Here is a 72089-nt window from a genome sequence, read left to right on the forward strand (position 1 = left end):
CTCGGGGTTGTAGAAAGCTAAGCCATACAAAGCACCGTAACAGTGAAGCCCAGTTCTTGTCCATAGACAGTAAGTACAGTAGCACTGAGAGTATAAATAAAATCCAGGGGTTGACACCAAGCACAGGAACATGAACTAGACATTTAGGACCTACATAGAACATTCGAACAAATACGAGTGAGTCTGCAGCTCTAGAGACGTACTCTCAAAGAGGGACGTTTCAAAGACGCAAATACAGACAGTTATCACGAACAGGAAACCTCGAAGTCCAGTTGACGCTGATTACAAGAAACAACCAACGAGATTCCGAATTAATTGCCAAGTACTGTCAAACATGCAAAAAGGAGGCTAAATAATAACTAGGTAGCCCGTAGATCTGGCTAGCAATAAGTTGACATTGTCTACGTGACGCCTCAACGAGACAGCGGTGTTTACACAGTTTACGGTCCCACCCCTTTATCCGTCTATGCTGGTCATGAAATCCCTCAACGTAACGACACTCTGCTGTGTTGGCCCTCTTGCAGCAAGACAAGCGCAGTGATGTAGGCTCTTCCATCAGCTGACGTACCTCACATTCTCTGGTAGCTCTCTGACACAGCCCCGAAGTCGGATGACTTATAATATGCCTGACCCAAAGAGGGCCTTTATTGGCAGAAGCCGCGCGGGATTAGCCGAGCGGCCTGAGGTGCTGCAGTCATGGACTGTGCGGCTGGTCCCGGCGGAGGTTCGAGTCCTCCCTCGGGTATGGGTGTGTGTGTTTGTCCTTAGGATAATTTAGGTTAAGTAGTGTGTAAGCTTAGGGACTGATGACCTTAGCAGTTAAGTCCCATAAGATTTCACATACATTTGAACATTTTTATTGGCAGAAGCACCATGATTTTCCCCAGCTCCAACGTAAGCTGATGGTAAAGATGGAGGAAGAGGAGAATAATGAATGGAATTGTGGAGAAAAGTGTAAAGCACACATTTTGTTATATCTCGAGCTTCGTCTCAACATGATGCAGCAGCAGCATCTACACTGATGTGCCAAAATATTATGACTACCTGATAACAGCCTGTTTGTCCATCTTTAGAATTAAATATACCATTGATCCTGCGTGTCAACAATCCGACAGTTTGTTGGTAGATTTAAAGAAGTATGTGACATTAGATGTCTACGCACAGATCACGTAATTCGCATAAATAACGGGCCGCTGATTTGCGTAAGCGGTGGTGCCCGATAACGACCCAGATGGGTTGCATAGGATTTACAGCAGGTGGATTTGGTCGCCGAGACATCAACGTGAGTCCACTATAATGCTCCTCAAACCACTGTAGCATGGTTCTGGCTCCGAGACACGGACAATTATACAGCTGAAAGATGACAGCGCCTTTGAGGAAGCCAGCAAGCATGAAGGGATACAGATGGTTCGCAGCTGTCAGTGTGTCTCCAGTTACTGCCATAGGTCCCATACAAGCGCAGAAGAATGTCTCTCATAACATAATACTGCTCCCACCAGCCTGCGTCCGTGGAACGCTGCGTATTTCGAGCCGCCCTTCACCTCGATGACGGCGTGTGTGTAGACGATTATCGACCTAGTGTAGCACAAGTGTGATTCACCCGAAGAGTTGACACGTTTACATTGATTGATGGTCGAATCCCGATGGTCCCGTGCCCACTGTAATCGTAACTGATATTGTCGTTGGGTCAACATGCGTTGTCTGCTGCGGAGCTCCACGATCGACAATGTACGATGAACGGTGTGCTTGTGTGTGCACCAGCATTGTGCTCTTTCGGCAGAGATGCCACAGATCGCCATCTATCCTACTTTACAGAGGGGACAAGCCCCCGAACCCCACGATCTGAGAACAGTCGTGGACGTCCAGCCATTTAGCGCCTAATGGTAGTTTCACTGTCCTCCTACCTCTTCCCGTACACGTTCACGACAGTAGCACGTGAACATTCGACCAGCTTCGCCGTTTTCGAAATACTCGTTCACTGGCTATGCGTGATAATAACCTCCCCTTTGTCAAAGTCGCTTACCTCAATGGATTTCCTCGTTTACAGCCCATTTCGTCACTAGCGTGATCCCCCGTCTGGTCCGCTTACACACTTTGTTATGGCGTCAAGTGCCAGCCACGCCACCAGGTGGCATTCTACGTCGTGGTGGCCAGTGGTCATAATGTGTTAGCTTATCAGAGTATGAAGGTCGAGTTATTTCACAAAAACTGGGTGTAATGTACAAGGTGGGACTGACCTCAACGTAGAGAGAAGGCCCCACGCCATGGTAATCTGAGTCATTCGAAATTACCAGTGTCATGGTTGTGGCCAGCAGTGTTAGAAGCTTACTTCGAAATGTAGTGATGCTAAAGTTAGGCAATGGGTTACTCCACGGTGGTCGGCTGCCATATGTGTCATCGCAGGAGTGACCCTTCTTGGAGAAGATAATTTAGGGTGTGATGAGGGTGGTTCACCTTAGTAGTGAACACAAATGTGTGATAGATGGGTTGAACCACTGTTCTGAGCCTCAGCCTAAAAATGTATCCGAAGAGGTAGACACATTGCGGTGGGTGAAGGCTATATCAGACAAGGTAGCACTACCAGGGTCCATAGGTGGTAGTCGCAGCAAGTAGAGTGTGAAAAGGCCGTCCATGGAATAATTTAACCGATCTTGTGTCTAACAGCGCCATTATTACACAAAGGCTCAAAAACAATTTATGGACAACCTCTGATGTAAAACTAGGCATCATCTTAAATATGTACACTTTTAACATCTGTAACTCGTCTCAGCATTACTGTTACGTTGTTGGTGAAATCATATGACCTACGTCATACTGTTGGTAAAGTGGAATAACGTAAAATGATAGTTGTTGTTGTTCGTAACACTGGTTGAGAAGCTTTTCGATCGTGAAACGCATTGAAAAATGTTCCAGCAAATTCGAGGTGTGGGAACTTTCACAGATAACTGGGGCTGTTCCATTGGTATGCTACCTTCCATGCTGTGCAATCTGGAATGCCTTGACAAGATGTTCAACTTCGGCATGAAACACTGGTCAGTATTCACGGCTCCTGGACAGAGATTAATCTCACAATGGCTGCTGTAAAGCAGTGCCAGAGCCCATTCAGAGAAGAACCACGCAGTGCTCCGTATTTCATGCTCCAAGCATCAGAATACCATTGGCTATTCACAGCTAGTGTTGGGGGCTAATAATTTTCCATAAATCCAGGTCATTTTAGGCTGTAAACATGTTGGGACGCGTATTTATGTTTGTACGCCATGTCCTCGCTTAGGAAAAAGTCGTTGACTGCGATATGTGCGATGTAGGAAACCGTCATAGAGATGTCCTCAAGGGAATACAGGACCTTGCATCAATTTGGAAACACACCACTTCTTGGCAGGAGAAACGTAGATTCTTTATCGTGGGGAGTTGCGAAAGAGTATGTCGGTAAGTTCAGCAATTTGGAGCTAAGCACAGACTGGATTTTGTAATAGTGTTTCCTTAAGAACATCAAGCAGCCCATCAACCCTTGAGTTGTCTTTTGGAATAAACGGTCCCTTGTCCCGAATGAGGCCAACAGCGACTTATAAACTGTGGAGAGATGGAATATATGGAATATCGTCCCATGAAGAAAATAATGAAACCTTCAAACTGCATACAGTTTCGCTAATGCCAACCTGTTTTAAGCTCTAACAGATTTTTTCATTGGTCACAGTCTTGGATGTATTCACTGTAGGGTGCGCCAAACTGCCTGAGCTGCGATGTGATAACACGTAGGCGATGTGATAAAGAGAGGTATTGGTTACTAAGAACGAGGGTTTACGTGGATCGTAGGTGGCTATGCCGGATGCAGATGCAAGTTCCTTTCTTAGCTACAAGAAGGACTGGACACAATCCAGTTTCAATGCAATGAACTGACACAAAGTCCGCACTACATGGCCAATAAAACGCTCGTAATTGTTCCTTTCCCCCACTTGCGGCAGTAGTCTTTCGCACTCTAGGGCTTATGAAATTATATGCAACTTGCTCAGAATAAACACATGTACTGGGCGTGTTTACCTTTGACCATTTACATTTCAACCCGGTTGATTATCGCTGTGCAGAAAGAGAGTGTAAATTATCCATATATACTTGTGTCATGGTTCCCGTACCTAAAATGCACACCCATTCGTTCACGAATACTTGTATATTCAGTGTAATTTGTTCAGGAGCGCTTCGGCTGCAGACAGCGTACATTTTTTTTAATTGTTTCTGCTAACTCAAACGTCAGGTTTGGGCCATATCAGTTATGTTGGGTTGAAACATTAGTGATACGGAGACAGGCTAATGTCTATAAGGACACATCTACACTAACGGAAAAAATCGGAACACAAACATAATTAATGTAAAGTAATGAAATTTCGGGAATACATTTTTCTAGGTAGCATATTTATGTGATTAACATTACAAGATCAGGGGTTAATGTAAGCGCGAGATAAGATTGTGGGATGGAGTTCCGTACCCGTTGCACTTGGTCAGTCAATAAAGGGACGATTAAGGTTGTTTGTGGATGATACTGGAGTTAACGTCCGGTAATGTACTATATGTGCTCGACTGGAACCAGATCTGGCGATTGATAAGGCCAATACAACATGTTGACACTCTGTAGAGCATGTTAGGTTAAAAAAGCAGTATGTGGAAGAGCATTATCCTGTTGGAAAGCACCTCCTGGAATGTTCTTTATGAATAGCAGCACGAGAAGTCGGATCACCAGACTGACGTATAAGTCTGCAGTCAGGATGTGTGGGACAGCCACAAGAGTGCTCCTGTTGTCATACGAAATCGCATCACAGACTATAACACCAGATGTAGGTCCAGTGTGTTAAGCACGCAAACAGGTAGGTTGGAGGCCCTGAAATAACCTCCTTCTAACCAAAATGCGGCTATTATTGGCACCTAGACTGAACCAGATTTCATCAGAAAACACAACAGACCTTCACCCCGAGCTCCAGCGACCTCTTGCTTCACACCACTGAATTCGCAAATGGCGGTGGTTTGGAATCGTGGAATACACGCTGCAGGACGTCTCACTCGGAGCTATTCTTGAAGTAACCAATTTGTAACAGTCCTTTCTGTAATTGTGGTACCAACTGCTGCTCATATTTCTGCTGCAGATGCAGCACCAGCTGCCAGATCCGTACGCCGAACACAATGGTCTTGAAACTTCCTGGCAGATTAAAACTGTGTGTCGGACCGAGACTCTAACTCGGAACCTTTGCCTTTCGCGAGCAAGTGCTCTACCGGTAGAGCACTTGCCCGCGAAATGCAAAGGTCCCGAGTTCAAGTCTAGGTCCGGCACACAGGTTTAATCTGCCAGAAAGTTTCATACCAGCGCACACTCCACTGCAGAGTGAAAATTTTATTCTGGAAACGATGGTATTTCCTCTCGGTGGTACTATGTGACCATCCGATCTTCTTGCGACCGAACGTTCTCGTGAACACCGCTGTCACCCTCCTGCCAAGTCTTTCTGCGGTATTGCAGAAGGCAAGTCAGGACTCTAGTAGCCTTTTTACGTGACCTCGTTCAAACTCAGTGAGTTGGTGAGAATGAGAACGGCGTTTTGTCGCCTTAAAGGCATTCTTGACTAATTCGTAATTAACACCCACCACCACTACAGCGTGTATTTAAAGTAAAGTTGATTTGCACCCTCATAGTGGCGCTACTTGCGCCACTCTTATGCTACTGGTGCGGAACTTGAATAGACATCATCTTTCAGGTGAACAAACACGCCTACCAACTTTCATTTATGTAGCACAGTTCCTTCTTGGTGCTGAGATTTTTTTTCCGTCAGTGTCAATTTCGTATCCGATGAGCAGTCGCATTAGGAGCTTATTTCGACGCTACGATGTTCAAGCCAATCAGGTAATTTCAACAAATCAGCAAAGAGCGTTATTACAAACAATTTTTGGCTTTAATCCCAAAAAAAAAAAAAATGGCTCAGAGCACTATGGGACTTAACTGCTGAGGTCATCAGTCCCCTAGAACTTAGAACTACTTAAACCTAACTAACCTAAGGACATGACACACATCCATGCCCGAGGCAGGATTCGAACCTGCGACCGTAGCGGTCGCACGGTTCCAGACTGTAGCGCCTAGAACCGCTCGGCCACACCGACCGGCCTTTAATCCCATATCTGGCATTAATGAATCTATGTATCTAAAGTATCATGATTCATTTTTTCATGAGTGTCGTGCCTTCCTGTATTTAAAAAGCAACTTTTCATGATTCATTTCTTCATGATATGACCCGCCGTATTTGATTTAAAGAGCAGGAGCCAGTAGGGGAGAAATCATTGCGAGTTACCTGTATTCAGAAGAATAAGCCTGCTGAATGGCATTGCCATTGTTCAGTGAGCTCTGTCGTCTGCCCGTCCCGTCTTGAAAACGTGGCCAGAATTGACCCGTTTCATCAAGCCACGCCACTTCGTCGATATTACCCAATGGAGCTGCCTTAAAATGTCTCATCGCCACCCATCTGTATCTTCTCTCTGCATCTACAATTTATTGACACAAAAATGTCCGTAGTGAAAGCCCAGGTTGAACAGAAGATTAAATAACGATGTTTGATTGATTTGAAAATAGCCTGCTCCCTTACGGGTGACCAGTAATTTGCGGAGTATGAGGCGTTCGTTTCTGCGACAATAACCAGAAACATGACGACAAATTTCATCCTCATCAAGTGAGTGTCTTTTGGTAATTTTCGTATCCCTCAAGCGTTTTTTTCTCTAGAGTTTCCAGCTGTGATAATTTCCCAGATTACTCTTCTTTCTCACAAACTTTGCTACGAGTTTTCACAAGTTTCTGTTTACATCCTAAGTCGTAGTTTTTCAACTGCCTTGTTAACAAATAGCTGCAGGCCAGTATTAAGTTTCCCTATCACAAAGTAGACACGTTCCGAGCAAAACGATTTTCGCCACTGACTTCGTACGACAATCTCCTGTCCGGAAGAGCGACGTCGATCTTTTCCGCCCACAACAGTCGACAAAAATGATTGTAACATTTTTAGTACCACACAACACGAGTTTCGACAAATAACATATTGAATTCCTCAGTCTCAAGAAATGAAAACAACGAAAACTCACACAATATAGTAATCTGCCTGGGCTTCAAACAGTGTGCAAGTGCGTGATTTTAGTGTCCTCTAGTTCACTAACCTCACCACCATTTTAAACAAATTGAACTCGGAGTGAACAGAGTGAATAATTTGATTTTGTGAAAGTAGATGCAATGTCCTTTACTGTATTTAAGAGTCAGCTTAATTCCTGTAAACCAATAGTCGATCCTCACCAGGACGTGAAATAACGTATTGCTTGAATGCCTGAATACCATTATACTTGTACCATCTGCGAAGACGATGGATTTATTCACTCATTCATTCATGCACACATTGTGTCCCATAGGAGAGGCTCCAAGGACGCAGAAGTCAAATTATACTCAAGTTGCCTGAAGAATCCATTGCAGGCTCCTTCTACAACGTGTACTAAGAGTCAGTTTCATGCAATTATAATATAATTACATGGTTAAGCACACTGATAATAATGATAATTTCTTCTGGATCACTTTATTACTATATATCTTAACAGAAAAGCGGCGAATATGAATAAGGTAACAAAACGACTATTCGTGTTGATGTGTAGAATGTATGAGTCTGGCGACATACCATCTGACTTTCGGAAAAGCATCATCCAGACAATTCCGAAGACGCAAAGAGCTGACAAGTGCGAAAATTACCGAACAATCAGCGTAACAGCTATTTCATCTAAGTTGCTTACAAGAATAATATACAGAAGAATGGAAAAGAAACTTGAGGATGCGCTACATGACGATCAGTTTGGCTTTAGGAAAGGTAAAGGCACGAGAGAGGCAATTCTGACGTTGCGGTTAATAATGGAAGCAAGACTAAAGAAAAATCAAGGCACGTTCATAGGATTTGAAGATCTGGAAAAAGCGTTCGACAATGTAAAATGGTTCAAGATGTTCGAAATTCTGAAAAAAGTAGGGGTAAGCTATAGGGAGAGACGGGTCATATACAGTATGTTCAAGGAGCCAAGAAGGAATAATAATAGTGGACGACCAAGAACGAAGTGCTCGTATTAAAAAGGGTGTAAGACAAGGATGTAGCCTTTCACCCCTACTGTTCAATCTGTACGTCGAGGAAACAATGATGGAAGTAAAAGAAAGATTCAGGTGTGGAATTAAAATTCAAGGTGATAGGATGTCAATGTTACGATTGGCTGATGACATTGCTATCCTGAGTGAGAGTGAAGAAGAATTACATGATCTGCTAAACGGAATGAGCAGTCTAATAAGTTCAGAGTATGGACTGAGAGTAAATCGAAGAAAGACGAAGGTAATGAGAAGTAATAGAAATGAGAATAGCGAGAAACTTAACATCGGGATAGACGGTCACAAAGTAGATGAAGTTAAGGAATTCTGCTACCTAGGCAGTAAAATGACCATTGACGGACGGAGCAACGAGGACACCAAAAGCAGACTAGCAATGGCAAAAAGGGCATTCCTGGCCAAGGGAAGTGTACTAATATTAAAGATCGGCCTTAATTTGAGGAAGAAACTTCTGAGAATGTACGTCTGGAGTACAGCATTGTATGGTAGTGAAACATGGACTGTGGGGAAAGCGGAACAGAAGAGAATCAAAGCATTCGAGATGTGATGCTACAGTTGAATGTTGGGTGGACTGATAAGGTGTTTAATGTGTCAAAGTTAACGTTAGCAATGAGTGCAATCCGGGAGTCCAAATATTCTGATCAGTTATGGAACGAGGGGCTGGCACGATAATAGTTTACTTTAGTTTTCAGTATCGAAGGACTTCCAGTTTGATACCTGACTATGATAAGAGTCTGCAGAAGACTTTTGCACCACAACATATAACGCATTTGTTAACTCAAGACTATGATACCTAATCTATAAGGAAATAGCTTTACTTCCAGCACAGCGCTTGCGCATTTCATGCTTCCTCCTTAACGCCAGGTACCATTATGGGAGTAAACGTATTCGCACGTAAGTGTAAGAGTACCAAGACCCTTGAAGAGACTGTTGAAAGATCTTCGGCTATTGTCATTAAGTACTATACCTGATGTCTGCTTCAGTAGAATAAATACTTTTTTGGGCTTAGCTAAACTTCCCAAATGATAATGACGGGATAGTATTCAGGGAAAGTACGAAAAGTAAGCTATAAATCTCGTCTGTAGAGCAAGACAAGTCAAAGCGCAAAACAGGCACAACAGAGCTTTTTGGATAACTTTTCTACGCGCTGGTTCCATCTCATTTTGCTATCCATCTGGATGCCTCCAAATTCCACACACGGAGTTTTGTTTAGCTTGTGCCTTGTGATCCTTATTTATATCTGCAAGTTATTATTATCCGTGTGAAATGGCATAGTATGACATGTGGAAACATTAAACGTTAATCTGTTTGTTGTGGACTAGTTGTAATCCTGTCACACTATTCTGTCCGTTGTGCTTGGGCCCTTTATCAGTATACTAGTAGATGTATCATTTACGAACGTAACAGTTTTTGAAGACTCCTCCAATGTCAATGGTAAATCAGTTACGTATGTCAAGATCAGGAACGAACCAAGTTCTTAAACTGGCGGGACTCCTTCGTGAATTAGTTATATCCTGTGGTATCATTTGTTAATGTTACACTCTGTTTTCTGATGTGAAGCTATGACTTCCTGAAACACCATAAAATTCTAATTCACGACTCTGAATTTTATGATCCGTACAGTCAAACGCCTTGGTGAACTGACTGGAAATGTCAACAGAGCGATTTTCCTAGTTTCATATTACCGGAACTGGGTTCTTTAGAGTGCTGAGTTATTCTCTTTCGCTGAAGACCAATCATTACTGCATATCTGTGAAAGAAGTGAGTCTCCACATTACAGTACCCGACACCACATTACAGCAGCCGAGGTGCTAACTCATGTAACCCTGTGTGAAGCTGTAAAGAAATTTCTACTTCCTACATCTCAGGTAGCACTGAATGCAACCGAATGCCCTACAGCTAATCCACTATAGTAATTAATTTCGCAATATTCAGTAGTTAAGTACTTAGAAGACTTCCTGACTCTCCGAAGATGTCCTATAAATAGCAGTATTCTGTGCAACGAAGAATATATTTCCCCATCAACTAATGAATTATTAATTTAGTTTTAAAGAGAATTACGAAGAATTTTATTCACTTTGTTATAGTTAAGTTATCAACTACAGAACGGTCGAATGACTGATGAAGCGCCGGCCGACGTGGCCGCGCGGTTCTGGCGCTGCAGTCTGGAGCCGCGAGACCGCTACGGTCGCAGGTTCGAATCCTGCCTCGGGCATGGTTGTGTGTGATGTCCTTAGGTTAGTTAGGTTTAACTAGTTCTAAGTTCTAGGGGACTAATGACCTCAGCAGTTGAGTCCCATAGTGCTCAGAGCCATTTGAACCATTTTGAACTGATGAAGCCGTCCTTTCAGAAGATCAGTTGGGGTTCCGGATAAATACAGGAACACGCAAAGAAATACCGACCTTACTACTGTAGTTAATAGGGTGAAGAAAAGCAAAGTCATATTTATAGTGCCTGCAAATTTAGAAAATGTTTTTAAAATGTTGACAGGAATGCTATTTTTGAAATATTGAATTTACTGAGAATAAAATACAGAAAGCAGAAGGTTATCTGCAACAGTGCAGAAAGCAGATTGCAGTTCTTAGAGTCGAAGTATACGAAGAGGAACCAGTTATTGAAAAATGACTAAAATTGGTTTGTAACACGCTCCCGGTGTAATTCATTCTGTACACGGACCAAACAGTGAAACACAACAACAAGGATAAATTTGGAAATGGAATTGAAGTTCAGTGAGAAGAAAAAAAACTTCAATGGAATGGATAGTATTTTGAAAAGAGTTTATTTCAACAAAAAGGAAACAAGGGAAATGAAGGTAAATTAAGTTAAATGAAGCAATGATGAGGGACTTGCATTAGTAAATCATACCATAAGCAGTAGATGAGTTTTGCTGTGTGGGCAACAAAATAACTAACAACGACCAAAAATATATACTACCATTTAAAATAAACTTAAGCATTGGGAACCTTTTCTAAACACATGTGTGAAGCACAGTCTGAAAGACAAGTGAAGCATGTACGGTTTACAGCGTAGACAAGACGAGGATAGAAGCTTTTGAAACGTTTTTGCACAGTAAAATCAGAAGATAGGGAGGTAGATCAAGAAACAAATGAAGGAATGAAGACATACTGAATTGAATTGGGTATAAAATACTCTGCGGCACAACATTAATACAAGAAGGAATTCTTTGATATGACACACATTGGAACATCAGCGAATAGTTCATTTGGTAATTTAAGGAACCGTGGCGGCCAAAAATAATATGGGATACCGAGAATTGACTACAATAAGCAGGCTCAAGTGGATGTTTGTTTCAGTAATTAGGCATGGATAAACAGGCTCGTACTGGCTAGACTATCGTGAAGAACGGCATCATAGCCTTTCAACTGAAGACCATAATGCCAGCAGTATGTGCAAGTAAGCAAAGAATTTCCAAACTCGAAATGGACATGCAATCGGGAGTGGCCTTCTGTACCGAACAATCCCGGTAGTCACTTAAGTAACTTAGTAAAACCACAAAAACCTAAATCTGAATATTAGCGCGAGAATTTTTAGCATCTCTCCATCCACACACCAATCGGGGTGTCTTAACCAAAGCAGAAACCTGTTCAGGAAAAAATATTCGGATCATTAAAGACGAAAAACAAGCTCGTACTGGGAAAGTATACTGAAGGAAATTGGCCACATCTTTTTCAAGGATCCACACCAGCATTCCTATTAAGCGGATTAGTAAACGCGCGGGAAGTCGAAGTCATCATTACCGAACAGGACAGCTTCAGCACAAAGCATGTCAGAATGCGTACGAAGGATACAGAATACATCACAAACACAACATAAGAAGAAAGTTTTACACAGAAAGGCAACATTTACAGTAAATATTTTGGCGATGCAGAGGAAACATTGCCGGGTGGGAGTTTGAATTTCCTCCTCCGGAAAATGAGTCAGTTGTTGCTAAATTTAAATTGGTACAAGTAAAGACGGATTCAGTGCATACTCAACATTAAAAACATGTCCGGGAAAAACTGGTTTGCCAATGATGTTTACTTCATATTTTTTTCTATAGCTCTTATTATTCTCTGTGCCTTCTCTTACTAAAATGAGTACCTACTTTCAGAAATTTATATTTTGAAAGTTAAGGTTTCTCTTGTTTCTACTTAATCTGGCAGTTCATTTCTGATTGAAGACTGATTTTCGTCACCGAATTCGTCGATCCCTGTGTGCGCTACGTAATCCGAGTAATATTTTTGATTGTTACCGCTACATTTACTCTCCGTCTAGTTAGTTATCCGTTGTTGCAGCGGCCGCAGGTGATCGGATACAGCTATATCACTGTCAGCTCAAACCATCGCCACAACCAGCCCATCATTAGCGAAGATACGATGCAAATAAGCGACGTGCTGCGTCCACTAATGCAGTTTGCAATATGAACATCACCTGCCCAACATGAGAAGTGAGGAAAAATTTGCAAAATACACGTATCACATGTAGCCTCTACGTCGTACATTTACCTTCTTTCGCTATTAATGAGGGCAATGTGATGTCGATCTTATATCTCTGTACTATCCGTGACTACAGGTAACATACAGAGCATTTTACATTGAACAAGGTTTTACTCACTGAACAGTGTGTCTTTTGTGAACGTATAAGGGATTTCTGCACGCTGCTCAACCAATTGTTAAGCATGTGACTGAAGTGTAAATGTTGTTCGAATAACTGAATGTACACTTACAGCTCCTTTCATGTGTTATTTCTCACCTGCAAGCCCCTACCCCTTTCCTTTTCCTTTCGTAAAACAAGTGGTGTCGAAGCACTTGTACTCAATACTTCAAACTTCCAACCATTGACTTTTTTACAGCCTCTGTGACGAGAGGTCAAAAGCTGGGTGTGCTCTGGCTGTCCGAATCCTTAGGTTCACGAGAAACGTTTAACAGGTGCATCCAAAAAAAGTAGACGTAACATTTACTCCTAATTGCTTAATTCCATGGGGTAACAAGAAAAATATACATTTGTTACACTGGGGGAAATATACATATGTATATTGGTCTCCGAAAACAAGAGGAAAATATAGAGGAAAAAGAAGAGGAGAGTGAAGAATAGTTAAGACCCACAATGTAAGAGCTGCAGTCGGCAGTATAAAAACAGAAAGATGGTCGTGCATCTAATGAAGATGGGAGTGCCTTAGAACATAATTATAAGGAGTGATAAAAAAAGTTCCCGTTCGAAGGCCGTACAGTGCAGAACTGGCATGCCACTCAGGCGAAATTGCAGTGAGCGTTGAGACAATCACCCCAACGAGGCACCAGGTTGAAGATACCTGTTTGGTAGAACACCGTGCCCTGCTGCGTGAAGAGGTTCATAACTGTGCTGCATCTCCTCGTCCGACAGGAATCGTTGACGCTTCAAGGCCCTTTTTAAGGGAGCGAAGGCATGACAATCGGATGGAGAGAGATTAGGACTATAGGGCGGGTGATTGTCTCTCATTTGCCCGTAATAGATGAGGCTGGTCTCCCAGATCGACACGCACAGTGACGTGTATTAATGATTTTAAACGATTTTCATCAAATCTCGAGAATTCTTCGAAGGTATTTCTGAAGGGAGAGTCAGTAACGTTGAAACGATCCTCCTTAAAACGAGAAAACCATTTTCTTGCTGCGGTCTGTCCAATGACATTATCCCCATACATGGCGCATATGTTTCTGGCTGTCTCCGCTGCGCCGACCGGTGTGGCCGAGTGGTTCTAGGCGCTACAGTCTGGAACGCGCGACCGCTACGGTCGCAGGTTCGAATCCTGCCTCGGGCATGGATGTGTGTGATGTCCTTAGGTTAGTTATGTTTAAATAATTCTGAGTCCTAGGGGGCTGATGACGTCAGCAGTTAAATCCCGTAGTGCTCAGAGCCGTTTGAATTTTTTGTCTCCACTGCAGTCACCCCTCTAGTGCACTGAAACAGAGGAATACGTCGGAAAGATTCAGATTTCTCCACTTGACACTCCATTTTCTATCGTCCTCATATAGCAACAGTGAACTACAAGAACGAAATGACAAACGATAAATAAACCCATAGCAACCGGAATACCAACATGCAATACAAAAACGCTACGAACTTGCGCGCCAACCTAATGGTTAGCAGCGAAGGCATTGATTATTGTTTCGGCGAATTTTCTTGTCACATCCACGATTTACAAAACTGCAGTTGTATCACAGTGGAGATCCTAGGATGGAGAAGAAATACAGAGATCAGAAATCTGTGATGGCAGATCGTGGAAGAAGCAAAGGACATCATGAACAGTCGTACCGAAAAAGAAAAAAACCACTATTGGCGACAATATCAGATAAAGTCTGGTGATAGCCTTGCTAGCCGAAAACCGGTTAACGCTATAAATTAATCCTGTGGAACATAAGCAAAATAGTGATTTTCATTTATTAAAAAAAAACAAAAGAAGCAGAAAAAGTCTCCAAGAAAATGATTTCTGGCAAACAAGCTAAAGAGGATATTGGGGAATTTTGGGGGATATTGCGGAGACATGGCTTAGCTGCAGCTTAAGAGATTCTTTTTTTTATTCTTTTCACTCTGCAACGAAATTTTGGGCCAGTATGAAACTTTCTAGCGAATTAATACTATGTGCTGGACTGGCACTCGAATTCAGGAGCACTGCTGCACCAACTGAGCACTCAAGCATGGCTCATAACCCATCGTCAGAGTTTTACTTCCGCCATTACCTCGTCATCTACCCGAGTTCGAGTCTCGTTCCGGCACAACTTTGTCATCTGCTAGGAAGTTTCTTATAAGTGCACACGCCGCCGCAGAGTGAAAATTTCATTCTGGAAACATCTCCAGGCCGTGACTAAGCCACGTCTCCGCAAAATCCTTTCTTCCACAAGTGCTAGTCCCACAAATTTCGAGAAAAAATGGTTCAAATGGCTCTAAGCACTATGGGACTTAACATCTGAGGTCATCAGTTCCCTAAACTTAGAACTACTTAAACCTAACTAACTTAAGGACATCACACTCATCCATGCCCGAGGCAGGATTCGAACCTGAGACTGCAGTAGTCGCGTGGTTCAGGAATGAAGAGCCTAGAACCGCTCGGTCACAGAAGCCGTCTTCGCAGAAAAACTTCTGTGACGTATGGAAGGTAATAGACAAGGCACTGGCGAAAATACAGCTATAAGTAGGCACTGAGAGCCTTGTCTCGATAGCTCAGATGGTAGTGCACTTTCGCGAGAAAGGCAACGAGCCCGAGTCCGATTCTCCATCCAACAATCATTTTTAATCTTCCACGAAGTTGTATATCAGCGCATACTCTGGCGCAGAGTGAAAATTTCATTTTGTAGGTGTGAGTACTCTGTTCACCAGACGTCATTTTTTTGGAGACTTTTTCTGCTTCTTTTGGTTTCTTAATAAATGTTCTGCAAGATTAATGTATTGACTTCCGCAAGGCGTTCGATACAGTTCCCCACAGTCGTTTAATCAACAAAGTAAGGGCATAAGGACTATCAGACCAATTGTGTGATTGAATTGAAGAGTTTCTAGATAACAGAACGCTGCATGTCATTCTCAATGGAGAGAAGTCTTCCAAAGTAAGAGTGATTTCAGGTGTGCCGCAGGGGAGTGTCGTCGGGCCGTTGCTATTCACAATATACATAAATGACATTGTGGATAAAATGGGAAGTTCACTGAGGCTTTTTGCGGATGATGCTGTGGTATATCGAGAGATTGTAACAATGGAAAATTGTACTGAAATGCAGGAGAATCTGCAACGAATTGACTCATGGTGCAGGGAATGGCAATTGAATCTCAATGTAGACAAGTGTAATGTGCTGCGAATACATAGAAAGAAAGATCCTTTATCATTTAGCTACAATATAGCGGGTCGGCAACTGGAAGCAGTTAATTCCATAAATTATCTGGGAGTAGGCATTAGGAGTGATTGATCATATAAAGTTGATCTTCGGTAAAGCAGATGCTAGACTGAGATTCATTGGAAGAATCCTAAGGAAATGCAATCCGAAAACAAAGGAAGTAGGTTACAGTACACTTGTTCGCCCACTACTTGAATATTGGTCACCAGTGTGGGATCCGTACCAGATAGGGTTGATAGAAGGGATATAGAAGATCCGACGGAGAGCATCCCGCTTCATTACAGGATCATTTAGTAATCGCGAAAGCGTTACGGAGAAGATAGATAAACTCCAGTGGAAGACTCTGCAAGAGAGACGCACAGTAGCTCGGTACGGGCTTCTGTTGAAGTTTCGAGAACATACCTTCACCGAGGAGTCAAGCAGTATATTGCTCCCTCCTACGTATATCTCGCGAAGAGACCATGAGGATAAAATCAGAAAGATTAGAGCCCACACAGAGGCATACCGTCAATCTTTCTTTCCAGGAACTGGAGACCGATAGAGGTACTCAAAGTACCCTCCACCACACACCGTCAGGTGGCTTGCTGAGTATGGATGTAGATGTAGATGTATTGCGTTATCCGGATTTTCTCGCGGTTCTAGGCCCTCAGTCAGGAACCGTGCGACTGCTACGGTCGCAGGTTCAAATCCTGCCTCGGGCATGGATGTGTGTGATGTCCTTAGGTTAGTTAGGTTTAAGTAGTTCTAAGTTCTAGGGGACTAATGACCTAAGATGTTAAGTCCTATAGTGCTCAGAACCATTTTTTTTATCCGGATTTCCATTTTTCCACAAGTACTACTTCCTCAAATTTCCGAGGAGAATTTCTGTCAAGTCTGGAAGGTAGGAGACGTGGTACTGGCGGAAGTAAAGCTCTGAGGATGGGTCACGGGTCACGGTTGGGTAGCTCAGATGCTGGTCTCGTTCAGCAGCCGAGCGGTGCGAACGTCCTATATTTCTGCCTGCGGAGCGCGCGTGCTACTTTTGTTTACCTTCTACGGCCCGCCATCTTGTTACTCCAGATCAATGGAGAACATATTCCGTAATTTAACACTCCGTTTCACGTTCTGCAATGACTATGCCAGACCAAAGGTGCCAGAGAGAGAGCGGTTTCTTCATGATGTAGCCAATCCTGGAGAACGCCACAGCAGGCATGTACGAATCTATACTGAACAGCACACTGTGTATTAAAGTCACCTACGACGTGACTTTCGGTAAGATCCTTCGAAACACGACGATAACGTCGGGCAGGCGACGGTCGACCACGCAGTATTAGGCATGCGGACATTCGGGTCTTTGATCTGCCGTTCGAATTCCCGGCGACCGATGACATGGACGCCTCCCGAACATGTCGCACCGTTCACGGCCATGTAGCCGAACGGTGGACACAATTTCGAACATACGCAGTCCTCAGTGGCGTCCGGCAGGTAACTATAGAGCTCCGTCGTCACGTGCAATCGTAACTCCAGAACGCGGGTGCCGCGCAGTCGTCATTTAAGACAGCCAAACACGGACTGACTTGCCCAGGCTGCGGCAAGGAGGGGCACGTTCGATCAGAATGTCTCCAACGTCGCAACTGACAACCGCCGGCTTCTGATGGGGCACCCACATCACAACCAACGTCCCTTCCGGTCGCCTACGCGTCGGCTCTCGTTGCCCCCGTAAATTCACATCAGCATCGGATCCTATATTGGCACCCTCGTCGGACGCCACTGTTGCAGAACCTCCACGGCAACAAATGGCTATGTCGACGCCACTGGCTCCACCGCCAGAGGAAGCCGATCATCCCTCAGAAGACAAGACAGTATCGGTGATAGCCTTTGTGCTGAAACGATGTACCGCGCTCCTATCTTCCGACGTGGAAGGCCGGGCATAGAAGCAGCGGTCACCCAGGCGCCTTAGACGCAGTCATGTTCTCATATCGGTATGCCTCGCCTTCCGATGACCCACGACTGAAGTCCAGGAATCAAAGTAGCCTCCACTTCCACGAACGAACAGCAACCACCAGTCCCGACTGGAAGCAAACGGGTTGTCAAACCAGAGCACGCATCTGTGCCCAGTGAACGGATGATTTACCTGGACTCCACATCCCGTGCGAAGCGACAATGTAGAAATCGACCCCGATCCCCTGTCGGTGGCGACGACTCCTGCGGCCAAAACCTAATTATACCTAGGCTCAAACTTTGGAAGCTAGATGATTACCTACAACGTGATCTGGACTTCCCCTGGCTCCGTAGCCAATCATACGGGATTGCAGCCATCAATACTAACCACGTCAGTTCGCCCCTGACGTTATCTCTATTACGAGACATGATTTGGACATCTGACAGACATTGCATTCCTACAGGAAGCACAACTGACTGCTCTAACTCACGTTGCTGGATATATAACCTGCACCTTTGCTGGTGCCCCCTCCACAGGGGTGTGGCTGCATACGTTCGCGAAGGAATCTCCATTTACTGACCTCTCCATTCTCCCAAGGGCACGTTGCATGGCCTTCACCACTACAGATACATGATTCATCAACATCTATGCCTCGTCTGTTTCCACCAGCTGAAAGGAAAGAGCAACATTCTACTCCAAAGACATTGACCTATTGTTCTTAGGGCGTTATGCTACTTGCATATTTGGAGGTGACTTCAACTATGTCTTGCAACAGAAAGATCAGGAACATCACTTTAATATCTGTCAAGAACTCTGCATGATCGTATGACACCTGCAGCTCAGCCACTCATTGTAACAGAAGTTTCTCAATGTCCATGTCTCCACATATCAAACGAGCCATTTGGAAAGTAGACTTAACAGGATTTATGTCTCCTGGGAGCTAGTGTCTGATGTCCAAGGCACTGAACTATGGCCGCTGGATTTCTGTGACCACTGTACATATGTCTGCACAATTCTCCTTAAATCGCAACCAGTCTGGCGTAGTCATATGTTGTGGAAAATGAACAGCACCCATGTTCAGGAGGCTGAATGTCAACGGCACGCAACAGAGACTAGGACGACTTGCGAACGACTTCCCACCTACATAACAACTATAGAGTGGTAGTTATCGTGTACTAACTTCTCGTTACGTCAAACCCTGATGCGCTATGTGAAGGACATGGCGTCAACACAGTTAACTACTATTACACCATCCTGACCCGACCATACAGAGGGAGCAGCGGCAGATTGAGTCGCACACAGTAACGATGACCGAGCGTCGTCTACGGGGAGTCCTCATGAGAACGCATATACAGAACACTCTATATTACAAGATGCCTACCATGCGTCATATCGCTACCGACGACCGACGACAACGATGACAGCTCAGCACCAAACTCGTCACACCATAGACACCAACTATCACCCAACAATCTGAAATAGTCACCGGTTTCGTCAATCACTACTGAAACATCTACGGCACTAGGATTGCCGATGCAACAGCAGCTGTTCAAGTCTTGTCTTACATCAGCCACACCACCCCCGATGAAGAGGATATTCAATTGACGGAACAGATCACTAGGGACGAGATGGAGGCCGCTGTCGACAAGGATGCCATTAACAAATCCCCCCGTATAGAGGGTTGTTTGTGCTATTGTGCCTTCCAGACGTTAATGTTCCTGAGATAGACCAGCATGTTTCAAAAACTTTTCACGTTGGACCATGTTGTCCCTTCCAGTTTTGTCACAGGCATCATCATTCTTATACATAAGCCACGCGGTTGCATGGCAATTATTATTTACCGTCTGCTAACCCTCCTTAATAACGACTAAAACGTTTTTGCATGCACTTCAGTAGCACGCCTTCGTTCCCTTCTTGCCAGCATCCTTTCACCGACCGTAAAAGACGACCTCATCTGGTCAGCTGACTATTCAGACAGCAGTCAGAGAATGTAGAGATGTGACAGCACTGGGACTGGCTACGACATGTCGGCACTGCGTATCTATGGTTGCTGCCGGCCGTTGTGGCCGAGCGGTTCTAGGCGCTTCAGTCCGGAACCGCGCTGCTGCTACGGTCGCACGTTCGAACCCTGCCACGGGCATGGATGTGTGTGATGTCCTTAGGTAAGTTAGGTTTAAGTAGGTCTAAGTGTAGGGGACTGATGACCTCAATGTTAAGTCCCATAGTACTCAGAGCCACTTGAACCATTTTGAGCTATGGTTGCAATCGACTTTGGTAGCGCATATATCAAAATACATCACGGTTTCCTGTTCTCACACCCCATTCCTCAAGGTCATACATGACATATATGACAGCGCTAGCTCCCACGAAAAAGTCAACAGTCGCTTAATGAGTACAGTTCCGATACAGCAATCTATCCGACAAGGCTGTCCACTATCGACACTAACATATGCCTTCCCACTGAAACCCCTCATTGGGAACCTCAAATCTACCCTCATGGGAGTCATGCTACAATACATTTTCCATTGTCGAGCATATGCCGATGACTTTTGGTTCGCTCAGGGGTGGAAACATGATAGACCACTGAAGCAGTTGGGACATACGGCACAGCGGCAGGTACATCTACATCTACATCTACATTTATACTCCGCAAGCCACCCAACGGTGTGTGGCGGAGGGCACTTTGCGTGCCACTGTCATTACCTCCCGTTCCTGTTCCAGTCGCGTATGGTTCGCGGGAAGAACGACTGTCTGAAAGCCTCCGTGCGCGCTTTAATCTCTCTAATTTTACATTCGTGATCTCCTCGGGAGGTATAAGTAGGGAGAAGCAATATATTCGATACCTCATCCAGAAACGCACCCTCTCGAAACCTGGCGAGCAAGCTACACCGCGATGCAGAGCGCCTCTCTTGCAGAGTCTGCCACTTGAGTTTGTTAAACATCTCCGTAACGTTATCACGGTTACCAAATAACCCTGTGACGAAACGCGCCGCTCTTCTTTGGATCTTCTCTATCTCCTCCGTCAACCCGATCTGGTACGGATCCCACACTGATGAGCAATACTCAAGTATAGGTCGAACGAGTGTTTTGTAAGCCACCTCCTTTGATGATGGACTACATTTTCTAAGGACTCTCCCAATGAATCTCAACCTGGTACCCGCCTTACCAACAATTAACTTTATATGATCATTCCACTTACAATCGTTCCGCACGCATACTCCCAGATATTTTACAGAAGTAACTGCTACCAGTGTTTGTTCCGATATCATATAATCATACAATAAAGGATCCTTCTTTCTATGTATTCGCAATACATTACATTTGTCTATGTTAAGGGTCAGTTGCCACTCCCTGCACCAAATGCCTATCCGCTGCAGATCTTCCTGCATTTCGCTACAATTTTCTAATGCTGCAACTTCTCTGTATACTACATAGTAGATTCTGGGTTTCCAAAAACGACATGATACTCGAGCAAAAAACATGTTCTAAAATTCTACAACAGATCGACGTCAGAGATATAGATCTATAGTTTTGTGCATCTGCTCGGCGACCCTTCTTGAAGACTGGGACTACCTGTGCTCTTTTCCAATCATTTGGAACCTTCCGTTCCTCTAGAGACTTGCGGTACACGGCTGTTAGAAGGGGGGCAAGTTCTTTCGCGTACTCTGTGTAGAATCGAATTGGTATCCCGTCAGGTCCAGTGAACTTTCCTCTGTTGAGTGATTCCAGTTGCTTTTCTATTCCTTGGACACTTATTTCGATGTCAGCCATTTTTTCGTTTGTGCGAGGATTTAGAAAAGGAACTGCAGTACGGTCTTCCTCTGTGAAACAGCTTTGGAAAAAGGTGTTTAGTATTTCAGCTTTACGCGTGTCATCCTCTGTTTCAATGCCTTCATCATCCCGGAGTGTCTGGATATGCTGTTTCGAGCCACTTACTGATTTAATGTAAGACCAGAACTTCCTAGGATTTTCTCTCAAGTCGGTACATAGAATTTTAATTTCGAATTCACTGAACGCTTCACGCATAGCCCTCCTTACGCTAACTTTGACATCGTTTAGCTTCTGTTTGTCTGAGAGGTTTTGGCTGCGTTTAAACTTGGAGTGAAGCTCTCTTTGCTTTCGCAGTAGTTTCCTAACTTTGTTGTTGTACCACGGTGGGTTTTCCCCGTCCCTCACAGTTTTACTCGGCACGTACCTGTCTAAAACGCATTTTACGATTGCCTTGAACTTTTTCCATAAACACTCAACATTGTCAGTGTCGGAACAGAAATTTTCGTTTTGATCTGTTAGGTAGTCTGAAATCTGCCTTCTACTACTCTTGCTAAACAGATAAACCTTCCTCCCTTTTTTATATTCCTATTAACTTCCATATTCAGGGATGCTGCAACGGCCTTATGATCACTGATTCCCTGTTCTGCCCATACAGAGTCGAAAAGTTCGGGTCTGTTTGTTATCAGTAGGTCCAAGATGTTATCTCCACGAGTCGGTTCTCTGTTTAATTGCTCGAGGTAATTTTCGGATAGTGCACTCAGTATAATGTCACTCGATGCTCTGTCCCTACCACCCGTCCTAAACATCTGAGTGTCCCAGTCTATATCTGGTAAATTGAAATCTCCACCTAAGACTATAACATGCTGAGAAAATTTATGTGAAATGTATTCCAAATTTTCTTTCAGTTGTTCTGCCACTAATGCTGCTGAGTCTAGAGGTCGGTAAAATGAGCCAATTATTAACCTAGCTCGGTTGTTGAGTGTAACCTCCACCCAGGTAGCTCGATGAACATGAAGAAATTTACAGTGCTTCCAATAGGATGCGGCCTCCCACCCAAACTAACACCCTTCTCATTGTAGCAGGCCATCAAGTATCTGGGCATTGTCTTCACCCAAAATACATCCTGTACAACAGTCACTGATTTACGGCGCGCTTTGGAGAGTGTTCATGCCAAGATCTACAAAAATCCGCTCCGCCATCTGGACCTTCTTCAACGAATCATCTACATCAGTCACCATGTTGCTTCGAAACTGGTGGATGTAAATCAAGTTCTACCCTTACTGCACGCTTTTACTTCATCTGCAAGTGGCCTTTGGCTAATATCTGACAGCAGGAACGATCTTTATGGTCCGGCACGAAACACTTAACCTCCCCTCTAGTTAGGAAGGCCTTGGCCGACTCAACATACAGCATAGGGCTGATGCCCTATACATACAAATGATGGCCGGCCGGAGTGACCGAGCGGTTAAAGGCGCTACAGTCTGGAACAGCACGACCGCTACGGTCGCAGGTTCGAATCCTGCCTGGGGCATGGATGTGTGTGATGTCCTTAGGTTAGCTACGTTTAAGTAGTTCTAAGTTCTAGGGGACTTATGACCACAGCAGTTGAGTCCCATAGTGCTCAGAGCCATACAAATGATGTGAAAACAATGGACTGGACTGGGAATGGTCATCACATGAAGTTTGATGGCGTTCGTCCTTCCACTGATGCTGGTGGGTGACATTCACACCTCTTTGTCACGTATTACGACGTTTATTGTGACTTATAGTTGTGTGGACACCCCACTCCCAACCACATGTCCTCCTACGACCAAAGACTTCTCTCTCACCCTGCTGCGTCGAATGTCACGTAACATCGAATAACTGAAGTACCCTACAGTCCGCTGGGCAAATTTATAGTGCCATATCCATCAAGTTTACCTCCCCACATATGTTCGAGCAACATGGTACTTGGTTACCAACGGCAAAATTGCGACACGACGGAAGTGAAACGCAACTAGATTAGCTGATACCCCATTGTGTGCCACCTGCTATCACCTTGACGAGGACACCCACGATCTCGCCTCAAATGCCCATCACCCCTTCACGTCTGGTAGCTCAGCTGCAATATAGTCACCTGATTTCTCTACATTCCTCCAACCAAGGTAGAACCTAAGGCATACATCTTTCCTGAGGACATATACTTTCTGCCTGCCAAAACCATCGTCATACACTGGATGGACGCTCAGCTACCTCTATGGCGACGGGGACAAATCAGGCCTAGACTTTTGGTGCAGGTTACAGAATGCCCACGCCGCCTTAGACCGATGATCCAATTGCTGGACACTATTTTCCAACTACTTGCATGGAGTATTCTCGTTCTTCCCACTCAGTTGGGGCGTTTTGAATCTTATTCACATTCCCCACCCCCCAATGACTTATCCCTCCTGCTCTTCTCATCGCGTCTGTATTATCTCGTCCCCACCTTCTGAGGAAGCCACAAGGTTGAGCGCATCGTACCCACCGAACAATGCACCCTACATATGGTAGCACGATGATGCTTTACCCTCTCCGTCCATGTCACCTGAATCGGGATTGAATAAAAGGAAGTTTCCCCCCAACCCACCCTAACTACCACATGCACTCCCCTTTTATGAATCCGACTGTACAGGCCCGGGGGCACTGTGTCCAGTGCTCTATTACGATCCTGGCATCCGTGCCCTCGAGCTCCACAGATGGATGGGTGTATAACTTCGACTGTTCTCCTCTTCCTCTCCTTCCATTATAATGTACGTTAAACTGTAAGGTCCGGCTAACAGTTTCAATCTGACGCGAAGTTAATCATACCTGTTTATCAAAAGGCTCCATTCATGTTAGGAGTGTGCCTTCCTGCACAGGTAACTTTGTGACGTGGTGGAAACACAAAAAAACATAGTGTTGAATACATTTACACTGTTTATATGGTTCAGCGTGATATGATTAATCAGGATACTTCCATCAATTAAACCTTCTTAAGATATATCAGTCCTGGGGGGAGAAGGGGCAGTCTAAATCCTCAAGAATCATTTCCTGAATTTTTATCGTAAATGTGTCGTCATGTGCAGTTGAGAGGTCCTCGATCCTCACGTATCATTTCCCAGACGTTTTTCAGGAGTTTTTTTTAGACATAATAGCATGTTCACTGTTTCTTTTTTTTTCGTGTTATGAATTCGACAAGACACTCCTGTTCATTATTTGATGCTCGTAAATGTTGCATAAATGAATCAGCAATTTAAAAGACTGTCCATTCTCTAAAATGAGTTTTCCTCGTAGAGGTCGCCCTTAGATAAGTGGTCTCTCTCCCATCTTCTCTTACGGTCCTACTGAAATGATAGCAGTCCAAAAGTGATGAAATAGTACGCCGAAGACAGCTTCATATTGCTCATTATAGCTGATAAGCTAGGGAAGGATTCAAACAAAGAAACTACGCACCTTTGGCGTGAGGGAATAGCAGATTGAGAACCTGATAAGACAGGTTCCTGTCTTTTGAGGCACTTAAATGGTATTCCTACAAAAATAACTGTAGTACTCTGGTCAGACTCATGTGGTTGCTGAAACAAAAATCAAACTTGTTACCATTCTTAGATGAAACGTGAGAACTCCTGCCCAGCCATCTGAAAGAATATTCAAAAGTATGGCATTGATTTCAGTCAAATTGAGGTCATTATGAGATGCAGTCAACACATTCACATGTTTAGTATCCCCACCGGCAGACAATGAGATGGATACAGATAAGCTGGCGTGGATGTGGAAGCGAAATGATAGAGAACGCTGTCACAGGGTGCGCACGCGAAGCGTGGTATGGGCTAAGCCGCTGACTGGCGGCTCTCCTGGCAAGATCATTTTCGACTATCTAGGACCTGGCCTTCATCTCTTGTCGTGCTCTGCTTCCACGTGCTAGTGTCAACCGTTCGCACTGGTCGTGTTTGGGTTCGCAGCATTGTTACGCCTTGTGTGAGTATACATGTGCCGACGTACTATATTCTTCTGGGTGTGACACACGTGACATATGTTAAACTGTGGCCACCAGGGGCCCAGTATTTTTGTAATGTTGGCAGGTGCAGTTGCGCCTCCAGGAGCAGCAGAAGAAGCTGCAGCAGGAGCAGATGCAGGAGCTACTCAAACAGAATGCGGAATTCCTCCACACTCACGGCGCACTTACAGCAGGCCAGGTGCCGGCAGACACACTTTCACATCCCACCGCCCCGCTACCCCCAATGCCTTTTGGTAGCTTCGACGAGTCTGTAGAAAGGTGTAAGAATTACTTGGGCCAGTTCTTGTTGCATTGCCAGGTAAGGTGTATCGTCGATCCAGAAGATAGAGCTGCCTTGTTATTGTCCAGCAGAGAGGGATTATACGAAATCATGCAGAATTTGAAGCCTTCTGCCGACCCAGATAAACTTAACTCTGATTAACATCTTGCACTGCTCACGAAGTGTTTTGGTCATTAAACGCGTGTAGCGCAGCACGGTTACAGTTTAACCAGCGACACAAGCACCGGGAGCAGTTGTATGCTGCGTGGATCGCAGACCTCCAAGGTCTCTCGCGCGAGTGTCGGTATGTCGCATGTGGAATCGCTAATTATGGACGTGATCGCCTGGTTAACTACTGGCCAGGAAGTCCAAACTAGGACAATGGTCTTGAGTGACCCTTCTTTAGATGAAGTTGCTGGGACTGTGGAACAGACTGAAATTACGGCAGCGGCAAGGAGCGTGCTTTCTCACATTTGGCAGGTGGCGATGCTAGATGTGCGTGGTAAACGGCCTCGATGCCCTGTGGGGTGAGCCAGATGGCCTTGCCTTCCACTGAACCGCTGCGTGTTGACACCATTGGCGATTCGAGTGCAGTGACGTCAGGGCGGCGCGCGTCATCGCCCGCACCCCACATTGTACCCGATGGGTATGCATCAAGCCTTGTTCATAACGTTTTTTAGGTTTTGCGTATCGCTCTTCTTCTGCATTTGTTTCCGTTCAATGACAAAGTCCACTGCCCTGCCCAGTTGTCATTTGGTGCATGTTTGACAAGACTTTCCGCACGTGGAGGCCATATGTTAGGTATACCACGAAATTGACCGTTTGACAACAGTTTGTGACAGTCGGTGTCCCAAGGGACGGTCGTCGGAGGCCTCAGTGTTTCCCCTGGACTTTGAGACTGTCTCCGGCGCCCTGCAGGCATCACCGCCCTAGTGTATTATTGTGACGTTGATTGTGGGTGGACGATCGATTGGCTTTCAGGTAGACACAAGAGTGACAATCAGCCTCATTAACTTGGATACATACAGGCTCTTGAGCTGCCCTGCATTGCAAACGACCACGTTGCCAAGATGTGTCTTATAGTAAACAGCGTATTCCTTTGAGGTTGGTTGGTTGATTTGGGGGAGGGGACCAAACAGCAAGGTCACCAGTCTCATCAATTTACGGAAACATGGGGAAAGAAGTCGGCCATGCCCTTTCAAAGGAACCATCCAGCCATTTGCCTGAAGCGATTTAGGGAAATCATGGAAAACCTAAATCAGGATGGCCAGACGCGGGTTCGAACCGTCGTCCTCCCGAAAGCGAGTCCAGTGTGGTAACCACTGCGCCACCTCGCTCGGTATATTCCTTTGAGGAGATAATTCTCTGTTTCATGCGATATAAGAATGTCGAACAGCAACTTAACTTGTTAGTGGAACATTTCTCATTGGCACAGAATATTTCGGGTTAGTCACCTGTTTTGATTTTGGCTTCTAGATAGTTGACAAAGTACATTTACTGTCTGAATCAGTCCCCTTTCAAGTTTTGGATTCCTTAATACGGTCGTACAACCAGCTTTGGCCAGGCAGAATATTTCGATCCACACCTCTCCCTTAAGCCATCGGCAATACATAAATTATTTTCCCCCGATCTCATTCTCTTTGCCATACAGAACAAGGTCAAGGTCGAGTTGCAGTATTGTTTCTCTTTTTTTGGTCGGGTCAGTGAAGCACCATTTCCGTGGTGATTCAGGAACCAGAGGGAGCTGTGCGCCTCTTTAGCGACTTGAAACAGATGGTCAACGAGCATATTGTCGCTGATTAGTTTCTAATTCCACGACTGGAGAAGCTGTAGGCACAGTTCTCTAGGGGCCAGTACTTATCTCGCATCGACTTGTGTGATGCATACTTGCAGTTACCATTGGATGCAGCTTCTCGGAATTCCTACGTGCTCAGCAACCCCTTTCGGCTTTACCCATTTAATCACTTGCCTTTTGGAACTTCTTCTGGGTCAGGAAGTTATCTACGACATTTGGAGCAGTTGGTTCAGGACATTACCTACTGTGTACATAAACTACCTCCTTCACACCTTAGTAATGGGCTCTACACAAGAGGAGCTAAATTAATTCTCCAGGCGGCACACATTTGCCATGCTCTTAACCACATTCGCCGAAAGGGTGTCAGGTTCATGTGGTCTGGTGACTGTCAACAGGCCTTTCACTTCCTCAAGCAATGTTTGTGATCCACTCATTGTCTGGCTCTCTTTACGCCAGTTAAACTGTTAACCCTGATAGCCAGTGTGTCCCAGTATGGCATCGGTGCATTCTGTCCAACTGGAACCCAAGCGTCACTATCAGCCCATCGCTTACTCGTCAAATACGCTTTATACAGTGGAACTTAGCTACCCATCTGTAGAAAAGGAGGTGCTGGCTATTATTTTTGGCATTAAAAACTTCCAAGTTCTCTTATTTGGAGCAAAATTCTTACCCATCATCGACAAGATGTCCTTGGTTTCTTTATTTGATCTTCTCTCCAAGCTACCAGATAGGGCTGCCCACTGGTTACATTGTGGGCCATCTCTCTCAGTAATTATAGCTGCGATATTAGTTACTGAGCCACTAGCTAACATTGAAATTCAGATGCACTATCACGGTTGGTCCCAATCCATAATTCGACCGAAAAGAGGCTCTAGTTGTTGTTTTGGAAGATTCCTTGCAGAGGAAATTGCTAGATTTCCTTTGACAGCGTGGGAGGTCGTGGTCAGCACGGCTGCTGATCAGTTTTTCCACAAAATCGTTTCAGCAGTCCACACAGGATGGCCTGAGTGCATACCTTTGGGGGCAGCTTTGGTATGGCATGCTGGCCGCGGTGGTCTAGCGGTTCTAGGCGCTCAGTCCGGAGCCGCGAGACTGCTACGGTCGCAGGTTCGAATCCTGCCTCGGGCATGGATGTGTGTGATGTCCTTAGGTTAGTTAGGTTTAAGTAGTTCTAAGTTCTAGGGGACTGATGACCATAGATGTTAAGTCCCATAGTGCTCAGAGCCATTTTTTTTTTTTTTTGGTATGGCATACATTTTCTCTGCTGCACAGTCGGCTAATTGTTGTCCACGAGATCCTCATGTTTTCCACTGATGAACTAAACTGACGATTGGTCATCCCTACAGTGTTACATCATCGCATACTCCAGTTGCTGCATATGTTGTACTATAGTATGACTCACATAGAGGCTTTCACATCTCCTGACCAGAAATCGATCGTGATACTGAACAGCTTGTGTGAGTTTGCGTGGCCTGTGCACAACATCAGGGAGTGTCGCCATGTCAATTTTGCTCTTACCTAGTTCCAGAGAACCATTTGCACAAGATGCGTGTTCCTTTTTGGGTTGGATGTGCTTGTTGCTAGTCTATACATTCTCATATTTTCTGGATGTGGCCCAGATGTCATCCAAAATGCGCCAGCCACTATTCGCACATTGTCAGTAATTTTTGTTATCGAGGACTGTCCTTGGACACTTGTCTCAGATGATTGTCGCTAATTCGTGCCACATCAATTCCTCTCACTCCATAACACCTGTACCACCAAAATGATCATTTTAGACAGTTTTCCTGGGATTGATTACTTGTTCCCACCTCTCTGCACATATTTAATTGTACTACTGTGTAATGACCCTGTCATTTACTATCCTTAGTATTTCAAATTTATTTCTGCGGTAGAACTTTACAGCTGAATATACAATTTTTGTTGGTTTATTATGGCATGTTGTCGTTGTTGTTGTTGTCTTCAATCTAAAGATTGGTTTGCTGCAGCTGTCCACGCTAGTCTATCCTGTGAAAGCCTCTTCATCTAAGTATAACTACTGCAACCTACAGCAATCAGAGCATGGTTATGTAGAGTAACTTGGCCTTGCTTGACAATTTTAATCCCCCACGCTGCCCTACATTACGTAACTGACGACTCCTTGGTGTATCAGGATGTAGGCTGTCAACTGATCCCTTCTTTTAATGAGGTTCTTCCATATATTTCTTTTTTCTGCAGTTCAGCTGAGTATCTCGTCATTGGTTACTCGATCTACCCGTCTAATCTTCACTATTATTCGGTAGCTCAGCATTTCAAAAGCTTCTATTCTCTTCCTGTCTGAACTGTTTGTCGTTGCAATTTCACAACCATACAACCATAAACTCCAGGAAAGTATCTTCATAAGAGACGTCCTAACAATTAAATTTACATTATATGTTAATCCTCTCTACTTCGACCGTCGTCAATTATTTTGCTTCCGAATAGCAAATCTTATCTACTGAATTTAGTGTTCCATTTTTTAATCTGTTCCCTCAGGTTCACCCGATTTAATTCCACCACATTACATTTTTATTCTTTTATTTTTGTTGCTATTCATCTTATAGTGTCTTCTGAGGACATTATCCATTCCGTTCACTTAGTTTTCCAGAGCCATTAACGTGTGTCAGACTTACAGTGTTATCGGTGTTTCCCAAAATATTAATATCCATTCCAAATTCCTCCTTGGTTTCCGTTACTTATTTCTCAGTGTAGAGGTAATAAAGTGGCTTAAAACTATTTTCATAATTTTAGTTTCTTACGACCTCCAAAGCAGTACGCACGTGACTCTACTTCTATAACATCTGTAAGTGTTCTTTGTGGTTTGTTCTCACGCCAGCACAAGCTTGCTCTCTGTCTGCAATTGTACCGACATTATGACTTCTTTCAATTCCAAAAATATGCAAAACTCGCTCAGTAAAGCTTTTCTAATGGGGGTTTGCTTTTTTCATAAACATTAGCACAAAACTCATATAGAATAAAACGATAATTTACAGCCAGTGCTGCCGTATGAACTAGGAGAAAATCAATTTATTGCGTTTTGTTAAGAAGTGATAAGAATAAAATAACTTATATGAGGACAAGGCTTTGCAGAGGATTGGAAGCACGTGATTTTCTAGAATATTCCCACAAACACCGACGTTGATTTAGCCTTCGACAAAGACTGATTGTCAGAAACCAGACAGCTGTAGGACATCAATCAATCTCTACCAAATGCCACTGTCTCCCTGACACACTGAAGTAAATATTATTCTGCGGGTATCAACCAGACTCACACATGCCACTGCTTCACAAACTAATTACATAGTTGTCTCCAACACTTTACATGAGCACACACATTCGTTTGTGAGAAGCGGGTCCCGTGCACCAGCATGAATCCTACCGACTCTCGAACTGAGTGGTGTGTCTCTGGCCTCTGTACGCCAAGTTAACTTCAGATAACAATTCGAAACGATCCCGACATATCGATTCTGTTATACGTTAGCTCTTCTATTGTCAATTCTATAGGTGGTTGTTCGAAAAGATGATTTTTAAAGATAGAAAAAAATGTGGTTGATATTTAGTGTTACTTAGTTGGTCTGGAATTTCGAGTCCAGAATTTCTTCAATCATCTCATTGTCAGTACCAATTTAGCGCTATTTGCTGCAAACTACTTATAGAGAATGAAAGAATTCACCGTCTTGCTCTTTGTCTGCCATTGTACCGACATTATGACTTCTTTAAATTCCAAAAATATGCAAAATTCGAACAGAAAAATTCTCTGAAAAATTGATACACTACTTTGGTCAGTGGCAGAACATGAATGCTAACGATAATAGTGTATGTAACGGCATGTTTTGCACACCGTATAATTTTATATCTGTGCTTAAGTTATTATTTTCGCACCGCTTCTGTTACTACGAAGTCACAGTTCAGGACCGTTTCTCGAATAAGTATATTTCAATCAGTAACAGTTCATTTACAGAGATGTTATTGTCTGAAAAGACTTGAAAAGAGCAGAGAACGAGCTTTAATTAATTATTTTCATGTGCTTTGGTTTCATAATGCCTATGTAAGATTTTTAAATTAACTGAATAACGTCAGGTGATTCAGCTACGCTGTTCACTTCAAATGTTAACGGAACCCTCTAAGATATCGCAATTCTTAGTTTACCCAAATAAATTTTAAAAGCCTCTTTAATACGTAACATGTAGCCTCTTGTGATTGGGCCGATAACCCATGTGCATAAGAGATGTTTTATGGCCAATTGCAGATTGCTATCGATAGGTGGCCAGTTTCTCTTGAAGGTTAAGACTGGTAAGGTTTAGACTGGTAAGTTTTCGTGGCCTCTCCAGTTTTTGGTGGCAAATGGTTTAACGACTCAGTCAGTATTGTGGTGTGGTTTTCTAATTAAGCATGAATGTATGTTGAACTACGTAGAGAAACACTTGTTTAAAAAAATTGAGGAGGTGAAGGTTCACTTATGTCAGTATACGTTTCAGCAGAGGCTTTGTGTTGTCGGCAGTGACGCTAGCCGGTTTAACCTGAGTTGTTTGAGTGAAGAACAAGCTGAACAGATGCTACGTGTTCTTCATCAGTTTTCCTAGATTCACACGATAATTTAGGAGTCACTAACAAGATCGAATACAACATCCAACTGACTGATTTCACTTCTGTGAGACAAACCCCATATCGGTTATCACCGCCGAAAATGGATGAGTTACTTAAGATTGTGAATCAGCTTATTAAGGAAGGGGTTATTATACTTCCGGCCTACCCAGATGCGTCATCTATTTTTCTCGTTCCTAAGGCAGGGGAATGGGGGGGGGGATCGGGGAGGGGGGGGAGGTACCACCCAGTGGTGAGCTATTAGGCCTTGAATCAGAGATTGGGGCTGGAATTAGTTGCAGTGCCTGATCGCCATAACTGTCTCGCTTGGTTTTTAGCGTTATAGATTTGAACCAAGTGCACTGTCAAATCTCGTTGGCAGAGGAATCAAAATCGGTTATAGTCTTCTGTACCGATTACAAGCTCTTCAAGTTTAATCGTGTTGCCTGCAGGTTGGCTATGAGAGCTGCGGTGCTTTCCTGGTTATTGGGCACTGTTTAGGGAAACTAAACTTCCACTGTGTCTACAACCATTTTTATGATGTTGTGATATACAACAAGACTTTTGACGAACATCTCAGGTACCTTGCTCAGGTTTCACCGTCTTAGGGACTTTGGCTGAATTCTTAATTCCATTAAAAAATGTAAAAGTGTGCTGGGCCCATAAACCAGAGGTCTGTAGACCGGAACCATACTCTGCTACCAATGAGTTTTTCTACTTCAATACCACGGAATTAAAGGGCAACCTATAGTCACTTGAGATGTGGAAGGCTCGTGGACACAAACCCAGAAACAACACATTTTACTGCACACATTTATTTAATAATAAATGACAATAAACCAATAAGTTACAATAACATACACCATGTGCTGGTTTTCATAATAAACAACAAAATCAGATTACATTGGTGTCGTAGATAAAATGGATGGCATAGTTTTCACAACCAATCGGCGCTCCATGCTCTTCCTAAAAGCTGCCTTCACAAATATATTGATAACACAAGGCTCAGGGATAATCTAAAACACACGTATAAAATAAATACACACATAGCATCTAGAAACGAAGTGGTCAATAACAACCCAGTCTAAAACCAGAAACTGTTTTAAAAAATCACACTTGTTTGGCCAGCATTTCCATAGTTAAGAAAACTCTTATTAATAAAGCTAAGCAACGATTAAAAGAACCTTATAATTTTACTGAAAGAACTGTGGCTAGAAGAGCCATGATCCCTCAAATGAAGTTAAAATTCTTTAAGTAGGCAATTTTTATGGCAGCTTCCTAGAACCTAGAAAACTAATGTAAAACAAATTTATAACATAATGGCACTTATTCTCAGCTCACCCCAATCACTCAATGCAGACCAATCACAAGAGTTACACTCTTATTGCCCTGAAGGGCGCTTACATGAAAAATTAAAGTTACCTGAATACTTGTAAGTGAGCCAGCACATAAACAATTTAATATAACGCTGAACAAGCCAAATGAGTACATAGACAAGACGCTAAACATGAGGCGAACAGCCCTAGAAATATAGGAAACTTGAATTCAAAGCTATTCACTATAATTTCAGTCAAATAAGTGAGGAATTTGTCCCAATACAAGCAAAAAAACCTTTTCATGCAGACATAATGCTCACCATTTCAAGCACTGAAGTGTTGGTAATTTTTCACCATTAGAATCCAGCAGCTACGGATCAGAAAGCATCCACTATCCACACTTAGCGGAGGCATGGCCTGTGGGTTCCGTCTGTTGCAATAATCGGCCATCAAACAGCACCTGTGTTAAGGGAGTGTACTCGCCAACTGTACACCATGACTACCACGGCCGGTCCCCTTCAAGGTGGACTGCATCGCCCACCAAACGACAACTACGTGTCCATAAGCCAGAGCCAAGCAGCACAATCCACACTAGTTGTAGCCTGGATCAAGCCAACAACAACTCATTACTCATTAGTCAGAGGAGCCACCGCTAGTCCCACCCCACATACACAAGCTGCAGGCAGACGCGACCCTCCTCCTAGCCAGGCGGCGTGCCTCATTTATCCTAGCGAGGCGTCAGGGTAGCACAGCTACGAGCGCGGCTACAGATTTTAGCCTATCGACAGCGGAGCGGGGAATGTATTCTGTCCACATGCGGCTTGTATAAGAAGGGCTTGACTAGCAGTGGCTTCTCTGGCTAGTGAGTTGTTGTTCACTTCCTTCGGGGCAAGAGCTGGTATCATAATGCGTTCGTTATAGACATATTGGCGTCAATTTTGCTTTTTCAAGTAGTAAAACAGCGATTTCTACCACTAATATCGTAGATTTCGAAGAGACGAATTCAAACACACAGCTCTATCTGAAATATGATTATCAATTTTGAAGAAATGAAAGGGTCGGTTACATGTGTCAACACTGTTTCAAAATTTGACAAACTATCACAATTATTCAGTTCGGACATGAAATTATTTATTATACTTTTTTATTTATTGATTGCTTTATTTCACATGGCAATATTAGGGCCGACAGGCCACCTCTTAATTTTAGCCAGAGGTACTTAGTAAGCTGTAATTACAATTTGTGTAGTACGTGAGAAGTGCATAATAATAATAATAATAATAATAATAATAATAATAATAAGGGATGTAAAGTAACTTCGTAGTCCTCAGGGAACCACTCATGACACCGTGTCATCCCCTGCCACATGACGTCATGCGGATGTGGTGCGGAGTGTCATGGATTCAATAAATCTAGACCTTGGAACCTCTGCTTCTTAATCACTTAGCTCCTCAAGTTGGCCTCACTACGCTGAGTGCACCCCGTTCCAGTCCTCCCACAGAGGAAACGTCCCTGACACGACCAAGAATTGTAAGTCACTACTATTCAGTACACATGGCTATCATGCGCGGTGACTGCCTAGCTGCGGATAATACAGATAATAATGAATAATAGTAGGTGGGTGACTCCAAAACAGATGCACAATGTTTTTAGAATCCATTTATTTCTCATACTTTTGATACTTTTAGAATATGTTGACACATTTTTGACAGACAAAATGTCATTCTTCCACGTAATCTCTGTCTCTTTCAACTGCCTTAAGCCACCGTCGAATCTGGGCCTGTATACCTGAAAGGTATAAATCAGGACCAGCACACTTGAACCACAGTCTAGCATGATTCGCAAGAGAATCATCATCTTCAAATGTAGACCCGAAAAGGGATTCCTTCACTTTACGAAAGAGATGGTAATCACACGGTGCCATATCAGGGCTGTCAGTGTTTCAGTATTGTCCATCCAAGCTTTGTGACAGCGGTGGTGGTTTTCTAACTCACATGTGGCCAGGTGTTTTCATGAAACAGCAACACATTGTGTTTTGGCCGGTGTCGAACGTAACACATTCAAGCGCGAAGTATTCTGAGGACAGCAAAGATATGGCTTAGCCAAAAGTCACGAGTTCGAGTCTGTCCGGCACATAATATCAATATGCCAAGAATTTTCATATCAGCGCACACCTCACGGCTGAATGAAAATTATATTCTGGAGTTTCCCCTCTTGCAGTGTAGAACAGTGCGCAGAGATCTAGGTAAATTCTATCCGTCTGCTTTCCTTGCGTTAGTGTTATTATTAACTCATATCTGCATGCCACGTAGTGTTAATGCATTTTGTGGAAAATAAACATCCCCCGGAGGCACGCCCGCAAACTACGTCGCCATTGGCTTGTGAGGACCGCTGTGGAGGACCTGTATAACTACTTGAAACATAATAGTAGTTCCTCCTTATGATATAGTGGGGTGGAGAGAGTGAGGAATCATCTGCTCGCTCTTCAGTTTTTTAAATTGTCTTCACCGGCTAGGGTGGCCGAGCGGTTCTAGGCGCTACAGTCTGGAACCGCGCGACCGCTTCGAATCCTGCCTCGGGCATGGATGTGTGTGATGTCCTTAAGTTAGTTAGGTTTAAGTAGTTCTAAGTTCTAGGGGACTGATGACCTTAGAAGTTAAGTCCCATAGTGCTCAGAGCCATTTTGATGTGAATCATGACGATGCGACCGTAACAGAAAGACAGCACCCAGTCCCTGAGAGGAGAACCCAGACCGCTTCGATTATTAATTTGCCGAGTTTACCGCGCACTACCGAGGCAGACGGCTCCTCGGTTGCCAGAAGTATGAAGGAGGGAAGTACGTGACCACAATCTGCTGACATACCTTCCCTTGAGCTTCTAAGCCCCACCCCTTCCCCCCTCTCCACGCTGTTACATCTCCTTTACCCATTAATACTGCACGTATACGTGGTTCACATGCTTAATATTTGCTCCTAACCTACTTCACTCAACAGTAAGCTGCTATTTCGTACCGTTAAAACACAAGTTCTGTATTTATATTTGATGACGAATTCAGTTTTAAGTATCGAAATCCATTCCTGAAATTCAACTTAACTGCGATAAGTATAGATGTACTACCTAAAGCAACAGACGAAAATTTGTGCCGGACCGAGACTCAAACCCGTATTTCCCGCTTATCGCGAGCGACCGTCTTAGGGCCTACGCTACTCGAGAACGTTCCCCGGACCAGTCCTAACTTCCAGACGTCACACACTTAGGTATTCCTTCTCATAGGTTATTAATTCATTTACCCACACTTTCACGTCTCGTTATTCCCGCTATAAGCGGGAAACCTAGGCTCGAGTCCCAATCCGGCACAAATTTTCATCTGGAACTTTAGGTAGTGCACCTACACCTGTTATAGTTAAGTTGCATTTAAGGAATAAACTTCACTATTTGTAATAATCAGCGATTTTTCCGTGCCCTGTAACGCGGAAACTGGAAGTGCACTAGGAAACATGAATAGGACCTTCGTTGCAGGGAAATTTAATGTAGGTTATTTTTACTGGGAAACATTTGCGCTAGAAGCTGAGGTTTCCAAGCTATTAAAAAAAAAAGTTACCTTTAAACGACCTGCTCCCCCACCCCTACGCTCACACACCACCAGCTGGGATATTTAATATGTTGTTCATGATAGTTCCTCTTACCATTGTACAAAACTTTGCTATTAACGACTCCTCCCGTCTTCCCCTTCCCCTTAAATTTTCCTTCGTTGATTGGACTACTGGTGATGTACAAGATGACGATATAATCGGCCGCAGAGCAGGTATAGGTGAGTTCTCTCTGGGCAACCGCATCATACAGATCGCCAGCTACGGTAAGCCACTGTCTTTTCATCTCACTGCCATTGCTGTACGACATCGTTACATCCGTTGGACTCTGCTGAATTTGTAGTCTCATCTTGCTATACTGCTATGGGACTTTGTCAGCTGCGTTAGACTACAAGTGATAGACTCGGAAACATTTATTTTTGAAATCTGTGCTACCGTGGCCTAGATCGTATGGAACACTAATGAAACTTGCTCACGCTATTATCTGCATTAATTTTAAAAAAACTTTTGGAACTTCATTTTGCAGTTCCTTCTACTTTGTTTATTTTTTGTGTACTTTAATTTTTTCGGATATAACGCTCGGGTAGTTTAAGTTCTATCAATATTTGATGACAAGTAATTACAGTAACTGTAAAATTGTTTACGTACTACCGTCTATTGCAGTAGTTTTTCTATACTTTGAGATACTAAAACTTTTTATAGTGCTGTAACTCAGTGGGAAACCGTCATCAGGTTGCCATGTATCAAGTCTGTCTAGAGACAAATCAGTAAAAACAGCGGTAGTGAATTGCTGCATATTAATTATATACCAAGCTTGTAACAGGTTCTACCACAGATATACCTGTGCTTGTGGTATCGTTTTTTGAGCAGTGAATACTTTTTGTCTAAGTCTTGATGCTACGGTCGCAGGTTCGAATCCTGCCTTGGGCATGGGTGTGTGTGATGTCCTTAGGTTAGTTAGGTTTAAGTAGTTCTAAGTTCTAGGGGATTTATGACCTAAGATGTTGAGTCCCATAGTGCTCAGAGCCATTTGAACCATTTGTCTAAGTCTTGAGCTATACGTATAGGGAAACTGACCACTGATTCTAAGTTATATGTTGTTAATAACACTTCTAATTCACTCTTCCTATCAGAATTACTTGGAAAGTTTACATTGAAATCACCACAAATCAATAACTTCTTCTTTATGTCTGACAGACAGCATAATAGGGAGTCAAACTTTTTAATGAATATTTTCCAGTCTCCTAATGGGGACCTGTACACTGGTGCTAATATCAGTACTACATTATCTAGTTGGAGTTCACATGCACAAACCTCAAAGTGCTGATCAACACAAAATTTGCTTTCTTCTGCAGTTTTGTATTTATACTCTTGTTTTATGAAAATGGCAACTCCTCCTTCATCCATCCTAGATCTAAAAATGTAAGACGCTAAATGATACCCATTTGTACTGACACTGTCCATCCCCACAGTCACATGGTGTTCAAACAGACAGAGTATACCAATCTCATGATTATTTTTGAGATCATCTAAACACACTAACAGCTCATCTACTTTATTTTTTATTCCCTTAACATTTTGATGAACTAAGTTGATAATGCCCTTAGCTTCGCTTCTATTTACTGTACATGAAGTTTCTTTTATTCTATTTATCTTGATTGTTGTCTTTCTGGACTTTGGCTTTAACCTAAAAACCCTGTCTTCCTGGATCCATTAACCACAGGGATCACCCCTTGTGTGTCTGTGGCCCCCCTTACAGTTTCTGCTAATAGGGAACCTAACTTATTTTTCCCCTTCCTATTCAGGTGCAGTAGTGTATCCCCACATGCCAATAGCGTTAACTGGAACAACACTTATGTGAGATTTTGCCGGTGTCTGGAGCATCCCGTTCAGCTCACTGTTAACATACCTTACAGCAGTGTTTACCCAGGGCTGATCATGGCGCTTAAAGACCCTCCACAAACCCCACATTTATGTGCCCAGTTTCTGCTGGTATTTTATCCAGGTAACTCCTAATACTGTATCTTGGATTCATAGCCGGGCTGTTTCCTGCGCCCCCAACTATAATTACCTGATCTTCCTTCTCAAAGTCCCTGCATAGCTGACTTAAGTTTTCTGTCACCTGGCTAAGGCTAGCACTTGGTTTCACAAAACTTGTGACCTGGTACCCTGCACCTAATTTCTCCTGAAGCAGCTGGCTCACACCCTTCCCATGACTGCTGCCTATAAGCAGAATTCTTCTTTTCCTATTCTGGTTTGATCCCGACATGTCTTTTTTTCTTTAAGCTAATATTCTGCTTCAACCTACTTTCAACTACGTCTGGATGAGGCCCTTCCTCCACTTCAGAGAGCAAGCTAAACTGATTTACTATTTGACTTTCTGGAGTATTTGAAATGTTTCCCTTTTTCGTCCTTTGCTTGCTACCTTTTCCCAGTTCCCAGTCCCTTTCTCTTTTCTTAACCTACATAATTCCAAGTTCGCATTTTCTAATTCAGCCTTAAGTACACAAAATTTTGCCTGCTGTTCAGCGATTTTTCTGTCCTTTCTACATAACCTACACTGCCATGCAAGAGCTTCATTTTCTACCCTCGTTTCCTCGCCGCCACATTCGCCCCAATGAAACCATAACTTACAGTCTACACAGAACACCCCCTCTTTCAAATTTCTACGGCAACCACCACATTTGTCACACACAGTTCGATAGACTAACTTAACACAAAAGCAGAGAATAAGTTGGCACAATACCACAGTAGTTTCGTAACCTGTACTAATCTGTGCCGGCCGGGGTGGCTGGCCGAGCGGTTCTAGGCGCTACAGTCTGGAACCGCGCGACCGCTACGGTCGCAGGTTCGAATCCTGCCTCGGGCATGGATGTGTGTGATGTCCTTAGGTTAGTTAGGTTTAAGTAGTTCTGAATTCTAGGGGACTGATGACCTCAGAAGTTAAGTCCCATAGTGCTCAGAGCCAATTACTAATCTGTAAATAAACACTAATGTAAACAAACTTTTAAACTTATTTCCGAAATTTTTAACTACCTAAACTCTGTATGGCAGAGACGAATTAATTTGACTTTGAAGCGATAACTCTAGTCAAAAACGAAAATCTACATTCCCGCGAAATTTAAGATTAAAAAACGTAAACAAAACTAGCGACTACCGGCCTTTACGAAATTCTTCCTTTTCGATCTAAATACGGTCAGGAAAGCGAAACTTTCAATAGACAACCTAGAGAAGAAGTAAATACACTAGTCTAAAATGTAATATTAACTAAGTTCAATATTAATCACTTAACTTGGCGAGAGCTTCGTATCCGCGCGTCTGCCTAGCTGCAGGGTTGACAACTACTCTTGGTGATTTGTGTTGAAATATTCCTTGGCAGGCGTTGGCAACACTGTTGAAGAAGTTCTCTGTCGGTTGTTTTGTGCAGCTTTATTTTTCAGTGGTCCCTTCATTTCTGTTGCCTATTGTTGCGATGATTCGTTTCGGTGTTTCTTTTGACATTAATACTGCGCAACGTCTTATCACTAGTAGTACAGTGAAAATTCTGTGGTGGACTGGCCAAAATTGTGTGTTCCTAAAAATGCTCCGTATTCAACCTCACTTATATCTCTTCTTTTCGAAACAGAGCTACGCTGTTGGCACATTGGCACTAGGCACAATGTCATTGCTGATGCTAATACTAAATTTATGCTAGGGTACGTCCATGTGACGGGCTAAAATGGTCTACTGCCACAAGTTGTGATGAAAGAACTAATCCTAATTGTAGCTAGTAGATGTGATCACTCGTTTATGTCTCAGAACAAAACAGGTACCAACATTGACGTTACCCTGGCGAACATGTCAGCCATGAATAGAATCTATATTTTGACTGTAAAACAGACTGCTAGTGACTTGAAACATATTGATTGGCATTTCCTAGTTCCAGTAACAGATACATTTGCGCTGCAATGTGATGAACACAGCGTCGGTTGAAGAACACATAGACGCACAGAAATGTTAGAATGCTTGTAAAACACAGCAGTAACTAGGAATATGTCAAAACGCTATGGAGTGAAGAACTGTTCTGTTTAAGAAAATCGATGCGAAACCGGACGAGATTTGCAGGTCACCGCCAGTTAAGGAAGGATTAAAACAGAGATTCATACACATGTTGTTATTTCAACTTTACAATAAGGCGACGGGATTACTACTCGTATTTGCGGTTAGAGGAAGTCTCAATGTCGTCGCTGCTACAGACAATTACAAACACATCCGCTTATAAATAAAATACATCTTAACTACCTTCACAATGAAGTTGTTTATCCATTTGCTAAGGAAGAGGTAGTCTCAGTCATTTGGATGCAAAAGGAAAATCTCCAGATCATGTAGACATTTATCTAAGAATCTTCCACTATGCAGATCAGCAGATACACTGACGTGACAGTAGTCAGGGATAGCTATATTCACATATATAGATGGCGGCAGTATTGCGTACACAAGGTATAAAAGAGCAGAACACAGGCAGAGGTGTCATTTGTGCTCAGGTGCTCCAATTGGAACGGTTTCCAACGTGATTATGGCCGCACGACGGGAATTAACAGACTTTGAACGCAGAATGCTAGTTAAATGGTTCAAATGGCTCTGAGAACTATGGGACTCAACATCTTAGGTCATAAGTCCCCTAGAACTTAGAACTACTTAAACCTAACTAACATAAGGACATCACACACACCCATGCCCGAGGCAGGATTCGAATCTGCGATCGTAGCAGTCCCGCGGTTCCGGACTGCAGCGCCAGAACCGCACGGCCACCGCGGCCGCCAATGCTGGTTAGAACTACAGTGAAGAGGTAAAGAAACTGGTAGACCAGCCTAATATCATGTAGGGCCCTGGCGAGGACGCAGAAATGCCACAACACGAAGTGGCATGGACTCGGCTAATGTCTGGCGTAGTGCTGAAGGGAAATGACACCATGAATCATGCAGGGCTGTCCATAAATCCACAATAGTATGAGGGGGTGGAGATCTCTTCTGAACAGCACGTTACAAGGCATCCCAGATTTGTTCAATAATGTTCATGTCTGGGGAGTTTCAGTAGAGTGTTCCTGCAGCCACTCTGTAGCAACTCTCGACGTGTGAGGTGTCGCATTGTCGTGATGGTATTGCCCAAGTCCGTCGGAATGTACAGTGTACATGAATGGTTGCAGGTGATCAGACAGGATGCTTACGTATGTGTCACCCGTCAGAGTCGTATCTAGAAGTATCATGGGTGCCATATCACTCCAACTACACACGCCCCACACCATTACATGACCTCAATCAGCTTGAACAGTCCCCTGCTGTCATACAAAGTCCATGGATTCATGAGGTTGTTTCCATATCCGTACACGTCCATCCCCTCGATACAATTTGAAACGAGACTCGTCGGACCAGGCAACATGTTTCCAGTCACCAACAGTCCAATGTCGGTGTTGACAGGCGCAGCGAGACGTAAAGCTTTGTGTCGTGCAATCATCAAGGGTACACGAGTGGGCCCTCGGCTCCGAAAGCCCATATGGAAGATTCCTTGGTCCAGTTCTTGCAGGATCCTTTTAGGCCACAGCGATGTCGGAGATTTGATATTTTACCGTATTTCTGATATTCACGGTACACTCATGAAATGGTCGTACAGGAAAATCCCCAGTTCATCGCTACCTCGGAGGTGCTGTGTCTCATCGCTCGTGTGCCGACTATAACACCACGTTCAAATTCACTTAAACCTTGATAACCTGCCATTGTAGCAACAGTAGCCGATCTAACAATTTCGACAGATACTTGTTGTCTTAGATAGGCGTTGCCGACCGCAGTGCCGTATTCTGCCTGTTTACGTATCTGTATATTGGAATACGCATGCCTATAACAGTTTCTTTGGCGCTTCAGTGTAGATGCATGGGACGTTCCATTTCGGAAATTGTTAGGAAATTCAATATTTCGAGATCCACAGTGCCAAGAGTCTGCCGGGAATACAAAATTTCAGGCATTGTCTCTCACCACGGACAACGCAGTGGTCGACGGCCTTCACTTAACGACCGAGAGCAGCGGTGTTTGCGTGCAATAACCGCATAAATCAATGTGGAACGTACGACGAACGTATCCGTTAGGACAGTGCGGCGAAATTTGGCGTTACATCTATGGCCATTCTATTCCATGTAAACACCGCCTTCACAGTTATGGAGCCACCACCAGCTTGCACAGTGCCTTGTTGACAACTTGAGTCCATGGCTACGTGGGGTCTGCGCCACACTCGAAGCCATCTATCAAGCACTTACCAACTGATATCGGGACTATCTGACCAGGCCACGATTTCCCAATCGTCTAAGGTCCGACCGATATGGTCACGAGTCCAGGACAGGTGCTGCAGGTGATGTCGTGCTGTTAGCAAAGGCAGTCGCGGCGGTCATCTGCGTCCATATCCCATTAACGGCAAATTTAACCACACTGTCCTAATGGATGCGTTCTTCGTACGTCCCACATAGATTTCTGTAGTTATATCACGCAGTGTTTCTTACCTTTTAGCGCTGAGAACTCTATGCAAACGCCGCGTTGTCCATGGTGAGAGGTAGTGCCTGAAATATGGTGTTCTCGGCACACTCACACTGGCATATTGACCTAACGATTTCCGAAATGGAATTTCCCATGCGTCTAACTCCAACAACCATTCCGCCTTAAAAGTCTGTTGATTCCAGTCGTGCGGCCATAATCACGTCAGAAACTTTTTTACATGAATCACCTAAGTACAAGTGACAGCTCCGTCAATGCAGTGCCCTTTTATATCTTGTGTAGGTGATACTTCCACCGTATGTATATGTGCATATCGGTATTCCATGACTTTTGTAAGCTCAATGTATTGTCACGTAAGCATTTTGAATACGGAGGCTACAAACGACGAGAGACACCTGGATGAACGTTTGCAAAAACATGCAGAGTTTCAGTGACTGCAGACAAGTCAGTTTGAATTCAGAATGGGGACATCTATCGATGCTGTAATTAATAAGGTTATACGCATTCTGGTAGGCACCACTACGAAATAGGCAGTGTTAATAACAGTGGTCATCGCAGGTGCATATGGTGGTAACTTGTGACCTAGTATGTTCACCTGGTTAAGAGAGTTTAAAACCCCGAAAGATCGATACGGTAGCCATTCGGACTAATGTAAAGGCCGAACTGCTGAATAGCAAGCAAGACAGTTGGGTGTAATCTAAGTCATTTCTAAGAACTGCTCACAATTTTATATCCGAATGGGATCTATCCATCTAACCCAGCTAATTACGATGGATGGGGAGGAAGGAGTAGACGGTGTCATCTTATAAGCAGATAGTGCTCTAGTATCTGTCGCAGAAGACGCGAGGGCAACGCTAGAGTCAACTGTATCGCGTGTAAGACTGCATTTTTGTTGCTGAGAGGTAGCTTATTTGTATAGTATCTTCAAATATGAAGAATCTTCCATCCGTAGGAAGCATGAGCGTGACTATTTAGAATTATATTTAAATGTAAGAATTCACTGAACAAATCACGATTTTTTCCTTTGCCTTAACAACTGAACACGAGAAACATAAGCTACAAACCAACAAGACTGTTTTTCAAAGCATCATGTATCTACTGGAAGACCCAAGTGAGATTCAGAATATAAACTTACCTTCCATTATTTTAGATGTCTTAGTACTTCTACAAATAACGAGACGTTCAGAGACAGAGGTAGTTACGTGAGACTGCAGACATGTGATAGTCTCCGTCGTTTCTTTTATATACTTACGGAAAAAATTCATAACACCAAGAAGGAGTTGTGTGATAAACGAATATTGGTAGGCGTGCTTCTACATGTGAAAGATGATGTATATCCCAATTTCGCTCCAATCGCTTGAGATCGGGGCTGTGGGGGCAGCGCCACTATGAAGACGCAATTCAGGTTTGCTTTAAATACACGCTGCAACGGCCGCGAGCGTTAGTTGCCTTTGAGACGGGACGTGGTGAGTTAGTGTTAGACGAGAACGCCTTTGGGGCGACAATGACCGATTATCAGCACATCACTAACTTTGGACAAGGACGTGTAACAGGCTACGAGCAGCTGGATGTCTCTTCTGCGATACTACAGGAAGGCTTGACAAGAATATAGCTGCTGTACATCACTGCTGGCAGCAGTGGTCGCGAGAACGTACGGTCGCAAGAAGACGGCTACATTACACAATCGGAAGACCGTCGTGCTCAGCGTATGGCTCTGTGGCATCGTACTGCATCCACAGCAGCAATTTGAGCAGCAGTTTGCACCACAGCGACACAAAGATTTGTTACAAATCGGTTAATTCAAGGACAGCTCTGAGCCAGACGTCCTGTACCGTGACCCCAAGCGACTATCATTAGCGACTTCAGTGGTGTCTAGCGATAGCTCATTGAAGGGGCAGATGGAGGTCTGTTGTGTTTTCCGATGAAAGCTGGTTCTGACTTGGCGCTAGTGATGACCATGCGTTGGTTAGGAGGAGGCCATTTGAGGGCTTGCAACCAACCTGTCTGTGTGCGAGACACACTTGACCTACACCTGGAGTTATAGTCTGCGGTGCTATATCGTATGACTGCAGGAGCACTCTCGTATTTATCTCAAGCACTCTTGCTGCAAAATTTGTACGTCAGTCTAGTGATTCGACCCATTGTGCTGCCATACATGAACAGTATTCCAGGGGGTGTTTTCGAACAGGATAACGCTTCCCCACATATCGCTGTTGTAACCCAACATGGTTAACAGAGTTTTGACATGTAGCCTGGGTCTTCGCGATCACCAGATCTGTCAGCACTCGAACACATAGGTGACATCAACTGACGATAGCTCCAGCGTCATCCACAAACAACATTGACATACCCTGTATTGATCAACCAAGTGCAACAGGCATGGATCTCCTTCCCACAAACTTACAAAAATGGTTCAAATGGCTCTGAGCACTATGGGACTTAACTGCTGAGGTCATCAGTTCCCCAAGAACTTAGAACTACTTAAACATAACTAACCTAAGGACGTCACACACTTCCATGCCCGAGGTAGGATTCGAACCTGCGACCGTAGCGGTCGCGCGGTTCCAGACTGTAGCGCCTAGAACCGCTCGGCCAACCCGGCCGGCCACAAACTTACGTCCGGCACCTGTACAACACGATGTATGCAGATTTGCATGCTTCCATTCAACATTCTGGAGTTTACACCAGTTATTAATGTACCAGAATTTTACATTTGCAAAGGCTTATCTTATGCTTACATTAACCTGTAATCTTGCAATGTTTATCACATAATATGTTACCTAGAAAAATGTATTCCCGAAATTTTATTAATCTAAATTAATTACTTTTTGGTGCTGTGATTTTTTCCTGTTTGTGTAGATATAGAAATGTGGGTCACCATATTTAAAATCCTTTTATACAGCATGGTTGGCTTTAAATACCACTAAACGTAAATAAATTTATTCTGCAGTATTATTCAGTACTTCTTTAATTGCGAATACATTCGTCGGCTTAGTAGGATTCGCAATAAATGTCCTAGACGTAGAGAACAAAGCCCAGCAAGAGGTGAGAGGAAGAAAGAGAAGTGTTACAAAGAAATGGCGTGGCCGCTCCTTACAGGCTTTAAGCGTCTGCGGAAAAATGCCCCATCTTCACTCCCAGATTTCCTGCTGCCTTTCAGATTGCCGGTTTATGTTAATGTGAAAAGCCGCAAGAAATCACATTTCCAGCGTAGAGGCAAGATGAGATAAAACACAAGCACTGATAGTCGCCAGATGCGAAGGTGCGAAAGCACATGAATCATCACACCTGTTTTTAGCATCTCTTAGAAATTCATCTCATTCTGTGTATTTCAGCTCAATTCGTCGTACTGTAAAAGAGGCCATGGCTAGCAGGTATATTCAATATTAGATCATCAACGAAATAACTGGTAAAAATCAGAAAACTTTCTTCGTTTGCGAATTTCAGTAACTGATTTCAAATTTAAAGCTTGTAACTTCTAGAAAGTTAGCTCTGTGTATAGCTTTGATTTGAGCAGGCTGGGTGTCGCATATATTGAATGATTCCGAAACAAATTCAGAAATTAATTTTTGTTGCCTTATTGTATATTTTAGGAATTATCTAGGTGATTTTATGCATAGTGGCATACGCAGGTCATGGCTTCCCAGGAGACTGAACGGACACGTCGTTCTTACCGAAGCAAATTCGTCCGATCTGAAAGTAACTTCCCGAGTAACCCAAAAGAATATTATATGGTCGTTACTGTTCACGACATGCACTGGTGTGCAAAACTTAAGGACGAAAGTTACTTTCGCATGATGTGTCATTGCCAAGTTACATAGCACTATGAAACTTGCAGCATACATAGAAAGATCTGCTACAGTATAATACAGAATGTAACTGAAAGAAATACGCAACTAGATGGAAAGAAGTGACATGTTTATTCAAAGACAATAATTATACTAAAATCACCACGATCCTTGATTATCCTGTGGGCTTTAAAACCGGCGGGACATGGTTCTTAACAGGGTGTGTGTCACCACATATGCCAATTCATGCTCTGCTATACCCATGCTGGCCACAAGGTTCGTAAGGAGTTCCTGTGGTAGGACGTTCTCTTCCTACACCAGCACGGTTGACGACTGCTGGATTTAGTTGGTTTCTGTGAATGTGCTGCAATACGTCTCTTCAACAAATACCTCACGTGCTCGATGTGATTTATGTCGGATGAACAGGCAAACCAGTCCATTCACAGAGTATCCTCTCGTTCCAAGAACTCCTCCACCTGCGCAGGTCGATGCGGAAGCGCATTTTCATCCATGAAAATTATGTCAGGGCCGAATGCAAATCCTTGAAAAGATGTACGTGTCGAAGGAGAACAGAGTCATAGTAAATTTTAAAAGGCAGTACATCTACACCATAGCATCTGGACAACTAAGACGATCATCTTCGACAATTTTCCTGTGTGCAGTACATGCCCTCACATGATGAGAGGTGGATACACATAATGCCTAAACCAGTTACGGAAACCAATAAGACCACTAATATTACTGTACATAGTTTTCATTGATTTGCGTGTATATTTACACATAGAATATGGAAAAAATCTGGATATGAAAGGGAAACAAGAGTTATATACGGATACTTTATATTCTAATGGAAAGTGGTTACATGATGGTATAACTATACAAGAATGATGAATTCTAGGTAATTACTACATCAGGGAGTAGTGAAAAAAAACTGTGCGTAAACCTCCATTCCCATTTGGATCTGCTTAAAAAAGTATGGTCATATTGGTTAGACGTGTGGTGGGCTGGACATTTTGCATACTATTATCCCATTAGTCTTAAGGAATAAAATAAGTATCATAAACGACAATTGTTCCTACAAATAATTTTATTCCTATTGTCTTACCGGAAAAAACAGTGTATCGAATAGATTAAGCCAATTCCTATTGAAGAAATTGCTCTTTTAAGTGAAGTTAATTTAGAAATCTTTGCCACGAAGGAGAACTAAATTGCTACTCCAACAGCAACAGGACATTTTAATAGTTTCCACAATACTTCGGACATGAGAAACATAGAAAATAAGTAGACATACTGGATAGTTTGCGTTGCATTAGAGATACACTACCACAAATCTTACAGTAGAGTTAACTGAAAGTGCGTTATGTCTGCATATGCCCAAAAGATTTTGTTAAAGGGATACACTGCTCAACAGCATTCTACGTATATCGAAACAGATAATACTAGTTAGGTCAGCCCTTAATATGATGGCTATGGTTACACTCTGATCTTAACACTCCCATCGAAAAAACTGACCAGCGTTAAAGAATCACGATTTTAGTGTCAAAACATAGAACTGACAGACAATACCTCCATTTGTTGTTGTAGACCGTTGTCCATACAGTTAAAAACAGTGTTTTATGCCTCGCAGAGTGCTATTGTTAAGACCTTTACTACGCAATTACGTATCGTGTGATAACAAGCGCTTTGCGATGTGAGAATATCATGTACGGGGTAACTTGTACACCACACTAACCTAATAATGACTCGACTCGAGACTGAAGTGGGAAGTATACCATGGAAAATATCCAATTCCGTTTCCTAACAGATATAATTCGTCGCCTGCACCATACATCGTCTCTGTACTGCACAATTCTGCATCATCTGTTAACAAATGCCTCACAATGTGGGAATAGCGTTTGAGAGGCAACTTACGTGAGTGGTTCAAAGAGCACCGGAATGAGTTTACGCTAATCCCATGGCCACCAATCTCCCCGGATTGAAACCCAGTCGAGACTCTGTCGTACCACCTCGATCGAGCTTTTTGCGCCATGGGTCTTCAACCTAGAAACCTAGAGCAGCTGGCCATGGCCCTAGAGTTAGCATGGCTCCACATCTCTGTTGGTACCGTCCAGAACCTCACTGTCTCTCTTCCTTTATGTCTCGCAGTGGTTTGCGCTCCAACAGCCTTTTGACAAATGGTCACTAGACAGTGTACATCACAAGTGATTTATCTATACATAACTTTAGCGTACAGTTCACAATGTTAATTTAACAATGTGTTGTTACGAACATAAAATTGAGACATGATATACTCTGGAATGAAATAAAAATGTATTATTAGTGCATACCGTCAACGCGCTCTGCTAAGCTCAGAACATTACCTATTACTAGTTACACGACAGGGTCATGCTTAAAGAGGTACTCCGTGGATCAGGTGGTGTTTCACGTATCGAAATAATCGTGTTTTTTTAATGTCAACGTACCAAAAGATTATTAGATTCCATATTGTTGTCGTGTTATAATACATGAAGAGAATTTAGCTTTTCTTTCAGGTTAGATTACAAAAAATGGTTCAAATGGGTCTGAGCACTATGGGACTTAACAGCTGTGGTCATCAGTCCCCTAGAACTTAGAACTACTTAAACCTAACCAACCTAAGGACATCACACACATCCATGCCCGAGGCAGAAGACGAACCTGCGACCGTACCAGTCGCGCGGTTCCGGACTGCGCGCCTAGAACCGCGAGACCACCGCGGCCGGCGGTTCGATTACAAAATATTTTCATTTGGGCTCTAGAGCCCGAATTTAGTCGTTTCAGGTGCCTTTATCACATATACATACAGGGAAATTATAAGTGTTGTATCGTGAACGCATTTAACAAATACTGCCAAACTGAAGGTTCATTGTTTCCGTTACATCGGGATATGTTGGTTACAGTTTAATACTTCTGTAAGCTTATTTTGAATATAATAAATGCAATTCCTACAGATAAGGAATGGTGTGAGTACATGGACTAATGGATGTGTCTATCGTTACAGAAATTTTCAGATGGAGTTCAGAACACAGAATGCCTTAAGGACGTGAACATGTACCGTGTCGCCATCTCTCGGACTTAGAGAAATGTTGAATCATTGGCAAGAGGACACGGAAACAACATACAGTTGGCTGTCGTGCTATGACTGCATAACGAATAAGGAGGAGATGGACAAAAAGACAGCAGTGTGGCAAAAGGGTAGACACGGGTCCCTCCATGATGACAGCACGAGTAGGTCGTAGATTTGTTCGACTACCTCCGATTAATAGACTGATGACAACAACTAAAATCGTGGAAGAAGTTACAAGCAATGTGTCCCCACGCCCTTTGGGAAAGAAAAGTATTAGAAGCTAGCTTAAGATGTCGACTTCTCACGAATCGTTTTCCACGACACCACACCACAGACAAAAGACTTGCACTGTACAGAGCCACAGACAACTGGGACACTTAGTCACATTCTGTGGTATTCAGCGGTGAGTCTCTTTTCTGTTTGCTGTTTGTAGCGGTCAGATCAACTTCAGCGTCTCTGTGGACGAGCTGGTGTAGGGTGGCATGTAACAGCGATTCTCGAGACCCGTACCTCTCCAACCTTTGGAATCATGTTGTGATGAGGTACTGGAAATGACAACCGGGGTTATTTCCTTATTGTTGGAGTGGGGCCGAATGCAGCAACAATATAAAATCCTATTGTCATACACTTCATGACTAGGGTACCAAACGACATATTCTAGCAGGATAATGCACGACACCGTACTGCAGTTTACACTATATACGCCTTGAGGAATCTGCGGATCGTTCACTGGCTTCCTGGTCCCCTATTTTGTATCCCACAGAGGAGTTCCTGACTGTGATGGGAGGCCGTACACAATCCGTTCAAAAATTTTAAAGACTGATTTTATTCCTGGCGTGTAAGTGACGTCAGAGCAATACCTATGGAGGCAGCTCGCACTAACGTCTGTAAACAATAAATCCGCATTCGACCAGTCAGTTGTGAGTAGTCAGCATTAAATAGTGTTTGTGCGGCCACAGTGTGTCAATTGTTTTATCACAAATCGCAATAGAGCAACACCCCTGAATAAAGTGTTCAAGACATTCCCAGAATTTATTTTTGGAGTGCTGCTACCTTGAGCAAACATAGTTTTCCTTCTTATTATCCAGGCGTGTTTCTCTAAAGTTACACTTCATCAGTAGATTCTTTATTTTATTTCTATTAAAAAACAGTAAAATTGCTCATTACTGTCTGTATACATAGAAATCTGCTTTTAACAAAAGTATTCACAAGCCTGGAAATAGGCAAAAAATTGTGTACTTTGTTACCACATGCGGTGTTTTTTGCGGTGTCCAATATTTTGCGTTATAGCTGTTTGCCTTTCACGGTCTGTCATCTGCAGCCACAGAAAAATTAACGTAGAAAGTCATTTACCTTCCTCAGTTATTAGTTTTTGCTGCATTTGAGACCAATGTTACTTTTTAGTACTCTTCTGAGTTCAGTGTACCTAATACTGCAATTTCTGATTGTCAGTTTCTGATTGTTTGTCCAACATAAATTGGATTACAGGCCTGATAAGTCAGTTGATAAATACCAGACATGTTGTGCTTGTTTTCTACTGGTTGTCCTTAGTTTTCTCTGTATTGAGTTATCTGTTCTGTAGACTAGTTCCAGTTCTTGTTATCTATTCTGTGAGTTGCTTTGTTGTCGTAAATCAAAGTACACCATTTGTTAGTTGTTTTACGTCCTTTTTGTTGATGTGTGTTTGTGTGTGTGCTCTGGTTGTTTGTGTTCTCTGTGTGTATGTTCTGTGTGTCTGTGTTTGTATGTTGGTGATGATGTTTGTTTTTGTGTGCTAGGTGTCCCTTTCATTTCTGTTTGAATTTTGTGATTCAGTTTGTCTATAATGTTTGTGTCATACGTATTCTCGACCGTTATTTGTTTACTTACCTGACATGATGTTAACCGTAATATTCCCCGCCGTATATTTTCAATGTAAATAACTTTCTGCATTAAGTTCTCAGTGGTTGCAATCACAAGTTCTGAAAGAAACAGTGCTATAAGGCACGACGTAAACCACAGCATGTGGTAACAAGGTATACATAAAAGTTTTTATATGTCTTTAAACTTGTGATTACTTTTCATCAAAACTAAAGTTTCTTCCTGTACAGATAGCACAGACCAATATTCCTGTTATTTAATAGAAAGGAATTTTAAAAAATACACTGATTTTTTTGTAACTTCAGCGAAACACGTCTGGGTAAAAAGAAGAAAAACTTTGTTTATTCAAGGTGGAACCAGTCCAAAGGCAAATTTATTTGGACACAAGACTGAGCCTCAACCTTAACTTGAATATTATCCAGAATATTTTGAAGAAGAGAAAAGGATGTGCAAAGTTTGTTCAGCACACCTGCAGTCCAGAACAGGAAGAACGACACATGGACGCCTGCCGTGACATCACCGAAATGCAAAACGCAGACAATTCTTTTCTCGAAAAAATCATCACGGTTGACGATAATTGTTATTATCAATTTGAAGCTGTCAGAAAACCACACACTGCAGAAATTCAAATGGAATTCAACGCTTCGATGACATAATCGACATTTATGAGTCCGCCCCTGATAGCTGAGTGGTCAGTGCGACGGAATGTCATACCTCACGCCCCGGGTTCAATTCCCGGCTGGGTCGGAGTTTTTCTCCGCTTAGGGACTGAGTGTTGTGTTGTCTTTATCATCATCATTTCATCCCCATCGGCACGCAAGTCGCCGAAGTGGCGTCACCTCGAAAGATTTGCACCAGGAGAACGGTCTACCCAACGGGAGGCCCTGGCCACACGGCATTTCAATTTCCATTTCTTATCGAATGTGACTCGCGAAATGAACATCCCAAACAAGGACTTTCCTGACAGTTTCACGTGGTTAAACGAACTTTTTGTGCGCTGTAGGCCGGCCGTAGTGGCCGAGCGGTTCTAGACGCTGCAGTCTGGAACCGAGCGACTGCTCCGGTCGCAGGTTCGAATCCTGCCTCGGACATGGATGTGTGTGATGTCCTTAGGTTAGTTAGGTTTAATTAGTTCTAACTACGGTCGCAGGTTCGAATCCTGCTTCGGGCATGGATGTGTGTGATGTCCTTCGGTTAGTTAGGTTTAATTAGTTCTAAGTTCTAGGCAACTGATAACCTCAGAAGTTAAGTCGCATAGTGCTCAGAGCCAATTAGTTCTAAGTTCTAGGTGACTGATGACCTCTGAAGTTAAGTCGCATAGTGCTCAGAGCCATTTGTGCGCTGTACTCAAGTGGGTTGACTATGTGGAACACCTGAAACATTTAACCTACCATTTAGCTTTTCTCTACTTTCTATCAATGCTGTCTGGAATCGTTTTGAAACTGAGGGGGAATACTTCCTCATTAGTCTGCAGCCAGCAATCGTGATGAACTGACACATTTGTTTCAGGTTGTTGTTGTTGTCGTGGTCTTCAGTCCAGGGACTGGTTTGATGCAGCTCTCCATGCTACCCTATGCTGTGCAAGCTTCTTCATCTCCAAGTACCTATTGCAACCTACATCCTTGTGAATCTGCTTTGTGTATACATCTCTTGATCTCCCTCTGCGATTTTTGCCCTCCACTCTGCCGTCCAATACTAAACTGGCGCTCCCTTGAGGCCTCAGACCGTATCCTACCAACCGATCCTTCCGTCTAGTCAAGCTGTGCCACAGATTCCTCCTCTTCCCAATTCTGTTCCATACCTCCTCGTTAGTTACACGACCTATCCATCTGATCTTCAGCATTCTTCTGAAGCACCACATTTCGAAAGCCTCTATTCTCTTCTTGTATAAACTATTTATCGTCCATGTTTAACTTCCATACATGGCTGCACTCCATACAAACACTTTCAGAAAAGACTTCCTGACACTCAAATCTATACTCGATGTTAACAAATTTCTCTTCTTCAGAAACGCTTTCCTTGCCATTGCCAGTCGACAGTTTATGTCCTCTCTACTTCGACCATCATCAGTTATTTTGCTACCGAAATAACAAAACTCATCTACTACTTTAAATGCCTCATTTCCTAATCTAATTCCATCAGCATCACCTGATTTAATTCTGTTACATTCCATTATCCTAGTTTTGCTTTGTTGTTGTTCACCTTATATTCTCCTTTCAAGACACTGTCCATTCCGTTGAGCTGCTCTTCCAGGTCCTTTGCTGTCTGTGACAGGATTACAATGCTCAATATACAGACTGAATAGCATCGCGGATAGGATACAACCCTGTCTCACTCCTTCCTCAACCATTGCTTCCCTTTCATGTCTCTCGACTCTTATAACTACCATTTGGTTTCTGTACAACTTGTAAATAGCCTTTCGTTCCCTGTATTTGACCCTTGCCACCTTCAGAATTTGAAAGAGAGTATTCCAGTCATTATTGTAAAAAGCTTCCTCTAAGTCTACAAATGCTAGAAACGTAGGTTTGTCTTTCCTTTATCTATCTTCTAAGATAAGTCGTAGGGTCAGTATTGCCTTACGTGTTCCAACATGTGTACGGAATCCAAGCTGATCTCCCACAAGATCGACTTCTATCAGTTTTCCCATTCGTATGTATAGAATTCGTGTTAGTATTTTGCAGCCGTGACTTATTAAACTGACAGTTCGGTAATTTTCACACCTGTCAGCACCTGCTTTATTTGGGATTAGAATTATTATATTCTTCTTGAAGTATGAGGGTATTTCGCCTGTCTCATACATCTTGCTCACATGATGGAAGAGTTTTGACAGGGCTGGCTCTCCCAGCGCTATTAATACACTCCTGGAAATTGAAATAAGAACACCGTGAATTCATTGTCCCAGGAAGGGGAAACTTTATTGACACATTCCTGGGGTCAGATACATCACATGATCACACTGACAGAACCACAGGCACATAGACACAGGCAACAGAGCATGCACAATGTCGGCACTAGTACAGTGTATATCCACCTTTCGCAGCAATGCAGGCTGCTATTCTCCCATGGAGACGATCGTAGAGATGCTGGATGTAGTCCTGTGGAACGGCTTGCCATGCCATTTCCACCTGGCGCCTCAGTTGGACCAGCGTTCGTGCTGGACGTGCAGACCGCGTGAGACGACGCTTCATCCAGTCCCAAACATGCTCATTGGGGGACAGATCCGGAGATCTTGCTGGCCAGGGTAGTTGACTTACACCTTCTAGAGCACGTTTGGTGGCACGGGATACATGCGGACGTGCATTGTCCTGTTGGAACAGCAAGTTCCATTGACGGTCTAGGAATGGTAGACCGATGGGTTCGATGACGGTTTGGATGTACCGTGCACTATTCAGTGTCCCCTCGACGATCACCAGTGGTGTACGCCCAGTGTAGGAGATCGCTCCCCACACCATGATGCCGGGTGTTGGCCCTGTGTGCCTCGGTCGTATGCAGTCCTGATTGTGGCGCTCACCTGCACGGCGCCAAACACGCATACGACCATCATTGGCACCAAGGTAGAAGCGACTCTCATCGCTGAAGACGACACGTCTCCATTCGTCCCTCCATTCACGCCTGTCGCGACACCACTGGAGGCGGGCTGCACGATGTTGGGGCGTGAGCGGAAGACGGCCTAACGGTGTGCGGGACCGTAGCCCAGCTTCATGGAGACGGTTGCGAATGGTCCTCGCCGATACCCCAGGAGCAACAGTGTCCCTAATTTGCTGGGAAGTGGCGGTGCGGTCCCCTACGGCACTGCGTAGGATCCTACGGTCTTGGCGTGCATCCGTGCGTCGCTGCGGTCCGGTCCCAGGTCGACGGGCACGTGCACCTTCCGCCGACCACTGGCGACAACATCGATGTACTGTGGAGACCTCACGCCCCACGTGTTGAGCAACTCGGCGGTACGTCCACCCGGCCTCCCGCATGCCCACTATACGCCCTCGCTCAAAGTCCGTCAACTGCACATACGGTTCACGTCCACGCTGTCGCGGCATGCTACCAGTGTTAAAGACTGCGATGGAGCTCCGTATGCCACGGCAAACTGGCTGACACTGACGGCGGCGGTGCACAAATGCTGCGCAGCTAGCGCCATTCGACGGCCAACACCGCGGTTCCTGGTGTGTCCGCTGTGCCGTGCGTGTGATCATTGCTTGTACAGCCCTCTCGCAGTGTCCGGAGCAAGTATGGTGGGTCTGACACACCGGTGTCAATGTGTTCTTTTTTCCATTTCCAGGAGTGTAGTTCTAATGGAATGTTGTCTATGCCCGGGATCTTGTTTCGACTTAGGACTTTAAGTGCTCTGTCTAATTCTTCACGCAGTATCATATCTCAGATTTGATCTTCATCTTCATCTACGTCCTCTTTCATTTCCATAATATTGCCCTCCAGTTTATCGCCCTTGTATAGACCCTCTATATACTCCTTCCAGCTTCCTGTTTTCCCTTCTTTGCTTTGAACTGGTTTTCCATCTGAGCTCTTGATATTCATACAAGGGCTTCTCTTTTCTCCGAAGGTCACTCTAAGTTTCCTGTAGGCCGTATCTATCTTTCCCTTAGTGATATATGCCTCTGCATCCTTACATTTGTCCTCTAGCCATTCCCGATAAGCCATTTTGCACTTTCTGTCGATCTCATTTTTGAGACGTTTGTATTCCTTTTTGCCTGCTTCATTTACTGAATTTTTCTATTTTCTCCTTTCATCACTTAAATTCAATATCTCTTATGTTACAAAAGGATTTCTACTAGCCCTCGTCTTTTTACCTACTTGATGATCTGCTGCCTGTACTATTTCATCTCTGAAAGCTACCCACCCTTCTTCTACTGTATTTCTTTTCCCCATTCCTGTAATCGTTCCATAATGCTCTCTCTGAAACGTCTGGTTCATTCAGTTTATCCAAGCTCAATCTCATTAAATTCCTATCTTTTTGTAATTTCTTCAGTTTGAGTTTACAGTTCATAACCAATAAATTGCAGTCAGCGTCCACATATGCCACAGGAATTGTCTTACAATTTAAAACCTGGTTCCTAAATTTCTGTCTTGCCGTTATGTAATCTATCTGAAACCTTCCAGTGTCTGCAGGCCTCCTGCATGTATACAGCCTCCTTTCATGATTCTTAAAGCAAGTGTTAGCTATGATTAGGCTATGCTTTGTGCAAAATTCTACCAGGAGGCTTCCTCTTTCATTCCTTACCGCCATTCAGTATTCACATACTACTTTTCCTTCTCTTCCTTTTCCTACTATGGAATTGCAGTCCTCCATGACTATTAAATTTTCGTCTCCCCTCACTATCTGAATGATTTCTTTTATCTCATCATACATCCCTTCGATCTCTTCGTCAACTGCGGATCTATTTGGCTTATAAACTTGTACTATTGTGGTAGACGTGGGCTTCGTGTCTGTCTTGGCTACAATAATGCGTTCACTATGCTGCTCGCAGTAGCTTAGCGCGCTCCTATTTTTTTTATTCATTCTTAAACCTACTCCTGCGTTACCCCTCTTTGATTTTGTATTTATAAGTGCGTATTCACCTGACGAGAAGTCTTGTTCCAGTTATGGCATGAAATTCTTGAAGATGACATTCAGAGACTTTTTATTTCCGTATCACAATGATTACAAGAGTTTATTTGTACCTGTAAGATTACAACACAAACAATTTTGACCGTGTACATCAGTCCAAATGGTGTGAAAGTTAAATCATTTAATAGCCGATGTTTCATGAACATTTCGATGAACTTTGATAAATATCGGATCGGTATATCATTGTGTAACACTATAGATTTCCGTATGCATACAATTAAATAGTTGTAATCCAACCGAAAGTAAGAGGACGTAATGGCTGTTATGACAAGAGATTTCATAAAAAAGAAGAGACAGATACAAAGACACGGGAAAAGGAATGGATGGTCTCAGTGGTGGGGATGACGTTACATATAGAGCACCAGCTCACAATAGGTAACGAACGATCAGTGGCGTTGTTGTAGAAATCACTATGGTATTCAAGTGATTTAATGCAAATACATCGCGGGAAACGTGTATCGACGTGACCAGAATGGGATACGAACTTTGATTTTCAAAAGCGAAATAGCGTAGTGGTAACACATTAGACGTGCTTTAGGGAGGACAGCGATATGAAACCTTTGTCCAACCGTCCAGATTTAGGTTTTCCGTGTTTCCCGAAATCGCTTAAGGCAAAAGCCGGGGTGTTGCCTATGAAAAAGGCACAGCCGAATTCCTTCCCATCATACCCTTATCCCAGCTTTTGTTCCCTTTCCAAACGCGTAACTTTAGACCTCAAGCTTCCTTCCTCGAGGGTGTTAACCGTTGCACTATCTTGCATTATACAGATAGGTTGGACATTTGGACGAACAGAAGTGCAGGGCGTATGCACTTGTGACTTCCTCTTAGGAGAAAAGGAAAAGTAGCTTATCAATTAAATACCTTCAGCTAATGTATGGTCTCCTGTAAATGGCGCTCAGTCAGCGATCTTCACCGTTGTGTGTTGGTTGTTCAGTAGATACGTCGAGTCCGTGGCTGTATCAAAACTACCCACGCGACGGTCGTCACGACAGGGTGTAGCGAAATATTCGTGCGCGTAGGGCTGGCGCGCTGCGGCATTGGCAAACTGGCAGCCGCTAATCGCGGGTCACGCGATATGGCGAAACTGTAATGAAACAGATCTGTCCGATACCATCTCTGGTATCAAATTTTCAGAGCCCGTAAGGGCTCTTTGGCGATTGATGTGGAGTGAGGAACCCAAGATCTACAATCGCTCTTTACTGATTACTGTGACGAAGGTACGTTAAACGCAATTTCACTCGTACCGTGACAGGTGTATTGTGATATTAAAAATTACGTTCTGCCGACTGCAGTTCTATGTGCACAGAATCTGATAACCGAAGTCTGCGAACAAATTACGCGAATAATGCAGGAAATCGCAGGTAAAATATTTACTTCATTATCTGATCAAAAGAATCTGAACACCTATTACTGGACATCAATATGACGAATGTGCACACTTCGTATTTATATAGGCTTGAAATCTGCTGGGGACGCTTTCAGTGAGGTATCTTATTGTCTGTGGGGGACTGGAAGCACATTCTTCCTAAACAGCCGAAATCATATAAGATAGTGGTGTAGGACTCCGGACTGGATTGGTGGTGTTAAAGGGACCTAACTATGAGGCCAACAGTACCTCCATCCTCTATGTGTCAAGCTGGGAAATGTCCTCAGGGAGAAATGAAACAGAAAACAAATCGTGATGAACCAGATTGTAACCGAGAATCGAGAAAACCAAGAGATGGGTGAAGCAGAAGTGAGAGAGGGGTAGATGGCTGAGTTACTCCACTCAGAAAGCAGCTATAGGCCCCCAAGTTATGTTACGCAATGGAAGATGCACCCTCTGCATCCGACCAGTTTTTCGAACCCCACCCCCCTTCTCATTACCACAAAAAAATTAGCAATATGGACAGGTTGATAAAATCTCAGGAAAGAGAAAATGATGACGAGATAGTAAATCAACTATAGAAGTAAATGAATAAGAAGAATTAAAAAGGTGGGTAGGGCAGAAGCCAGGCCAGACTGGCGGTCAAGGACAGCCTTAGACCCCTCTGTTGGAATAGGTGACTTCTTCAACCACTCAAGCAGCTGATGGGGCCAATGTGCTCTACCTCACAGAGAGCAGTAGAAGCCACCATCACTGGTATAATGCATAACCAGATCAGCCGCTTTGCCGTCGTCTGCTAGCACCAGAGCCAGTGTTTTAGCGTGTGTAAGGTTCTGCCATAAGGCAACCAAACTGGGACAGTCCAGTAGAATATGGGTCACTGTTAGATGGACACCACACCAACAGTGGGGTGGATCCTCACGTTGTAGAATGCAGCCATGGGCCAGCCAAGTATGGCCAATGCAAAGCCGACAGAGAACGGTAAATTCACTGCATGAAGCATGAATGGAAGACTACCACATCGACGTGGTGTCCTTCATTGCTCGCAGATTATTTCGAGAATGCATGCTCCAAGCCTCCAGCAACTGATGGCATAGATCTGACTGAAAGTCAGCATTCTGGTAGCAAACTTGGTTAACTGATAACCACATTCGTACCCTGCTATCCAGACAAAGATGAACAACAATCCAGCTTGATAGAGGTCAGAAAGGAGCTCCTGGATAGTCACAACCAATGAGTGTTGGGGGTAGCACTGGTCAATAGCCTAAAGATTACTCAAAGAGTCGCTGCCAATTAAGAACATCTCACCAGTGCAAGGACGAACGTGACTGAGACCTCAAGCGATGGCCACCAGCTCTGCAGTGATTGTACTGCATCCATTTGGCAGGTAGTGTAGTTCACTGCACCATGCATATGTGGGCAAAATTGGTTCGTCCGTCGACCATAGGGCTGACAATGTGTACTACTTCCGAATCCAGAAATGCATAAAGGACTGCCAAGAACAAGCAGTGAAAAACATGGATTTAACAAAGCCTTTTGGTCCACAGGATAGGTTGAAAGAGATTCGAGGACTCAACCCATACCATGGGGGCATACACAATTGCTTCCTGACAAGGGGGCGACAGTGGGGGAAATTGGAGTTCAGAGCAGAGGCTCTGTATGTGAACTGTGATCGCGCCTCCAGTCCTGGCCTGCTATAGTGAGAGGTGAATCTCGGTACCAGGGAAACGACACGGTAGTTCGGATGTTCATGTGCGCTGTGCCTATTTACCAAACAGTTGAGCAGCAGTTGTTGGTGCTTGGTCTGTAGTGAAGGGAGCCCAGCCTCTGTGAGTAGTCTGTTCACAGGTCCGAAAGGCACCTGTCTCTAGTCATCAGATACCACAATGGTGTGTTGGATCGAACATCCACAATACTTAGGGAGATGCCAAGCAAGATGCCAGGCACCATAATCAAAATGGGACAGAATCAGAGTTTTATAAAGCCACAAAAATTTTCAGTGGTCTGCACCCCAGGCTGCGAAGAGTACTAACGTCTGACCAACACATTTGCTTAAGTTGGCGAAGATGGGGAAGCCACAACAAGTGGGCTTTGAAGAGCAGTCCCAGAAAGTGATATAGTTCCACCCCAATGAGCAATATAGGTCTTTGAGATGGAGTTCTCGCTATGGAGAAACAGTTCAACAACGACAGAAGGGTTTGCCGCGTATCTTTGTGGCTGAAATCCTAAAGCCACAGGTGAGATCCCAGGACTGTGCCTTTCATATGACTCCCTGCAGTCAGTATTCAGCAAACGAACAGGGGAGGAGCAATAGTAAGTGCAAAAATCGTTGGCATACGTGAAGGATGAGACTGCAAACCCCACTAGAACAGATACACACTCAATACAGAACCCTGTGGGACCCTATTCTTTTGTATATGGGAGGGAGGGGAGGAGGGAGCACCATCTTCAACCAGGAGAGTATGGTGTGACAAGAATTTACGTTCGGAAATCATCAGTAGAACCCCGAGATCCCACTCACGTAGAATAATGAGAATATGATGATGCCCTGTGGTGTCACAAGCCTTTTGCAAGTCAAAGAAGACAGTAATGAAGTGCTGACAGCCAGCAAAAGCTGACCAGATAGCAGCCCCCAGGCAGACCAAATTGCCAGCTGTAGAATGGCTTTTTTTTCTTTCTTAAACCTCCCTGGGACAAGCCAAAAGACACTGAGGCTCAAGGAACCAGTGCAGCCGTTGCCACGCTGTACGTTTTAGCAACTTGCACAGAACATTAGTAAGACTAATTGGATGAAAGCTGTCCATCTCAACGGGGCGTTTACCCAGTTTCACTACCCATACGATCTAATTTTCTCGCCACTGAGATGATAAGTCACTCTCACTTCAGATATCTTTGAAAATGGCAATGACGTGACAGATGCAGTTCACCAATAGATGATTGAGCATTTGGCTGTGGATGTGGTCTGGCCCTGGAGCTGTGTCAGGACAAAGGGATAGAACACTAAGAGATTCCCACTATGTGATGTGTAGTGAGAGATAAGTGAATTTACTGTGCCCATTGTTTGAGTAAACTAAATGTAGGCTAATCATTCTAGACACAGAGGTGTGGGCATGATGGAGAGCAAAATATTTGGCTACAGTTGCTAGTTAAGTGTAGACAACACCATTCAGTGAGACACCAGGAACATCTCTGTAGGACTGTGTTCACAGAAGCATTGAACCCTTGCCCAAACCTATGAAGGATTGGTACTCAGTCCAATGGTAGTAACATCCTGATCCCAGAATTCTTGTTTATGTTCTTTTATTAGGTGACAGACCTAGGCTGGGGGCCATTTAAGGACAATGAGTTGCTCCATCGTTGTATGTCACTTTTGGTGTTGGAGAGCCAATCTGTGATCTCTAAGGGACATGGCGTTCCCTAAAGTCAACCAAGGTAATGTTCAAATGGTTCAAATGGCTCTGAGCACTATGGGACTTAACATCTGAGGTTATCAGTCCCCTACAACTCAGAACTACTTAAACCTAACTAACCTAAGGACATCACACACATCCATGCAGGATGGGGCTGATGCTACAATGCAAAGACATGTACCCAAATCACTTTCATTTGAACCACTGCATGGGAGGGGGACGACAGTTTAATAATGCACCCACACATCACTACCTTGACGTTTTCAACCAATTAGTTGCTTTCAAAGGCCACGATGAAGTGCTCAGCACCAACCCTGGTGTCCATTGGTCCCCACCTGACATGATTGACAAAGTACACACCATATCGCTCCAAGGTGTCACATAACTTGTCATCAGTCTGTAAAAGAAGGTCGTGGCGAAGATGATACCCTGTACCATATTAAGACTGTTATGCTGGGTTATAGTTATAGGAATGTCAACCAGCTTGTCACAAACGAGCATCGCCCACAACACCTACGACTAAGCAGATGATGCCTTTTTATCAAAGCTGAACCACTTTCGATTTCGCTACTGCTTCCCCAAACCTGTCGTTAACGTGTTCAACAAGGAATAATGGTTTTGTTACCATAAAGGAATCTCTGTCGGTTCTAGAGCAAAGTAAGTACTGGGGGGGAGGGGGTCTCCTTGTCTCTTAGCGCTATATTCTTCCCACGGCAGAGCCAGGGAAGGAAACATAGTGAGATCATATCTCTCCTCATTGTAGTAATCCTTTGCTGCATGAGCCACACTGCTGTAAACATAGATGCCAGCAGAAGAAAGTCTGATCCACTTTATTAACGATTCATCTGCCTTAATGTCACCCACTCTGAATGGGGGCTGTCTTTGAGGGAGTTTCCGTCTCAGGCACCGATAGTGCAATCCCTGTGTGGTCAGAAGGTTACCACCATGCAGGTACTTCATGAAATCCTCCTGCCCACAACGGAATAGCTACTGTGCTGGGTTTTTGATATAGTGCATTTGCCAAACAAGGAAGGTTCAAAGACAGAAAGGCACAAAAGTTGGAAGTGCACTTCTGTAAATTTTGGAAGAGGTACGGTAGGTCAAACCCATCAACAGGTACCATACAGTGACACACGAAAAGTTATAGAAAATTCCAAACGAGAAGAAAACGAGTGCCGAAAATTATAAACCAAATACAAACATGACTAACAATAAGAAGACCAACCAGTGGAAAGGCAAAGGGATAAAAAGAACAGTAGAAGGACAGGCTTGCAACATTGAAAGGGAAGTAGCCCTGCAAGAGTCAGGGGCCCATGATGATCAAATTCCTACTCACAAGAGTTGTGAGCCTTATGGGATGTTGGACAGTGGGCACTGGAGCAAAGTTGACGATCTCGCTCATCCAAGAGGGAGTCCATAGGGAACTCTCAGCAGGCCAGTCTTTTTTGGTAACGATATTGTCCACAAACAATTGGCTCACAGGTCTCTGAACTGTTTCTCTGTAGTAAGCAGTACACAATGCTATAAAATATGTTTGTATACTTCCATTTTTAGAGTTAACTTAAGAGCAATATTGGGACCATAACTAATCATGAAGAACATCCGCAAATTGTCATACTACCTCCTCTGTACTTCACAGTTTGCATCACACATGAGGGTAGGTGACGTTATCCAGGCATTCACCAAACCCAAACCCAAATCTCAACCATTAGGTTGCACTCTAACAGTTTATAGTGTGACGTATCACTGAAAGTTATTTATTTCCAATCATCTGTTGTCCAGTGGCATCACTTGTTTCACCACATCAAGCATCGCTTAGCACTTACCACAAAAATGTGTGGCTATTATGAGGAGCCACACATTGACCATTTAACTCCTTGTGCACTTTCATTGAGCTAGCTGGACTGCTGGTAGCCTTTGGAAATCCCGAGTGATTCCTTCCACTGATTTCATGTGATTTTGTACAACCACCTTCCATAATGATTGTCGGTCCCTGTTCATCCGTACTTGAGTTCTGCCTGGTCTTGATTCAACTACTGCTGTTCCTTCACCTATCCTCTTCACAATCGCAGCTTTAGAAAGGTTGAAATGTTGCTGATGGACTTGTTACACAGGTGACACACAGTGACGATTCCCCTGTCGAAGTCACAGCACTGACTTCTCCTGACTGTATTGTATTTTGTTGTATGTTAACAGGCAGCCTAGAAACGACGGAGAGGCTCCACCCCGCCGCAGCCGCAGTGGTCCACAACCCCACGACGACTGCCGCAGTCCACTTCACCCCTTCACCGCCCCGCACCGAACCCAGGGTTATTGTGCGATTCGGACCCGGTGGACCCCCCCAGGGAACGTCTCACACCAGACGAGTGTAACCCCTATGTTTGAGTGGTAGAGTAATGGTGGTGTACGCGTACCTGGAGAACTTTTTTGCGCAGCAATCGCCGACCTAGTGTAACTGAGGCAGAATAAGGGGAACCAACCCGCATTCGCCGAGGCAGATGGAAAACAGCATAAAAACCATCCACAGACTGGCCGGTTCACCGGACCTCGACACAAATCCGCAGGCCGGATTCGTGCCGGGGACCAGGCGCTCCTTCCCGCCTGTAAAGCCGTGCGTTAGACCGCACGGTCAACCGGGCGGACTCTCCTGGCTTGACTCATTGTACTTTTGCTGCTTCTCTACTGATAACACAATGTTCGTGACATGTAGCGATCTGTTCTGCATTACCTAGGGGTGTTGGTTGCTTGGTTTAAAAGGGAGAAAGGGACCAAACAGCTTAGTCATCGGTCCCCGTAGGGTTGTAAGGATACGTTTGGTCAGATAGTGTAGTGTTACGTCACTGAAGAGTTTCAGAGTACAGGCCAAATTTTTTTGAACTTCTGCCCGGTGAGCTCAGAGTTGGAAAGGCCAACTCGAGATGAGGGTGCCAATTAGAATGTCAACAAGGCGTACCGCCAATGCACCAGGTGAGCATTTCCACACAACCTCTGAATGGGGGAAGCAAAAGCGCAAACGCCGCAATGCAACATAACAGGGCAGTACGAAGTAACGGTCTGTAACTTCGAATGCCAAAGCGCCACTGCGATAGTCAAACATCAGAGAAAAACGCGAGTCTGGCGATCCAGAGCAATTATAAAATTACTACAGTGAGGCTAGGAGCTCTGGGACCAATAAATGAGAGCAAATTCGATCATGCGTCCAGAGCCACTGCATCACAGGTACACCAAGCCTCCTCCACTCAGGGTCATTTGCGGATGACTTGCAAGCTTTCGTATTCACACCGTCAAGGTGTGCCGCTTTCGATAGCCCCATAATCGACTCCTGAACATCTGCTGTAGTCTTGGTCGAGCATAGGTGGATGATAAGTACCTAGACTTCACAACGACCAACATCGCTGACCACACAGTCGGCTAGCCGTTTCTGCAGGTGTGGCAGACTGTCTACGACAGCGCTGAGGTGCAAGGGCCGCGCTGGACCACAGAAACTTCCTAGGCGAGCAGCGTCTACTCACCCCCACGCTGCCTGCTGCGCAACACATGGCAGCAGTTCACTGACCTGCGGCTTCAACGTCACGATTCGCTGACACGGCCTGTCAGCACTTCTTTGTGGCCCGCTCTTATGGCTAGTTGCTCTCCGCCTCACTGAAACACTTTATAACTCACCAAATTCATTCTGGTAAATAAATATTATTGCACATACCGCTGATGTCACTAATGTGTCTGGCCATATTTTGGACCACTCTTGGACCACTCTCCTACACTCCATGCTCAGCCTCCTGCACCAAAGCAACCCGAGCTTCTTGCATCGAAACAGTATATATTAGACGTTGACTGCGGATATTGTATCACAGACACAATCCCTTTGATTCTCCAGAGATGTCACTAAACCCGCCCAAAGATGTAAACAACCATGCATGAGCACCGCCTATTACACTGAGGAGGTTTAGTTCCAGTCATTCCACTACGAAGGAGGTACACGTCTCGTGTTGTCTGTAGTTCAACCATGCGTAGACGGTCAATACTGCGGTTCGATCGCGTCCGCATTGTTAGTTTGTGCCGGGAAGGGTTCTCAACAAGGGAAGTGTCCAGGCGTCTCTGAGTGAACCAAAGCGATGTAATTCGGACAATGAGGAGATAGAGAGAGACAAGAACCGTCGATGACATGCCTCGCTTAGGCCGTCCAAGGGCTACTACAGCAGTAGATGACCGCTAGCTACGGATATTGGCTCGGAGAAACCCTTACAGCAACGTCACCATGTTGAATAATGCTTTTCGTGCTGCCACGGGGCGTCGTGTTACGATTCAAACTGTGCGGAATAAGCTGCATGATGCGCAACTTCACTCCCGACGCCCATGGCGTGGTCCATCTTTGCAACCATGACACCATGCGGCGCGGTACAGATGGGCCCAACAACATGCCGAATGGACCGCTCAGGATTGGCATTACGTTCTCTTCACCAATGAGAGTCGCATATGCATTCAACCAGACAATCGTAAGAGACGTTTTGGAGGCAACCCGGTCAGGCTGAACGCCTTAGACACAATGTCCAGCGAGTGCAGCAAGGTGGAGGTTCCCTGCTGTTTTTGGGTGGCATTATTTGGGGCGACGTACGCCGCTGGTGGTCATGGAAGGCGCCGTAACGGCTGTACGATACGTGAATGCCAGCCCCCAACCGATAGTGAAACCATATCGGCAGCATAATGGTGAGGCATTCGTCTTCATGGATAAAAATTAACACCCACATCGTGCACATCTTGTGAATGACTTCCACAATTCAGGATAACGACATCGCTCACTAGAGTGGCCAGCATATTCTCCAGACATGAACCCTATCGAACATGCCTGGGATAGATTGAAAAGGGCTGTTTATGGACGACGTGACCCACCAACCACTCTGAGGAATCTATGCCGAATCGCTATTCAGGAGTGGGACAGTCTGGACCAACAGTGCCTTGATGAACTTGTGGATAGTATGCCATGACGAATACAGACTTGCAGCAGTGCAACAGGACGTGCTGCTGGGTATTTGAGGTACTGCAATCTGGACCACCACGTCTGAAGGTCTCGATGTATGGTGGTACAACATGCAATGTGTGCTTTTCATTTTCTGTGCAGTTTCCGGAACAGTCGGAACCCAGGTGATGGAAAACTTTTTTTGATGTGTGTATATGTACGACCATGCGGCTATTCAAAACGGTTTTTTTTAGTCGGTTTCGAAGCATTTACATTTTTCATGCAACTAAGAAGTCTATACATCTCAGGTTAGAAGGAACTTCCATTAACAATCATCAAATATAGTCTAAGCACCTTGAAGCAGGCGTAAGGTTTGCCACTGAGGATCACCCCCAGAATCATTAAGTATTAGACGCTTTGCAAGAGTTTATATACGACGGGGCGCAACCCTATTTTCTACACGTCGTACGACAGTATCTAACACAAACATTTAATGAGCAATGGATTGGTTTAGGACAGCGGTGGGCAATAGTTTTGGCTCGGAGGCTACTTTGTGGAAGCAGATGCTTGCATTTCAGAGAAGTTATAATAAACTGTTACATAAAAATTCTGACTGTCATGGCAAGCCACCCAAAAGCCATTAGCACGGCGCATGCCGCCTGCGCACTGCTATTTGCCCACACCTGCTCTGGGAGATAACGTGTCCTTTCCGTTCATTTGACCTTGATCACATGGAACTCTGGCTGTGGGGGAATTTATAGATATTAGTGTATTCCACACCTATCGACAACGTGCACACATTTCACCAACCTGGGTTCCTTGCATGTGACAAACCTGAGTATAGCCAACAGCCAGCTGTGTTCATACGAGTTGGTGATTCTTTCAGATGGAGGGGCGAAGGAAATGTAAGAATGAGCAGCCACCACTTTGAGTACCTCCTGTAATGTCAACAGTCAGGTGATTATCATAGGACACGATGACCAACATCGCAATAATCGCAATAATTATGGGCTTCCACACATTTGTCTAGCTTTCACCAATTCCTGTACGAATATGAGATACCCTGTGTATCTGCAACAGTACTGTTCTAGTTCTACCAGGTGTAGAAGTATGAAACCGGAATTTGGTTGGAATAATTACACGTCGGTATTTTGAAACTAATAAACAATATTTTGTTGAAAATAGTCTCAATTCCTATTTATGCACATCTCCCACCTCTCCGGCAGGCTCTGAATGCCACGTCCGAAAAGCCGTTTTTCTTTTGAAGCGAACCAGTCAGCGAGCCATTTTTGTACATTTTCATACGAACGAACTGAAGCGTTGTTCAGCGACAGCGTGTCACAGTGATACAAATACACTCCTGGAAATGGAATAAAGAACACATTGACACCGGTGTGTCAGACCCACCATACTTGCTCCGGACACTGCGAGAGGGCTGTACAAGCAATGATCACACGCACGGCACAGCGGACACACCAGGAACCGCGGTGTTGGCCGTCGAATGGCGCTAGCTGCGCAGCATTTGTGCACCGCCGCCGTCAGTGTCAGCCAGTTTGCCGTGGCATACGGAGCTCCATCGCAGTCTTTAACACTGGTAGCATGCCGCGACAGCGTGGACGTGAACCGTATGTGCAGTTGACGGGCTTTGAGTGAGGGCGTATAGTGGGCATGCGGGAGGCCGGGTGGACGTACCGCCGAATTGCTCAACACGTGGGGCGTGAGGTCTCCACAGTACATCGATGTTGTCGCCAGTGGTCGGCGGAAGGTGCACGTGCCCGTCGACCTGGGACCGGACCGCAGCGATGCACGGATGCACGCCAAGACCGTAGGATCCTACGCAGTGCCGTAGGGGACCGCACCGCCACTTCCCAGCAAATTAGGGACACTGTTGCTCCTGGGGTATCGGCGAGGACCATTCGCAACCGTCTCCATGAAGCTGGGCTACGGTCCCGCACACCGTTAGGCCGTCTTCCGCTCACGCCCCAACATCGTGCAGCCCGCCTCCAGTGGTGTCGCGACAGGCGTGAATGGAGGGACGAATGGAGACGTGTCGTCTTCAGCGATGAGAGTCGCTTCTGCCTTGGTGCCAATGATGGTCGTATGCGTGTTTGGCGCCGTGCAGGTGAGCGCCACAATCAGGACTGCATACGACCGAGGCACACAGGGCCAACACCCGGCATCATGGTGTGGGGAGCGATCTCCTACACTGGCCGTACACCACTGGTGATCGTCGAGGGGACACTGAATAGTGCACGGTACATCCAAACCGTCATCGAACCCATCGTTCTACCATTCCTAGACCGGCAAGGGAACTTGCTGTTCCAACAGGACAATGCACGTCCGCATGTATCCCGTGCCACCCAACGTGCTCTAGAAGGTGTAAGTCAACTACCCTGGCCAGCAAGATCTTCGGATCTGTCCCCCATTGAGCATGTTTGGGACTGGATGAAGCGTCGTCTCACGCGGTCTGCACGTCCAGCGCGAACGCTGGTCCAACTGAGGCGCCAGGTGGAAATGGCATGGCAAGCCGTTCCACAGGACTACATCCAGCATCTCTACGATCGTCTCCATGGGAGAATAGCAGCCTGCATTGCTGCGAAAGGTGGATATACACTGTACTAGTGCCGACGTTGTGCATGCTCTGTTGCCTGTGTCTATGTGCCTGTGGTTCTGTCAGTGTGATCATGTGATGTATCTGACCCCAGGAATGTGTCAATAAAGTTTCCTCTTCCTGGGACAATGAATTCACGGTGTTCTTATTTCAATTTCCAGGAGTGTAGATGATAATCGGACGGAGTCAAGTCTGGAGAATAAGCCGCATGCCCTATTATTTCTTAACTGAAGGCCTCGACCGTTTCCCTGACCCGTTTTGCTGTGTGTGGTGGAGCGTTTTCATGTATAGTGATATGACGTTGTATTGCCGTTTTCCATATTTCTGTGATTTTTCACGTAATGCTCGATTTAAATCGATTATTTTCTGTTCGTATCGATCAGTGTTAACGGTTTCACCAAGTTTTGCAGCTCATAATAGATGACGCCCTGCTAATCCCACCAAACACAGAGCATTGTCTTCTTTCCAAAGTGATTTGGTCTTGCAGTGGATGTCGATGGTTTGTCTGGATTCACCCATGATTTATGACGCTTAGGATTCACAAAATATATCCATTTTTCGTCACCTATCACTATTCTATGGAGAAACCGCTTGCTTTTTTATCTGGGGAGCAGAATTTCACAAGTGGGCTTTCGATTTACTTGCTGTCTTTCATTCAGTTCATGCGGAACCTATTTTCCCACTTTCTTCACCGTTCCCATAGTTTTCAACCGAAGAGAAACGGCTTTCTACAAGTTCCTGTTGAGTTTGAGTATCAACCTCATCCACTGAGGCCTGCAATTCGTCGTTTTCGAACTTTTTTGGTAGTTTCCCGCGCTCGTCGTTTCTCACGACAATATCACCTCTTTTGAATTTTTTTAACCACTCGAAACACTGTGTTTTCCCGGGAGCATGTTCCCGGGAGCTTTGACAAGCGCCGGCCGCGGTGGTCTCGCGGTTCTAGGCGCGCAGTCCGGAACCGCGTGACTGCTACGGTCGCAGGTTCGAATCCTGCCTCGGGCATGGATGTGTGTGATGTCCTTAGGTTAGTTAGGTTTAAGTAGTTCTAAGTTCTAGGGGACTGATGACCACAGCTGTTAAGTCCCATAGTGCTCAGAGCCATTTGAACCATTTGAACCTTTGACAAGCATTCGATGAGATCCTGCAGCAGTTTTCGTCAAATGATAACATAAAACCAATGCAGTCCGCAAATCGTAGTTCATAGGCACAAAATTAAGGATTTGTAACAGATACCGTTGTACGGAACTTGGGTTACTGTCTATTGACATTTGTCGTCAGCCGTTAGAGGAAGCAGATAGCGCGGCACTGGAAATGCGGTCTCACGGCCCCTACACTGACGGCTAGCACCATCTATAGGGAGATTTCGGTTTCATACTTCTACACCTGGTGCACAACTGTCGTTTTTAACAAACTGTGCTTCATAATGCACACGACGGTTTCGACTGCAACGAATCATCAAGTCTGTCACATGCTTGAGCATCCCGAAGGTCAGTAGTGACCTTCGTAGCACTTGTGTCTATGTCAGTAGTGTGGTAGAGCAAGATATAGACATTAGAATGAAATTTTTCACTCTGCAACGGAGTGTACGCTGTTATGAAAATTCCTACCAGA

Source organism: Schistocerca cancellata, chromosome 4 (assembly GCF_023864275.1).
Source record: "Schistocerca cancellata isolate TAMUIC-IGC-003103 chromosome 4, iqSchCanc2.1, whole genome shotgun sequence".
In the NCBI taxonomy this organism is placed as follows: Eukaryota; Metazoa; Arthropoda; class Insecta; order Orthoptera; family Acrididae; genus Schistocerca; species Schistocerca cancellata.